This window comes from Dasypus novemcinctus, chromosome 19, assembly GCF_030445035.2.
Source record: "Dasypus novemcinctus isolate mDasNov1 chromosome 19, mDasNov1.1.hap2, whole genome shotgun sequence".
Taxonomy (NCBI): domain Eukaryota; kingdom Metazoa; phylum Chordata; class Mammalia; order Cingulata; family Dasypodidae; genus Dasypus; species Dasypus novemcinctus.
Genome location: NC_080691.1, coordinates 50,556,958 through 50,629,046, shown reverse-complemented (window position 1 = coordinate 50,629,046; position 72,089 = coordinate 50,556,958). Strand labels below are relative to the sequence as shown.

The 72,089-nt window shown below is 43.6% G+C and overlaps 1 long non-coding RNA gene and 1 pseudogene across 1 annotated transcript; one reads left to right on the top strand and one right to left on the bottom strand.

Moving 5' to 3' along the window:
• Positions 1-14,856: 14,856 nt before the first annotated feature.
• LOC131274620 (uncharacterized) lies at positions 14,857-62,700 on the bottom strand. The gene is made up of 5 exons (XR_009181904.2): positions 62,422-62,700; positions 30,058-30,193; positions 29,282-29,354; positions 24,559-24,634; positions 14,857-14,939 (listed from the first exon to the last, which is right to left on the bottom strand). It is a non-coding gene; the product is annotated as an uncharacterized lncRNA (long non-coding RNA).
• A 215-nt stretch (positions 62,701-62,915) lies between these two features.
• On the top strand, positions 62,916-66,351 carry LOC101421850 (cationic amino acid transporter 4-like; annotated as a pseudogene).
• Positions 66,352-72,089: the final 5,738 nt, after the last annotated feature.

Genomic DNA, 72,089 nt, shown 5'->3' with positions numbered 1-72,089 from the left:
CAGGAGCCTGACTACACGGAGCAGCCTGTCGGGCCGTGAGGCTGACCCGTGGCCTGCCAGTACACATGCAGCTTCTGTCCTGGGCTGCTTGGGCTGCCACGGGTCGGGGAGCCTCCAGCCCTCAGGCCCTCAGACACTGGTGCCAAGTTCCAGGTCCTTGGGGATCGGGCCATGGCCAGCGGTGGTGATGTGGACTCTTTGCCCAGCACCTCCCAACGGATTATGACAAGCTCTAGCTACAGGCCGGGTGGCCGGATGGGCAGGAAAGAGGCCCACGGTGCTGGAGATCTCCAATAATACCTACTCAGGCATCCGAGTGACCTGCCGCCATGTCCACTGTGGCGTTCTTTGTGGCTCTAAGTCCCCATTTACCCCTGGGAACCAGTTGATCACCCCAAGGCACAGCAGAGATGCCAAAAGCCAAAAGGCTGGGCCAGGCCAGTGCCCTCTGCCCAGCTCAGAAGGGAGACATGCACAGTGGGCATGGGCCATGTCTCCAAGGGCCAAGGGGCCCATGAGAGAAGTGGGGTCAGCACCCACACGAAGACTCTCCACATCCCCCAGAAACCGATCCAGGGAGCAGAGGCTCGGGCCTAAGGCTGTGACTCCCAGAGAACTTTTGGCTTCCCAGGACTCCAAGAGAGTAGGGTGTGTACCTGTTTATCCCGAGGGCAATGGGGAATCCTCTAGCTGGAGGACTGGGCCCCAGAAAATGGCTCCAGAACTGGAATCTGGCCAGCCAGGTGGGGGCAAGTCTGCTCCCCTGATGTCCTATGGTAGCGTTCCTTCCAGATAGTTCTTCTGCCTGGGGGGCCTGGGTGTCCCAAATGTAGGTGTCCCAGGCTAGGGTGGGCAGGTGCCCAGACAGGTTCCTAGGCACGGCCTGGGGCAGCAGTGAATTCCAGATGCACTGGGTGCCTGTCCTCAGGGCTCCCAGGAAGCCGGTGGGTGGGTGGGGCTGGGCTAGGGGTTACCAAGGACTCACATAAAAGGTCCCCAAAGTGCTTCAGCGACCACCAACACAGCCCCTCTGCCCTCTCCTCCCCTCCCAGCCCTCCTGTCCCTAGCATGGCCCCCCAGAGAAGGGGCTGATGCTCCAAAACTGAACAAGTGCTATCCCCCACCTCCATTCTGCAGACGAAACCAAAGCTAGATAAGACCTGCCCCAGATGGCCTCTTGCTACCTTACCTGGGCTCAGGCTGCAAGAACCCCAAGGAAGGAGAGTTCAAAGCATGGAGTCCACAATAGCCAGCAGGCGGTGCCTGTGGGATACAGTGGAGGAGGGGTACCTGTGGGAGATGGTGACAGAGGCTGGGAGAACAGCCTGCCACCAGCAACCAGAGATGTGGGGGCCCCAGGCTCTCCCTGTCTCCATGGTTTCACAGCAGGTCTCTGTATGGAAACAGATGGCTCTGGGTTCCCACATCAGGGAGCACCTGCCAAGATCAGAGTCAGGAGGATGGGAGTGTGGCAGGGGAGGAAAATAGAGTCTTTCTGGGGGTGTGAGGGTGCTGATCTTTCATTCCTGAGGTCCCCCCACCCTTCCAGATCCCTGACACGGGAGGAACAGCTCCAGACCTCAGGCATGAGCTGGTGGTGGGACCAGAGCCCCAACCCCTGGTGTCACTATCTGGCTGGAGGTGGAAATGGTGCTGGGCCCATCTAAGGCCTCTGGGCAGCCTGCTGTGGGGTTGTGAAAATCAGCTGGGTCCACACGGGGAGAGCTGTTACACTCGGGGCCTTTGCCTGCAGGTAAGGACAGTGGATCAGGGCTCTGGCCTCCATCCTCCCAGGGAGCACAGCAGCCTGGCACAGCGGCCTCAGCTGGCCTGCAGCTCACCTCCTCACACTTGTTCCTCCAATAGAAATGGGCTTCTCCGTCCACATACAGCAGCAGCAGGACACAGGAAGGTGACCTTGGGAGAGGCACGGCAGACCCACGTCTAGCTCCCCAACCCAACCTGCACCCCAACACACCACCTGCAAGCACAGGGCGGTTGGGCATGTAGGCACTGCAGCCATGGGGAGCAGGTGAAGCCACTCACCACGCCCAGCCAAGCTGCTCCAGTGCCCAGAGTGATGGTCGTGGGAATAACCCCGAACCTCCCTGCCTGAGAGAGAAACCTCGGCTGAGCCAGCCTCAGGTTGTACCTGTGGCTCCATGCCTCCAGCCCTGTCTCCCCCACTGGCCCTCTGGCCCCTACCCTCTCAGTGACCAGGATGTCGAAGCAGCCTGGGGATGGCAGGAGCCCCGAGGAGGAGCCAAGGAAAGCTTTAGAAGAAATGACCTCTTAGCTGCCACCTGAAGATTATGAAGTTCAGCAAGGGATGGAGCTGGGGCGGGATGGAGGGAGGAGCATATGCAAAGGCTGAATGAAAAGCAGGAGAGAGAACTGGGAGCCACGGAAGAGTGGTGAGCAAGGGTGTGCAGAGTGGGGTATGACCCCTGCCTCATTGTTTATGCTCATTGCCTGCTCTCTGTGTCTGTTTGTTGTGCACTCATCTTTTTTTAGAAGCCACAGGAATGAACCCTGGATCGTGCATGTGGGAGGGAGGTGCCCAATCACTTGAACCACCTCTGCTCCCACTTAGTCTCTCATTGCATTTCCTCATTGTGTCTCTTCATTGTGTCATCTTGTTGTGTAAGCTCACCATGCCAGCACATCACATCAACTTGCTGTCTTGCCCATCTTCTTTAGGAAACACTGGGAAGTGAACCTGGGACCTCCTATGTGGTAGGTGGGTACCCAATTGCATGAGTCACATCCCCTTCCCTGTTGGGAGATTTTTGAAGACTGAGTCAATCTCTTTAAATGTAATTGATTTGTTAAATTCTAATATTTCTTGTCGTGTCAGTGTAGATAGGTTGTACATTTCTAGGAATTTGTCCATTTCATGTAGGTTGCCTAGTTCATTGGCATATAGTTTCTCTTAATATCCTCATAATTTTTTTTTATTTTTGTGGGGTCAGTTGTAACTTCCCCTCTTTCATTTCTGATTTTATTCATTTAGATATTCTCTTTTTTTTTCTCTGTTAATCTACATAGAGGTTTGTCAATTTTATTGATCTCAAAAAATCAGCCTTTGGTTTTGTTGATTTTCTCTATTCACTTTTTGTTCAAAACCATTTATTTCTGCTCTAATCATTATTCCTTTCCTTCTGCTTGCTTTTGGAATGGTTTCCTCTTCTTTTCTAGTTTCTCATTGTTCAGTAAGATCTTTGATTTTAGCTGTTTTTTCTTTTTAAAAAATATAGGCCTATAGTGTTATAAATTTCCCTCTCAGAATTGCCTGTGCTGTATCCCGTAAGTTTTGGTAACTTCTGTTCTTGTTTTCATTCATCTGAATATATTTTTCATAATTGCACTTATAACTTCTTTTTGCCGATGATTATTTAGCTGTGACTTTTGTTCAGCCCCTAAACATTTGAAATTTTACCTTTTTACAGTCAATTACTCATTTCCATTTCATTCCATTATGATCTGAGAAGATGCTTTGTATGATTTCAGTCTTTTTGTATTTGAGAAATGCCTTGTGCTAACATATGTTCTATCCTGGAGAAAGACCTGTGAGCACTTGAAAGTGTAGGAAACAAAGGCATGCTGTTTCCATAGTAGCAAGTTACTTTCTGACTACTGGGTCATGCTGTGCCTAGAGATATACGTGCAGGTGGCTAATCTCTCAGGGAAACATAACATTCCAGCAGAACCCAGACTTGATAGTACAATTAACCTGGGAAACAAGATTTATGAGTATATTTGTTTCAATAACATAATAGAACATCTTGAGCTTTAGGTACTATCTTATCCACCGTGCACTGTGTTTTCAAGAATGAGGTAATGGGAATAGTTAGCTAGAATAGTTGCTGGTTCTCACGATTGCTTGGGGTATATAAAGAAGCCCCTGATATTAATAAACTTGTCTGATGAGCTTGAGGCTTCAATGCTCTCAGATCCCCTGATCCCAATCTCTCTTTATCTTTCATTCCTGATACCCTTCGGGTCTGCGACTCTGACATCTGGCACCCAATGTGGGGCCTGAAGCAGTGACTGCAGCAGAGATTCTTCCATGGCAGTATCAGGAACATGGAAACTGAAAACCTTCCTGAAAGGTTGAGGCGTCCATCAAGAGGTGACTCGAGTCTGACAATACAGTGGTAAGAATCTTAATTAATTTTGTTTTCTGCTAGCATCAGGGTATGGGTAATCAATCAGGATGCCTGGAAGAATATTCACAGGTATTAAAAACTCTTTTATATACTGTCAGAGTCTCAGTAAAAACTGCTGATTTACTTGAACTTTTTGCTCTAGTGCAAAAACACTGTTATTGGTTTCAGCCACAAGGAAAAAACCTTTTAAATCTTAACCAGTGGAAACAGGTAATAAAGGTGTTATGAAGAGTATATCAAAGAGGGGAATCCATTGCGTTGTTGTGCCAGCAAATTGCTGCCACCTTAGATCCTTTACAATCAGACAGGTTACCCTATATTAATAAGATAATTGTTCCCAACTCCATTCCTCAAACACCTTTAATGCCCTGTTTATTGCACAGATCTCAACAGGGGGATCCGGAGGCCATGCAATTATTATCAGATTTTCTGGTTATATTATGACCAACAACTCCATCAGATGCTAATAATCTTCAGGGAGGTGTTGAGTTTGATCTTGAACCAATACCTTTTAAACTAATGAAAGATTTAAAACAGGTAAAAATACTAAATAAAGTCCTTGTTAGTGAAATCAGGCTTGTAAGAAAACTCTCTGTTAAAGTGTTTACTAAAAAAAAGGAAACTATTCTGACAGCAACTCTGCAAACCCCTTGCTGTCCATATGACAATGTGGCTGTGGGCTAGTAGGGGTTAATAGAGTTAAGCCATGTTTCCATGCTAATTCTGATTGGGCCTATTTTACCAAGATAATAAAATTAGTACAAATTTTTTTCAAGGTTTTAAAAGGAATTTTCAGTTTTAAATCAATAGTTTCCTCTGAACTTAAAGTCTCAGTATAGTCTTACAGAGTAATAATCCAAAAATGTGTGTTAACAGTCTGTCTCAAGTTATCTTAATTGATTGCTGATAACTAATAAAAATATTTCCAAGCAAAAGCTTGCATGTTACAGGCAACATGGATTCCAGAAGAACTCTTAAAAAGTGATATCTAAGATGTGATATAATGGAGAACTTAAAAACAGCTATACCAAGAAAGAATTATGAGTTAATTGTAAACTGTATGTTTCTGTTAATGTATTGTAATTGTTTTGTGTCTGTCTTTTCATTCAATGTCAGTGTATATTATGATACCTCCAGATGGTAATATATATTAATAAGTAAAAAATTTTTTAAAAGAGCTCTATTCAAATGGCCAAAAAATGAAACAAGTGCTTATATTAATACTTAAGTTTAAATGTTAATAAGATCTCTATAATGATAAAAATTGTAAGTCTTGATTAACAAAATTACTATAAGTCTTTTCATAAAAAGTTCTTGCCTAGATTGAAATGAATAGTTTATTTTTCTTCACAGGATACAATGAAGGATGTAAAACTTAAATGAATTTTAAAGAAGGTTAAAAGTTTGTGGAAATGCTGACTGAAATTTAATGTTTTTTCTAAAAAGTGTGTTTTGTCCTAAAGTAGGATGGCTAATTTTCATAAACTCTTGGAACTTAAATGCATGTGGAAAGTTATAGAAAGTATTGTGGTAACTTTACATAAGGAAATGTGTCCTGTGAAGGTAAAATTTGTCTTAAAATAATATAATTATAGTCTATATGGTAATAATTATAAGAAATTTAATGAAGCATTATTTAAATTAAAGTGTTTAAATGGCTAATTCCAAAAACGTCATTATTAAACAAACCTGAATTAATAATAATAATAAAAGGTACTTTTATAATAGGAAAACTTGGCAGCAGCCAGCCTCCCCTGACAACTTGCTTCTAGGAGACTGTTTCTGATATTGCATGCTACTAAGTATTTGAAGTAAAGAAAAGTTTATTATTTTAACAAGCTTGTTTAGTGTTGATGGTATAATGTTGTAAGAAGTTTGCTTGATAACTTCGTATGTGGGCTATATAGAATGTGTTTTTATTATTAAGGAAACAGGAGATGATTTTGTCCTAAAATAAAATAATTGATTATTGGGAAAAAGCAGAGTGTGGGACAGTACCTAGGTGAATACTAAAGTGTAGAAGGCTCGTAGAAAAGAAATTTTTATGATTAAAGTTAAAAAAAATTCGATGGGTCTATCTATAAAATTTTAAAAGGTTTAGTATCAAGTAGTATACTAATGCAGAGTTAAAATTTTGTTTTTTCTCAAAGTCTCTCAAGTCATTAATCTGTTTTGGTAAAAGTTTTTATCCTCAATAATCAGTATACAAAGAAAGTCTGTTTTATCAAAATCACTTCTTGTGCTTTAACCTCATCATTTCCTCAGTGTTCCAAGAAGGAAAAGTTTTATCTCTTTTAAAATAACATAACGTTCAAACCTCCTTTCTCAAAATCAAATCCTGAAAAGTAGCCTCTTATTCCAAACTAATTATAAGAGATTTGTTCTTTTACCTTGAAAGAAAAATTAAAGTAATATTTAAGTTCATTTTATAAGTCGAATAGAAGGTGTTTAAAAGTGTTATAAAATTAACAAAAATTTTTTTTCTTTAACCCTCTGTTATTAAAGTTGTATGAGTAAAAGGTTCCTATGAATACTTAACAGTGTATAAATTTACCAATATTTCAGCATATTAAACAGAAGCTATGATTATTCCTTACATAGATATATTGTTTGCTCATGCTTCAAATGATAAACTGAAACAATTATTTTAGTATGATGAACAAATTCTTCCTGAGTATGGTTTGCAAACTGCCCCTGAAAAAATTCAAAGGAATGCATCATATTGTTATTTGGGTATGAAATTGGCTAATGGGTGTATTACATCACAAAAGGTGCAAATATGCCAGGATAAGTTAAATACTTTAAATGACTTCCAAAAATTACCAGGAGATATTAATTGGATTCAGCCCACCTTAGGAATCCCTAATTATATGTTAACTCATTTATTTCAAACATTAACAGAAGATTCTGGTCTGTCTAGCCCTGGGATCTTGTCTAAAGAGGCTGAAAAAGAATTGGCGTTAATAAAAATTTGAATCTCTTCAGGGCAATTAACACAAATAAACCCTAACGAAGCTGTTGATTTAATTATTTTCTCAACCCCTTAATCTCCTACGGCTTTATTTTGGCAAGAAGGTATATTGGAATGGGTTTTTTTTTTTTTTTTTTTTACCTAATAATAAGCAAAAGAGATTGCAAACATATCTCCAAAAAATTATTTCCATACTAGCAAAAGGCTGTGTGAGGTTGTTACAATTAAAGGCGTCTGATCCAGATAGAATTATTTGTGATCTTTCTCATGAAGAAATTCAACATTTGTATATAACTAATCCTCAATGGCAAATTGCTATTAGTAATTTTCAAGGCATTATTGATAATCATTATCCTACTTCCAAACTGTTAACGTTCTTAAAAAGAACCACTTGGATTTTACCAAAAATTGTGAAAACTGTTCCTATTGAAAATGCATGTACAGTATTTACTGATGGTAGTAGTAATGGAAAAGCAGTATACATTACTTCTCAAAAAGAACAGGTTTGGCAGACTCCTTATTCGTCTGCTCAATGCACAGAGCTTTCAGCCACCATTAAGGTTTAACAAATGTTTCAAGAGCCCTTGAATATTGTCTGATTCTGAATATGTGTGTTTAACTGTAGCTCATATTGAAACAGCTCATATTTTTATTACTAATGAACTGCCTCAACTTTTTGCTAACCTTCAAGCCCTCATTCAGCAAAGAAGTCAGCCCATATATATTACTCATATCCAGTCTCATTCTTCTCTTCCTAGTCCTCTAACTACCCAACAATGGACTTTTGCAGTGGTTTTTAAGGCTATGTGCATAGCCCAACCATCTCTCCTGCTATGGTAATAATAATCTGGCTGCATAGAATAAATCTGTAGCTGAAACCCTACTGATGATGTTAACCAGTAATCCTTTTTTTCAGAATTAAAAGAAACATCAGAAACAATAGCACCTTAAAAGCCTAAACTAGGCAAACAATTGGAACAAGCTGCAAAGTCCCTGCTGCTCTATCAAATTTTTAAATGTTGTTTGGTTGGGTAAGATAAAACTATGCTTTCTGCTGTAATTAATAAAGTACAATGTTTTCTCATGTTAATAGAATTTGTAATATTGTTAAAATACTAAAAATCTTTCACCCCTCATTTAGCTCAAATATTAAAACCATTGTATGTATTAATTGAGAAAAGTCCTTCACAGAAGTAGGAAAACCTCCAGCAAGCTGCTTTAAATAATAATAAAAGGAAAGTAAATTGTGGACATTAACTTAGCCTATGAAATGGATGTGGCAAGCACCAATATAAGCTTTGAGTGGAGTTTGTGGAAAAGGCAAATCTAAACAAGTACCCCTTGGGTCTTAATCACAATTCTGGAAGGAGGCCAAAAGTACAATATAAAAAAGCAATTGTGTGCAGCATAAGAGGTCCTGCTAAAAGTGAAAGATTTAACCCAATGGTGTCTGGTCCCTCTTAGGACTGCCATCCCTATCCAGGGGTGGATTGCAAATACTAAAAGCAAGACAGAAACAATTGACTGTTGTAAATCACCCTCAGATCTATGAAAAACATCTGGAATACCTGTTAGTGGTAACAGGTGACTGTCATGTCCATCCCCACCCCACTAACATCCCTTTTAGGACTGTTGATGCAGATGCCTTTGTAAAGATCCAGGGCCCTACCACTAAAACCTGAGACAGGGTGGGGTGGCTCCACTAAAAAAACAAACATCAAAGTGTGTTGCAGGATGAAGAGGCAATAGCGATAGCCAGAAGAAGAAAAGGCATTTGGATACCTGTGAGATTATGTGGATTTGGCAGTCGTCTCCTGAAAGTCAATTATTGTTACATATGGTACAAGAATTCTTAAAATGGACTAGATGCTTTATTGGACTGCTTGTTATAAGCATTTTGGGACTGACTGAAATCATTACAGCTGCTGCTACTGCTGTGGTAGCTTTACATAATCGGGTTAATGATTTAAAATCTGCTGTTTTGCATATGGGAAATCAATTATATAATTTAAACTTGTTAAGGGGATTGAAATGTAATTAGAATGAAAACAACTTTTGTATTACTCCTCTTGCCTATAATTCATCTGATATAGAATGGGGAAAAATTGAGAATCATTTATTAGGCCATAAAAATATCTCTTTGGAAATAATTGAATTACAAAGAAAAATATTAGAAATGTCTCAAAATCAAATTAATGTAGCTGAAGATAAGGATATCTTTAATGATTTGATTTCTCATTTCAATAAGTTTAATCCAGTAGATTGGTGGAAGTCTCAACGTTTTTTGTCAACATTAGGAATAGGACTTTGTGTGCTAATCTTGTTGCTCATTGTTGTTGCTTGCCTGGGATGAGAAGTATGCCGAAGACTGCACTATGTTGATGCGATGGGACAAGCTAATAATTTGTTACTTGAAAAAAACCGGATATAGTTCCCCAAGGTCAGACTGCTTGGCTGGTAGTCAATGATGGGTAAGACTCTCAGAGGAGGGCAACCTAAGACAGGCACAGCCACCCTGACTAAAACAAAAAGGGGGAAATGTGGGAAACAAAGGCATGCTGTTTCCATAGCAGCAAGTTACTTTCTGACCACTGGGTCATGCTGTCCCTAGAGATATACGTGCAGGTGACTAATCTCTCAGGGAATCATAACATTCCAGCAGAACCCAGACTTGACAGTACGAGTAACCTGGGCAACAAGATTTATGAGTATATTTGTTTCAATAACATAATAGAACATCTTGAGCTTTAGTACTATCTTATCCACTGTGCACTGTGTTTTCAAGAATGAGGTAATGGGAACAGTTAGCTAGAATAGTTGCTGGTTCTCATGATTGCTTGGGGTATACAAAGAAGCCCCTGATATTAATAAATTTGTCTGATGAGCTTGAGGCTTCAATGTTCTCAGATCCCCTGATCTCAATCTATCTTTATCTTTCATTCTGGATACCCTTTGGGTCCACGACTCTGACATGAAAGAATGTATAATCCACTGAGTTTGGGTGCAATTTTGTGTATATGTCTGTTGGGTCTAGCTTGCTATCCTGTTGTTCAAGTTTTCTGTTTCCTTGTTGATCTTTCTAGGTGTTCTAATAATGTGAGTGGGGAGTTGAAGTCAACAATGATTATTATAGGGATGTCTGTTTCTCCCTTCAGTTTTACCAGAGTTTTCCTGAGGTATTTTGGGACATCCCTGATTGGTACATATATATTTATGGCTGTTATGTCTTCATGGTGGATTGTCCCATTTATTAATATATAATGGCCACCTGTGTATAGTCAGACAAAGGGATGCTGGTGCAAAAAAACTAGAAATTGGTTTTTATAAAGGGTATTTATTTGGGGTAGGAGCTTACAGATACCAAGCCATAAAGCATAAGTTACTTCCCTTAACAAAGTCTATTTTCATGTGTTGGGGCAAGATAGTTGCCAACATCCGCAAGGGTTCAGGCTTCCTGGGTTCCTCCCTTCCAGATTCTTGATTCTCTCTGGGTTCTGGTTCCTCTCTTCCTGGGGCTTCCTTCATTTCCTCTGGGGCTCCAGCTTAAGGTTTCAGCATCAAACCCCAACATCAAAACCCCTTAACTCTGTCCTTTGTTGTGCCTTTTATCTGTGAGTCCCCACCTACCAAACGGTGGGGACTCAATGCCCTACTGGCATAAGATGTTTACATAATTACTTAATGAAGTAAACCTATAAAATCCAATACAATCTAATATGCCCAGAGGAAAAGATCAGTTTACAAACAATCTGATATTTTCTTTTTGGAATTCATCAATAATATCAAACTGCTACAACCTGTATCTCTGATACATTGAGGCAGGAGCAAGCAGACTACCCTTTAGGGAATGGGTGGCCAGAAAAAACATCTGAATCTTAGGGAAAAAATACTGTATCTCATCTGAGGCTTTGGTATATTCATTTGCTTGGGACATTTCCTCAATTTTCATAGCATGGCTTCTAATTTTTTGCTGATGTCTAGACATCTGGTTAGAATGGTGAATTCACTCAAATGCTCAATTTCTCTCTTTCATGGGGATTTAGTGCTGGGAGGCTTTGTGTTACTGCTGTTCTTTGACTCTTGATACGACCTGTTCTGGGTCTTTAGGATTGTCTGTTAGTTGCTCAGATCTGGGCACTGGAGCCAGTATTGGGTTGCAGACCTGCTTCCAAGGCCTTGGGGAAGGAGGCTGCAAAGGCCACAAAATCCTCACTTATTTACTTTAAATTTCCTTACATGCACTTCTTTGTTCCACCAGAATATGGTGCTCTTTGACAGACCTCTCAGTCCAGAGACAAGGTGGAGTGTGTTGGCTGCAACATGAACTGGATCAGTGTGATAGAGGATCCTACTTGGAGACTATGCCTCATAATTCAAACTTGCTCAAATGTAGTTCTACAACCTTTGCTGGTAGCACCCTCTCTTCCCAGGTAGGAAATAATTCCTCTCCCCTCTGCATCCTCAACAACCAGCCTCAGTCAGGAGAGAGGAAGACTGAGAGGGTTGGATCTCTCTAGCCCCTGTTGACTCCCAAGGCAAACAATGGTGTGGTCCCACCCAGCCCGGAAGGACTCCTGGGATAAAGCAGACCAAATCTGTGGAAACTGTAGCACTGATCTGGAGTAAGTGGCCACAGTAATTGCTGAGGGAGAGGGAAGAAGAGATGAGATGTGGGGGCATTTTCGGGACTTGGAGTTGTCCTAAATGATACTGCAGGGACAGATGCTGCACATTATATATCCTGCCATAACCCACTGAATGTACTGGGGGAGAGTGTTAACTACAATGTAAACTATTATTCATGAGGTGCAGCAGTGCTCCAAAATGTGTTCACCAAATGCAATGAATGTGCCACAATGATGAGGGAGGTTGTTGACATGGGAAGATTGGGGGGATAGAGAGTGGGATATGTGGGAACCTCATATTTTTTTAATGTAACATTTTTTGTGATCTATGTATCTTAAAAAAGGAGAGAAACAATTTAATTTAAAAAATGAAAAAAAAGAATTAAAAAAAAAACTGAGTCAAAGAAGCCAACCTGGATCAGTGGTTGAGCACTTGCTTTTCACAGGCAAGGTTTCAGGTTCAACCTCCAGCCCCTGTATCTTAACAACAACAACAAAATGCTTAGCCAGTCTTACACTGTGTCCCTCTCCCTCTCCTTTCCTAGGGAGGCGGATCCGCCACTTTGCTGTAGCCACCAACCCAGAGGCCTGAGAATTCAAAACTGTCTATAGGGTGGCGGAACATGCCACCATTTGCAGTTGCAGCTTTTAACTCAGTTTTGCCCCTTTTCCTTTAGGGTGGTGTCCAACCTTCCTGTGGTGTCCTAAATACTACAACACTTTTTTCCAGGCCTTTTCTGACTGTCCTCTAGCTATTTTGCTGGGATAGAAGAGAGACCAGTATCTTTCTGGTCTGCCATCTTCCTGGAAGTTGGTTCCTCACTGGTTTCTGAAGTGACCAACTGAGTAGAATCTTCAATTGGCACTTCTATTTCTGTTCCTTCATTGCCTTCTGAAGAACAATGTATTTGAGAGTGATCAGGATCTTCTGATTTTTCCTTTACTGTAACATCTTCCATTTCTAGGGAAATTCTAGAATTGCCCATGGATTCAGCTTTCACTTTGAGGGGGCCACAACTTCCACACAGAGACAGGAGTGACCATTCAGCATTTGCCACCATCACCCGACCACCTAGGTACTTCTTCGGCTCCAGGAAATGTTTCTTAATGATAAACGAAATCCGTGCTTTGTTCTCCAAAATCCATTGTCTGTTTTTATGCTAGTACCACACTGTTCTGACCACTGTAGCTTTTTTTCAAGGTCAGGCAGTGAAATTCCTCCACATCACTTTTTTTTTAGAATGCTTTTGGCTATTAGGGTGCAGTTTTCCTTCCCAGTGAATTTGGCAATTGCCTTTTTCTGTTTCTGTAAAGTAGGCTGTTGGACTTTTGATTGATATTACATTGAATCTATGAAATCAGTTTTGGTAGGATTGATATCTGCACAATATTTAGCCTTCCAGTGCATGAGCATGGAATGTCTTTCCATTTCTTTAGGTCTTCTTTGATTGCTTTCAGCATTGTTTTTTAGCTTTCTAAATACAGGTCCTATACATCTTTGGTGAAATTGATTCCTAGGTATTTGAGTCTTTTTGTTGCTATTTTTTTTAAGATTTGTTTTTATTTATTTCTCTCCCCTCCCCACCCCAGTTGTCTGTTCTCTGTGTCCATTTGCTGTTTGTTCTTCTGTCTCTCCTTTTATTGTCAGCGGCACCGGGAATCTGTGTCTCTTTTTGTTGCATCATCTTGCTGCATCAGCTCTCCGTGTGTGCAGCACCACTCCTGGGCAGGCTGAACTTTCTTTCATACTGAGCAGCTCTCCTTAAGGGGTGCACTCTTTGCGTGTGGAGCTCCCCTACCTGGGGGACACCCCTGAGTAGCACAGCATTCCTTGTGCACATTGGCACTGGACATGGGCCAGCTCTACACAGGTCAAGGAGGCCCTGGGTTTGAACTGTGGACCTCCCATGTGGTAGGCGGATGCTCTATCCATTGAGCCAAGTCTGCTTCCCTGTTGCTATTGTTAATGGAATTTTTTCCCCTGAATTCCTCCTCCAATTTTTCAATACTAGTGTATAAAAACATGATTGATTTTTGTATGGTGATATCATATCCTGACACTTGACTGAACTCATCTATTAGAGGGAAAGCTTTCAACCTTTCCCCATTGAGTATGATGTTGGCTGATGGTTTTTCAAATACGCCTTTCATCATATTGAGGAATTTTTTTCTATTCCTACCTTTCAAAGTGTTTTCATCAAGAAAGGATGCTGGATTCTGTAGAATGCTGTTTCTGCATCAATTGCAATCATGTGGTTTTTCCCTTCTGTTTGTTAATGTTATTGCATTGATTTTTTTTTTTATGTTGAACCAGCCATGCATGCCAGGAAAAAATCACACTTGGTCATGAGGTGTAAGTCTTTTGGTGTGCTGTTGGATTTGATTTGCAAGTATCTGTTTGAGAATTTTTTTCATCCATGTTCATTAGAGTGATTGGTGTGTAATTTTCTGATAGGGTCTTTATCTGGTTTTGGGATCAGGGTAAACATGGCATCATAAAATGATTTGGGTAATTTTTCTTCAGTTTCAATTTTTTGGATGTGTCTAAACATGATGGGTGTTAATTCTTCTCAAAACACTTGGTAGAATCCACCTGTGAAGTCATCTGGTCCTAAACTTATCTTTGAGAGATTTTTGATGACAGACTAAATCACTTTCAATGAGATTGGTTTGTTAAGTTCTTGTATTTCTTGTAACATCACTGTTGTTACAAGTTGTGTATTTCTAGGAATTTGTCCATTTCACCTAGGTTGTCTAGTTTGTTGGCATCCAGTTTCTCATAATATCCTCAGGAGTTCAGCCAAATTATGACTAAACTAAAGGCTGTTTCTGACCCACCTAAAAAAGCTTTAAAAAGAGCTTTGAAATGATCAAGCTGTTTCCAGGAAACTTGATTGTATCCAAAAAAGTATTTAAAGGAATACCAGAAAAGCATCTAGCACCCAACATATAAAATTTATAATGTCTGAAATTTGATACAAACTTACCAAGTATTCAAAAACAGAAGGAAAATATGAAGAGAAAAACCAATCAATAAAAACAGACTCATAAGTGATGAAGATGATAGAGTTAGGAAACAGACACACTAAAATAACTGTTTTATATATATTCATAGTTCAAGAATATAGAAGAAAAAATGAGCATGGTAATGAGACATGGATAATATAAAAAGCTCTAAAACAAACTGTTAAGGTAAACAAATACAATGGCTGAAATGAAAAATACACTAAGTGGGATTAATAGCATATAAGTGCAGAAGAAAACACTTGAGGACTTGGAGACATAACAATAAGAACTCTCCAAAACAAAACACGAAAGGAGGGAAGCAGACTTGGCCCAGTGGATAGGGCGTCCATATACCACATGGGAGGCCCGCGGTTCAAACCCTGGACCTCCTTGACCCATGTGGAGCTGGCCCATGCGCAGTGCTGATGCATGCAAGAAGTGCCGTGCCCTGCAGGGGTGCCCGCCATGTAGGGGAGCCCCACACGCGAGGAGTGTACCCCATAAGGAGGGCCGCCCAGTGTGAAAGAAAGTGCAGCCTGCCCAGGAATGGTGCCACACACATGGAGAACTGACACACAAAATGATGCAAGAAAAAGAAACACAGATTCCCATGCCACTGACAACAACAAAAGCGGACAAAGAAGAACACGCAGTAAAATGGACACAGAGAGCAGACAACGGGAGGGTTGGGGGGGGAAGGGGAGAGAAATTTTTTTTTAAATCTTAAAAAAAAAACACGAAAGGAAAAGACAAGGAGAAAAACTTAAACAGAGTGTGAGTGATCTGTGGGCAACTTCCAGTTGCATATTGCATGTGTAATTGGGAGTCCTCAAAGGTTCAAGAGAAAGGAGAGCAGAAAAAATGATTTAAGAATAGATGAAAAATTCTCAAATTTCATGCATATTATAAACTCACCAATCCAAGATGTTCAATATACCTCACATGAAGAAAACATGAAGAAAGAAACACCAAGGCATATGACAATGAAATTGCTTAAAACCACTAAGAATAAGCAGGGAAATGAAAAAACATATTACTTAGCAAAAAATAAGATGAGAATGAAAGAGTTTTGATCAAAAACAGTGAACCCTGGAAGAGACTGAACCAACATATTTAACAACTCAAAACCTAAAATTCTACACCCAATGAAAAGATCTTTCAAAAAGAAAAGTGATTCTTACCAATAAAAAGAAATTATACTGATACATACAACATGGAAGAATCTCAAAATAATTATGATGAGTGAAAGAATCCAAACAAACAAAAAGAGTATATAAGCAGAGTGGGTGTAGCTCGGTGGTTGAGAACCCCCTTCACACATTCGAGGTCCCAGGTTCAATCACAAGTACCTCCTAAAAAAAAAAAGGCTATGATTCCATTTATATAAAGTTCTAGAAAAGCTGATTAGTGATTGTCTGGGGGATAGGTACAAGGCAGGAAGGTGGGACAACACAGGCACAAGGAAACTACTGGGACTGATACATTCATTATCTTGATTGTAGGGATAATTTCAAAGATTATGAATATGCTAATGTATGTTAAAACATGATACTATATAGTTTAAATGAGTATTTTTACGTTAATTATAATTCCGTAAAGTCCCGTTTTTTTTTTTTTTAAAGAAGGAAAAAGCCTTTTTCAGATATTTAAAAGCTGGGAGAATTAATCATTAGCAGATCACCCCTACAAGAAATGCCTAAGGAATTACTTTATGCAGAAGAAAAATAATATTAGACGGAAATGTGAAACTAAACAAAAAGACACAAAAATGCTAGAGATGTAGGTAAATATAAAAGACTTTTTGTCAAAATCTCTAAATCTCTTTAAAATATAATTGAATGTTTAAAGCAAAAATAATTCCATATTGTGGATTATATAACACATACAGACATAAAAATATAACAAACAATAGCACAAAGGCCCAGAAGGGGGAAATGCAAATTTTTTTTTCTGAATATCAGTTGAAGGTAGACTGGGGTAAATTGGAATAGCATACCATAATCCCGAAAACAATCACTAAAAAAATAAAATGAAGAGGTATGTAAAAGGACAAAGGATAAAATGGAGCCATAAAAATAATCAATTAATACAAAGAAAGGTGAAAGAGAAGGACAAGGGAATAAACAACAGATATGATAAATAGAAGCAGACTTGGCCCAATGGATAGGGTATCTGCCTACCACATGGGAGGTCTACGGTTCAAACCTCGGGCCTCCTTGACCAGTGTGGAGCTGGCCCATGTGCAGCTCTGATGCGCGCAAGGAGTGCCGTGCCACGCAGGGGTGTCCCCCACATAGGGGAGCCCCACGCGCAAGGAGTATGCCCCGTAAGGAGAGCCACCCAGTGCAAAAGTGCAGCCTGCCCAAGAATGGCGCCTCACGCATGGAGAGCTGACACAACAAGATGATGCAACAAAAAGAAACACAGATTCCCTGTGCCACTGATAAGGACAGAAGCGGTTGCAGAAGAACACAGTGAATGGACAGAGGGAACAGACAAATGGGGGGAGGAAGGGGAGAGAAATAAAATAAATAAATAAATAAATAAATAATAAAAGATTTGTTTAAAAAAATAGCAAACTGGTGGATTTAAACCTAAATATATGTTAAATCTCATTACAAATGAGATGTAAATACCTAAATAAAAGGCAGATTGTCAGCTATATTTTTTTAAAAAAGCAAGAACAAACTATATGCAAATTACCAGAAACACAGAGATGGATTAAAAAGTAAAGCGGGGGGAAGTTGGTGGGAAGTTGGCAGAAATGGGTGCTGCAGAGAGACAGGTGCCAATCTGACAAGATCATAACTGCAGGGAAGCAGACTTGGCCCAACGGATACGGTGTCCACTTAGCACGTGGGAGGTCCGCGGTTCAAACCCTGGGCCTCGTTGAACCATGTAGAGCTGGCCCACGCCCAGTGCTGATGTGTGCAAGAAGTGCTATGCCATGCAGGGGGGTCCCCCATGTAGGGGAGCCCCACACGCAAGGAGTGTGCCCCATAATGAGAGCCGTCCAGCGCAAAAAAAAGTTCAGCCTGCCCAGGAATGGTGCCACACAAACGGAGAGCTGATGCAACAAGAATAGACACAGATTCAACATGGAAGCGGACATGGAAGAACATGCAGCAAAGAGACACAGAGGGCAGACAACTGGGATGGGGGGGAAGGGAAGAGGAGAGAAATAAATAGAATAAATCTTAAAAAAAAAAAAGATCATAACTACAGGAGAATGGTCAGTGAGGAATGGAAAGATGGAAGGATCTTGGAGTTAATGATACTTAGTGAGAAGACAAGCTGCCCTGGGAAGATGTTACAATACCACTGAATAAGCTTCCTGAACTTGAGTAAGATAGTGTTCAGATTCTGATAAAGAACGAGAAATGAAGTGGACAGACTTAGCTTTACAATACCTCCATGAGAATGGTTGCCCAACTGGAAACTGACAGCTGGCTCCTCTTCATGAAGAGTTTGTTTTGTTAATACATAAATATATACTGTTTTCTTTCACTTACCTAATTCAAACCTTTAAATGTAAATCAACACCCACTTACTTTGTGGCAGCAAAGTACAAAGTGAAAATATTTGCCAGATATGAAACAGAGATTTCTCAGGAATGGAGAATATCTGACTCATTAAAGTGAAAACTCACTCACTACTTGTGTGTGAATGTGATTGGTTACACATTAGCCTTTATCCCTAATTTTGCTTTACACTCAGAGTTTAACACTTCCCAACTACTTTTCTGTGTGATGTAATACATGTGATTAAAGATATGAGAGAGGAAGTCAGATATGTAAATTATTAACTTCTTATATATTCCCACTTGAAGAACAATTTTGAATGGATGTATTAACCTGTGAATGTTATAAATGTATAGTTACCCCATTCACTGATTACTGGGATGCCTGAGATTCCCAGTGGAATTCCAAGGTTTGTATATGTTTACAGAATAATAATCTTAACAGTTACCTCTGTTCTCACTATAACTTCCTTTGGTGCTACTAGAAAAGATCTTTAGTAAGATGGACCACTAGTTTTGTCCAGTAACAGCATTTCATATATCTCAGAGCCCTTTCAAATAAAACCAAAACGCTATGGAAACTGTATATAGTTATACATTTGTATAGGCTGTAGCAAAGGCAGTGCTGAAAGGGAAATTTATAGCCCTAAACACCTACATTAAAAAGGAAGAAAGAGCAAAAGTCAAAGTCCTAACTACACACCTGGAGGAACTAGAAAAAGAACAATAAACTAATCCCAAAGTAAAGCAGGAAGAAAGAAATAACAAATATTAGAGCAGAAATAAATGAAATTAAGAACAACAACAACTAAAAACAAAGTCAACAAAACCAAAATTTGGTTCTTTGAGAAGAGGAACAAAATAGACAAACTCTTAGCTAGACTAAAAAAAGAAAAATAAAAGAGAAGATGTAAGAAAATCGTAAATGAGAGGGGGGACATTACTACTGATCCCACAGAAATTTTTTAAAAAATAAGAAGATACTAAGAATTTTACATGAACAAACTAGACAACTTAAATGAAATGGTAACAAATTCCCAGAAACACACGTGCAACCTACACTGACTCTTCAAGACTGCAACGAACCAATCACAAGCAAAGAGATTGACTCAGCCATCAAAAATGTCTCAACAAAGGAATTTCCAGGAAGATGGGGGATTAGAAAGGAAGAAAGCTCACTTCTCTCTCAGAAAAACAGCCAGAAGACAGGCAGAAATTGTCCAGAAAAATGTTCTAGCGGGGAGCAGATATAGCTCAAGTGGTTTAGTGCCTGTTTCGATATACAAGGTCCCAGGTTAGATCCCTGGTACCTCCTAAAATTAGAAAAAAAAACAAATGAAAAAGCCAACACTCAGTGGGGAATGGATGTAGCTCAGTGTTTAAGTGCCTGCTTCCCATGTACAAGGTCCTGGGTTCAATCCATGATACCTCTGAAAAAAAAATCCTAAGACTTAGGATGCCAAGAGAAGACTAGACACCACACAGAAGAGAGAAGGGTAAAGGAAAGGAGTCTCAGCTGACTGGAAATATCTTGTGAGTAAAGCTGTAGGAGCAGCTGCTGGTGCACATCTCCCCACTCTTGGAGCAGACAGCAGGGGATCCTCTGGCTCTGCAGCCACAGAGAAGGGGTTGCAGGGTCCTCTTCCCCAAGAAAAGGGAGAGGGAGGGGCATAGCCGACAATAAACTCAGATTTTGGCCATCAAGCTTAGTCTGCTGCATCGCAGGGTTCACAGAATTCAAGATCAGGTGGGGCCACAAAGTTGCTTGCCCTGAGCTGGCAGGGAGCTAAAGAGAACCTGCCTTCTCAAGCACTGTCCCTACTGAATTGGAAAAGTTGCTAATGATGCAGAGGGAGGGAGGGTGTGGCCAGTGAAGGGAGGAGAGCAGCTTCTAAGAAAGTTTGATTTGGGAAGGACATTACTTCTCCACAACCCACCCAGGCAAGGATACAAGCAAAGAAGGGAGAGAATTAATTAATTAATTAATTAAAAGAGGCAATGTGGCGACTTTACCACACTCCTTGAAAACTGACCTGCACCACATTACCAGCTCTATATTCCTGGTTTGAGCAGTTAAAACATGGGCAATCCTAAAGCTCTAGAACAAGTTCAAGAATCCAAAAACAGTAGTAGTACAGCTACTTAACAGTAAATCCCTATGCAAAAGAGAAAAACTAACCATTAGAGTAAAGTCACCATCATTATTAGATGCCTAGAATCAGCAAAAAATTACAAGCCATACTAAGAAAAAGGAAGATATGGCCCAGGCAAAGGGAAAAATCAAAGCTCCAGATGACACAGGACTTGAAACTAAGGGTGATGTTCATGCAAATCTCCTAAATCAAATCAAAGAGTTGAAGAAAACATGACTAAAGAAATATAAGACATTAAGAGGACATTGGCTAAGCACAAAGAAGAATTTGAACACTTGAATGGAAAAATAAAAGAATTTATGGGAATGAAAGGCACAATAGGTGAAATTAAAAATACAATGAAGCATACAACAGAAGATATGAAATAATAGAAGAAACAATCAATGACACAGAGCACAGGACAGTTGAAACTGAACAGAGAGAAGGAAGCGGATGTAGATAAAGTGACTGAGCTCCTGCCTACCACATGGGAGGTCTGGGTTCAGTTCCAGTGCCTCCTGGAGAAGACAAGCAAGATGATGAACTGGCATGAAAGGCTTGGTGCTGTGAGCTGAAGCAACAAGATGAGGTGAGATGACAGAACCCAGAGACAGCAAGGAAACACAATGAAAGATGCAACAAAGCAGGGGGTGGAGGTGGCTTAGGTGGATTAGGCCAAAGTCCCTTGTAGGAAAGGGTTAAGTTTAATTTTCAGAAAGGGGAAGCCAGAGCTGGCTCTGCCCTTTGAGGAGGGAGGAAAAAGTGTTCCAGCAGCTTTGGAGCGCCAGGAATTTGAAAAATGGCACCAAAATGAGGGGGGGCCAATGGTGAGCCCTGGGCATGGGGTCAAAGCAAGAAGAGCCAATGGTGAGAAGTGTGTGTGTGGGGGGGCCAGTAGTGAAAATGGCTCCAAATTTGAAAAGCACACCAGGAATGAAAGCAGTGGCAAGCCTGCCCAGTCCACTGGAGTACAGGGAACATGGAGCAGTGACTGAGAGCAGGAACTGCAGAACATAGTTAGACACCTTGAATAGGCTGTAACCCCTGAGGTACCCAATCAATGGGGAAGAGGGAAGGGACCTGCGGGTTAGGTTTAGGTTTAAACATCATGGTTTCTTGTTGTTTGGCGTGCCGGCCATTTTATCCAGGGCGTGTGCCTGTTCTTACAAGATCATTAATAAAATTCTTTTCTCCTCCACAATCAGGTGAGCTTTTGTTTTCTTACAGGTGCAGCTTTCTTTCTAATACCCTGGGTTCAGTTCCCAGTGCCTCCTAGAAAGAGAAGACCAGCCCACAACAAATGGACACAGCAAATGCAAACAATGAGGAGGTGGGAAGAAATAAATAATATATATCTTAAAAAAAGAGAGAGAGAAGAGAGACATAAAAGAACAGAAAAAAATTGAGCAGGGGCTGAGAAATGAATGAAAGCATGAAGCGTACCAACATACATGTCATTGGAGTTCCAGAAGGAAAAGAGAAGGCAAAGGGGGCAGAAAGAGTATCTGAGGAAATAATATCTAAAAATTCCCAACTCTCATGAAAGACATGAATATACTTTCCAAGAAGCACTGCATATACCAATAAAAGTGAATCCAAACAGACCAACTCCAAGACACATTCTATTCAGAACGTCAAATGCCAAAATAAGAGAAAATTCTGAAAGCAGTGAGGGAGAAGTGAAACATCACATACAAGGAATACCAACTAAGACTTAGTGTGGATTTCACTTCAGAAAAAGAAAAAAATGGAGGCGAGATGGCAGTGGTATGATATAACAGAGATACTGAAAAAGAAAAACTGCAATCCAAGAATTCCTTATCACACAAAAATGTCCTTCAAATATGATGGTGACTTTGATGACAGCAGACTTGGCCCAGTGGTTAGGGCGCAGCGCTGATGTGCGCAAGGAGTGCCCTGCCACGCAGGGGTGTCCCCTGCATAGGGGAGCCCCACGCGCAAGGAGTGCATCCCATAAGGAGAGCCGCCCAGCGCCAAAGAAAGTGCAGCCTGCCCAGGAATGGCACCACACACATGGAGAGCTGACACAACAGATGACGCAACAGAAAAGAAACAGAGATTCCCATGCCACTGACAACAACAGAAGCAGACAAAGAAGACGCAGCAAATAGACACAGAGAACAGACAACTAGGGTGGGGAGGAAAGGGGAGAGAAATAAATAAATAAATAAATAAATAAATAAATAAAAATCTTAAAAATGATGGTGAGTTTGAAATGTTCACAAATAAACAGAAACTGCGAGAGCTCATAAACAAGAATCGGGCTCTGTAGGAAACACTAAAGGGAATTCTGCAGCCAGAGAAGAAAACACAGGAGAGAGAGAGGCTGGGAGGAGGGTTTATAAGTGAAGACTGTAAGAAAGGGTTATCAAAAGGGTAAAAAGACAAAAAAAGATACGACATGTGAAAGCCAAAGAATAAAATGGAGCAAGTTATCCCTTTATAGCAATAACAATGAATGTTAATGTATTAAACCCCCTTAACAAAAGATATAGGCTGACAGAACATATAAAAACAACATGAGCCATTCATATGCTGTCTGCAGGAGACACACCTTAGAACCAAGAATGTAAACAGGCTGAGAGTGAAAGGTTGGAAAAAGATGTTTCATGCAAATAGTAACCAAAAGAGAGCAAGGGTAGCTATATTAGTGTACAAAATAGACTTTAAATACCAAAAAAGTGACGAGATGCAGAAGGCCATTGTATAATAATAAAATGGATATTCCACCAGGAAGGAGTAACAGTTGTAGACGTCTATGCCTGTAACCAAGGTGCCCCAAAATACATGAGGCAAACTCTGGCAAAACTGAAAGGAGATACAGATGTCTCTACAATAATAGTTGAAGACTTCAACACACGACTCACATCAATAGTTAGAACAACTAGATGGAAGATCAAGAAGGAAACAGACCATGAACAATATGATAAGTGAGCTGGACCTGACAGACCTTTACAGAACATAGTACCCCAGATCAGCAGGTGATACATTTTTCTCAAGTGTTCATGGCTCTTTCTCCAGGGTAGACTAGAGTTGAGTCACAAAGCAGGTCTCAATGAATATAAAAAGACTTAAATTATACAAAGCATCTTCTCTAATCATCATGGAATGAGGCTGGAAATCAATAATAGGCCAAAAAAGGGAAAATTCAGAAATAAATGGAGACTAAACAACACACTCCTAAATAAGCAGTGGGTCAAAGACTAAATTGTAAAACAAATAAGCATAATGAAAAAAAAAACTTATCAAAACTTAAGGGAGGGGAGCGAATGTGGCTCAAGTGATTGGGCTCCCACCTACCACATGGGAGGTCCCTGGTTCGGTTCCCAGTGCCTCCTAAAGAAGAGAGAGAGCTAGCGCAACAGGCTGGTGTGGCAAGCTGATGCAAAAGAGACACAAGAAGAAAAATAAGCATAATGAGAGACACAACAAAAGCAGGGAACAGAGGTTCACAGTGACTACTAAAAAAAAAAAAGATGAGCAAAACAGCAAACTGACACAACGAGCACTCATGGCAAGCTGATGCAACAAGAGATACAAGAAGAAAACATGAAAGACACATCAAAGAAGAAAACAGAGGTAGCACGAGCAATTAGGCACCTCCCTCCCACATGGGAGGTCCCAGGTTTGGTTTCCAGTGCCTCCTAAAGAAACAAGGAAGAGGAACAGACACAGTAAGTGCAAACAATGAGGGGGTGGGGAGAACTAATTAAATAAAAATAAACCTTAAAGGGAAGCACTGTGTCTCAATCAGTTGGGCTCCCATCTACCATATGGGAGGCCCTGGGTTCATGCCCTGGGGCCTCCTTGTGAAGGCAGCCTTGCCCGCAAGCACCACAGAGTGCCGCCCAGCCCGCAAGTGCCACAGAGAGCCGACTCAGCAAGGTGACCCAAGAAAAAGGGAGACAAAAAAAAAACACAGCAACACAGAAGGGCACAACAGCGAATGGACAGAGAGAGCAGACAACAAGCAAGCTGCAAGGGGGTAGGGAAATAAATAAAAAATAAATATACAGAAGAGCACACAGCGAATGGACACAGAGAGCAGGCAGCAAGCAAAAAGCCACAAGGGAGGGGGGAAACTAAAAAAAAACAAAAATAACTTATCGGATACAGGGAGCAGATGTGGTTCAAGCAGTTGAGCCCCTCCTTCACACATAGGAGGTCCCAGGTTCAGTCACTAGTGCCTCCTGAAAAAAAAAAAATAAACAATAAGCAAACAAATGAAAAAAACCCGGGAGCTGATGTGGCTCAGTGATTGTGTGTGAGCTTCCCACATATGAGGTCCCGGGTTCAATCCCCAGCCCTGGTACCTCAAAAACAAAACTGATGGAATACAGTGAAAGAAGTGCTGAGAGGAAAATTATAGCCCAAAATGCCCATCTTTAACTGATCACCTAGAGGAGCTAGAGAAATGACAGCAAACCAATCCCAAAGCAATCAGAAAGAAAGAAAGAAATACGAGAACAGAAATAAATGAAATTGAGAAAATAAAACAACAGAGAAAATCAGCACAACCAAAACCTGGTTCTTTGAGAAGATCAATAAAATTGGCAAACCTTATCTAGACTAACAAAGAAATTAGGACAGAAGATGCAAATAAATAAAATCAGGAATGAAAGCAGGGACATTACAACTGTCCCCACAGAAATAAAAAGGACTATAAGAGGATATTATGAGAACCTGTATGCCAACAAATTAGACAACCTAGATGAAATGCACAAATTCCAAGAAATGGCACAACCTACATAGACACTACAAGAGATACAGGAACTCAAAAAACAATCACAAGTAGAGACTGAATCATTCATCAAAAATCTCCCAAAGCAGATGTGGCTCAAGTGATAAGGCCTCCGCCATATGGGAGGCCCCTGGTTCAACAGCAGGGGCCTCCTGGTGAAAAAGAAGAAGAGAAAGTGTGCCTGCATGGCGTGGCAAGCCGAGTGCCCACACAGTGAGCCAAGTGCCCACACGGTGAGGTGAGAACCCGTGTGGGTATCTGCATGGCGAGCCGAGTGCCCACGAGAGTGCCCACGTGGAAAGCCGAGTGCCCATGTGAGTGACTGCATGGTGAGCCAAGTGCCCGTGTGCAATAAAAAAATAAGGCGCAATTGTGTGTATCATGTGCTACTTTTAGCACAAGAAAGGAGGGAAATACGCTTATCTATCCCAATTTGCTAGGTTTCACTTAAAAAAAAAAAAGTATAAACAAATATCTAATGGCAGAAAGTTAAGACTTCTCAGCGAACACCATGCCGAGAGCATCTGGCATTTTGCAGAAGGTGCCCCTCCTTCCAGCCCAGGCCTGCACGCTCTCAAGTCCCCTGCCATCCCCCCAGAACCCCTCAGCTGGACTCACCATGGTGGTCTCCACCCCTCCCCGTCCACAGGAGGGCTCCCTTCTCCCTCTGCTGCACGCTGCGCGGCTGCCATTGGCTCTAACCCACTTCAGGGCAGGCCTCAGATACCTGGGGACCCTCATCGCGATTGGCCAGTTTAATTCTTGCAGTGAGGTGCACTTTTTGATTGGTCGTAGCATTGGCCGCGAAGCCATGATTATGCAGGGAGTCTGCACAGTGGGAGCTTACTCGGGCTGAACCCCATACAGACACCTGCCAAGGGTGGCCACGCTCCGGGGTTTTACAGGGGCGTCGGAAGTTTTGAGACTTAGTAACTGAGAAAGGGCTTGCACACCCCTGCATGTTCAAATACATGTTAGTGCCCAGCTGCTAAGTACTTTAAGACCCAGATCCTTGAGGGCACACATGTTGCCCCCATCTTACAAGATCACGTGATGTGTTCCACGTGATGACTTCCAGAAGAGAAGCTGGGAGGGGGGCTCCAGGAGAAAGAGGGAAGAATTAAATGTACCCCTCCAGAGACTCAAGGACCTGAGAAGGTGCGGATGCCTTTAAGAATCATGAGCGCATTCCAGGCAGCAAAGGGGGAGGGTAGGCATAGGGACAGGGAGGTCTGCGGGCTAGAGGTTCCACCACGCATCTTGGTTGCGGTGAAGTGGGTGATGTTGAACGTACTGGGATGATGGTGCGGGCGTAACCGCAGCAAGACAAGGAGTGTGAATTTTTCTGGTGGGCTGGAGCAGTCCAGTAACAGATGTGGGTTGGAAACAGGTTGGACTGGCAAATTGGGGGGCAGTATATGGCAGCAGGCTGAGGCAGGGGAGAGGATGAGGCAGGAGATTCCATAGGGATCATTTCAGGAAGTCAAAGAATTACACACACACACACACACACACACACACTCTTTGGTGAAAACACAGAGTTTCCAAGCTGACACCCTTAGTTCACCCCCCTCAAAAATTGCCTGCTCCATTCCTTCTGATGTTCCCTGGGAGATTCTGTGTTTACCCCCACAGAGTAAACAGGCCCTTCTCTTGATCCTTTTAAGCACAACCAGAATAAGCAGGACCAGAAGGGAGATAAATGTAGATAATACAGAAAGAAAAAAAAAAAAAACCTAAAGTAAATGAAGAAGAAAAAGGAGGAGGAGGCAAAATATAGATTTCATACTCTTTCCTACCACTGCTAGGTCCTTCAAGGCATGGGTTTCACATTGGCAGTTGTAAAGTGTCTGGGTTTGAACACCTCCAGCCCCCAGTGGGACAAATTCTTCAGTTAAGTGCTCACCCCTTGTTCTGGCTGATTCTGGAGTGCAGTCTGGGAGGCAGAGGGTCAGGCAGCCTAGCTGAGGCTTCCAGGGAGTGGTGTTTGGAAAACAAGTAGATGTGGGGTTCCTTTCTTAGAGGCTAGACTTAGGGAGCAAAGGGAGCCTGGGGCTGATATGAACTGGGGTGAGGGCTGGATACCTGGTAAAGGGATAGACCTAGCTGCCATTAGCAGGCCTGCAGAACTGAAAGAAAGCAGCATTAGGAAGCCAGTTAATGGGGAGGAATATTGGGGTAAGTTTGGAGAGGTAATATGGGTAACATGCTGGTGGGGTTTCAGTAGTGTACTTTGGGCTGGGGCTGGGGGTGTCAAACATGGGGACAGAAAAGATGGAGCTGCAAGAAACTGGCAAAAGTGGAAGAAATGATGGCAATGAGGACTGGCTTGGAAGAAATGTCAGCCTCCTTTCATCACCTCCATCCCTACCCATCCATGGGATAATGTGAGCAATTTCATTTGGATACTAATAGGGGGACTGCTGGAGGCTGCAGGACACAGGGAATTTTGGGTCCCGGTCGGCATGTGGATTCCATGACTAAGAGGATTGGAGGAGGATTGATAAAGATGGCTCCCTAGCACCGAGGTTAGGGAGGTGTGCTTTGACCAGAGGCAGAGAATGTTGAAGGGGCCAGTATTGTGAAATGTATTAGTCAGCCAAAGGGATGCTGATGCAAAATACCAGAAATCAGTTGGTTTTTATAAATGGTATTAATTTGGGGTAGAAGTTACCAGGCCATAAAGTGTAAGTTACTGTTCAAGAGACTCAAGAAGAAAAACAGGGAAGCAGCTGTGGCTCAAGCAATTGAGCTCCTGTTTACCATATGGAGGAACCAGGTTTGATCCCCAGGACCTCCTGGTAAGAAAAAAAGAAAAGAAAAGAAAAGAAAAAGAAAAAAAGGTGTCCCAGACCTCTGTGGAGATAGGCAGTGACACACCAAAAAAGAATATGACACAATCAGATAGGAAATAAAAAAGAAGAAAACATAATGAGAGACTCAACAAAATGGATTGGAGGGAGCTCAAGTAATTAGGCACCTCCCTCCCACATCAGAAGTCCCGGGTTCAGTTCCCAGTTCCTCCCAAAGAAACAAGAAAGACAGAACAGACTCAGCAAATGCAAACAATGAGGGGGTGGGAAGAAATAAATCATAAATCTTAAAAAAATAAATAAAGATATGGTAGAGGAGAGAGTTTGAGTTTTGGACACTGGAGCCCCAGGGAGCGTGCCAAGCCATTTGCCCAATAACTTGCAGCTGAAGAGACCAGAGCCCTGAATAGCTGAGAAAGCCCAGAAGGAAAGAAGCCCCAGGGAGAGAGGCAAGCCTTAAACTAGCCTATGCTGAGACTGGAAGAAGCCAGGACCATGGAGCCTCAGGAAGGAGAGGAAAGCTGAACACAGAGAGTGGCAGTCATCTTGCTCCAACATGTGGCAACAGACTTTGGTGAGGGAAGTAATTTACTCTTTTATGGCCTTGTGACTGTGAGCTTCTACTCCAAATAAGTACTCTTTATAAAAGCCAACAGAATTCTGCTATTTTGCATCAGCACCCCTTTTGGCTGAATAATACAAGTTCTGAGACCGTAAAATGTCCAAACCAAGGCACCATCAGACAGTTTGAATCATGGTGCAACGAAGGAGTAGGTGGTGGGATCTTGCTGGGTGAATAACTACCCCTTTCTCTGCCTTGCTTGTCTAAGCTTCTGCAGAATTAGAAATGGCTGGCAGTAAGGCTGGGAAGGACTCCAGAAAGGCCAAGACAAAGATGGTTTCTACTCAGAGAGAGCCAGCTTGAGGTTTCCATTGGGCTGTGTCCATCAACACCTGAAATCTAGGACGACCAGCCATGGGTGTGTGGGTACAACTGCTGCTGTGTACAGAGCAGCCATCCTGAATTACCTCTCTGCAGAGGTACTTGAACTAGCAGGAAATGCATCAAGAGATTTAAAGGTAAAGCATATTATCCCTTGTCACTTGCAACTTGCTCTTCATGGAGATGAAGAATTGGACTCTGATCAAGGCTACAACAGCTGGTGATGGTGTGATTCCACGTATCCATGAGTCTCTCACTGGGAAGAAAGGACAACAAAAGACTGTCTAAAGGATGCATGTGTTAGAAAGAAAGCTGCACCTGTAAGAAAACAAAAACTCACCTAATTGTGGAGAAGAAAAGAACTTCATTAACAATCTTGCAAGCACAGGTTGGACCTGGATAAAATGGCCGGCCTGCCAAACAACAAGAAACAATGACATTTATAACCCAAAACGAACACACAGGTCCCTCCCCTGTTTCCCATTGATTACTTGAGGGGTTATAACCTATCTGAGATGTCTAAGTTACCTGGTTCCCTCTCAGTTGCCACTCCTGCATTCTCTACACCCTGGTGGGCTGGCCAGGCTCAGTGCTGCTTTCACTCCTGCCCCCACTTCTCTCCATTGGCCTCCCTCGTTTGGGAGCCATTTTTCAAATTCTTGCCAAAGTCGCAAAAACCCTAGAGCTGGCTCTAGCTTCCCCTTTGTGAAAATTAAACAACACTTTCCTACACCTAGATCTCTTATTTATCTCAGGACTCTAATAGCTGTCCAGTGTTGGTGATTCCAGTGGACTGTAGCTCTGTGAAAAACACAATTTTACGTTTTGTAATTCTATTTGAGCAAGTTGGAAGTTTAATTAACTTTCTAACCAACCAAATTTATGCATTTGAGTCTTAACGATATTTGTTACTATGGCTTCAAAGAATCTGTTGATTCTGAAGCAGTGGGTTTTGACTGAGTTGACAGTTTTTTAAAAAAATGGTTTGGGTTTTAATTGTGATGCAGAAGTTATAGTAACAAAGATATGGTTTTGTACAGACATTATTTCCACTCTGGTGGATAAGCTAAAAAAAGGGTACCCAAAAAAAAGGTACCCTCAGAGATGCTTTCTCACCTGTGTTATCCTGCCACGTGGAAAAGATGGCCACAGATGGTGTAGTAGGAAACTCCAAGAATCAGCCCTTCATCAAAACAACTACTGAACAAGTAAGAATTGTCTGAATCAATCATTCTGGAAATTCTGGAGTTTACTGGAACATTGTACAGATCCAGGGAAGAACAGAACAAAAAGAGGCTGGTAAATTGCAGTACATGGAAGCAGATTTGGCTCATCGGACAGAGCATCCAACTACCACATGGGAGGTCCATGGTTCAAACCCAGGGCCTCCTGACCCATGCGGTGAGCTGGCCCATGCTCAGTGCTGATGTGCGCAAGGAGTGCCATGCCATGCAGGAATGTCCCCCACGTAGGGGATCCCTACATGCAAGGAGTGTGCCGCGTAAGGAGAGCTGCCCAGTGCGAAAAAAGCACAGCCTGCCCAGGAGTGGCACCGCACACATGGAGAGCTGACACAGCAAGATGATGCAACAAAAAAAGAGACACAGATTCCTGGTGCCACGACAAGAATATAAGCGGACACAGAACACACAGCGAATGGACACAGCAGACAACTGGGGGTGCGGGGGGTGGGGGGGAAGGGGAGAGGAAAACAAAAAGGTGGGGAAATATTTTTTTTTAAAAAATTGCAGTACATAACAGTTGTTTTACTTTGCTAAAGGCTGCCAATTCAAAATATCAGTAATGGGGTGGCTTTTATAATGGGAATGAATTAGGGGAAATGCTTAAAGTTCCAAAGCTGTGAAAAGGTCCCAAATCAAGGCATCATTGGGGATGCTGTTTGACCAAGGTCAGCTGCTGGATCCTGGACTCCTACCATGTGGCAAGGCAAAATGGTGGCCAGGCTCTGCTTTCTCTTCCAGGCTCACATTCTCCCCGAATTCATCACATGGCTCATCTCTTCTTCCTTCAGGCTTCTCCATTGGTTCCAGTCTCCCACCTCACTCAGCCTCTCAGGGTTTCTCTGTCTTTCTGAGGCTGTAGGTGATCCTGGAGCCCTTTCTCACATGGCAGGGTAAAATGACCATGGCTGCTCTCTTTCTCTATGTCTCCTCCATTTATAGGGTTAAGTAAAAGGATCCAGTAAAAAGATTAAGACCCACCCTAGGCTCTGCATTCTAATAAAAGGCCCTTAACTAAAGTGATCTAATCAAAAGTTCCCTTAACTGAATCTAACTAAAACACCCCAAATACAACAGGCATACATGCACAGGAATAGGTTAGCCTAAAAACATAATTTTCTGGAGTCCACAAAAGACTCAAACCAGAACACCAGTGTATTTCACCGTCCCTGCAGCAGCTACAACCCCCCATCCCACAGCCTCGTGGCAGGCAGCAGTGGGAACGGCAGCTAGGGCTCCTAATGCAGCCTGCTGGTGCCACAGTGGAATATAAGGACTTAGTCTTCCAAAATCCAGGTGTGTGTGGTCTGATCACTGATCGATGCTTTTGATCAGCTACATCAGAACACTGGGGGCAGGCTGTGAGGGCAGCCATCATTCCAAACCACCCCACCTCATGCAAAAGCAGCAGAGGAGTCTTAAACAGGTAGTGCCTTCTTTATTTCATTTTCCATTTCCTGTTTTGGAGCAAAACTAATTCAGAAAGGTCACAAATTGATGACTCCAGCTCTCAATGACAATGTTTTAGTTTCCTAGGCTGCTCAAGCAAATAACACACAAACAGATGAGTTAAACAATTGGAATTTAATGGTTGGTGATTTTGAGGCCAGGAAAAAGTCCAAATAAAGGTGTCATCAAGGCAATGATTTCTTTCTGAGACTGGCATTCTGGAGTTGGCTGCTGGCAATCCTTGGTCCTGGCTCCTCTGTCACATGGCACTGTACATGGTGGCCTCTCCTGGCCTCTCATTTTGCTTCTGGGTTCCCATAAATTTCAGCTCCTTACTTCCTGTGGCTTTCCGTGTCTGTCTGCTGTTCATTACACTTAGAAAGGACTCCAGTAATAGGACCTCAGCATAGAAATTGGTGTTAATATAAATATAGAATGTTCTTTCAGGTTCTAAAGCAAAAGTACATCACTAGTACAGGGTGTTAATAATAAGTACATGGGGTGTATTAGTCAGCCAAAGGGGAGCCCTGAAACCCAGCAGATATGCGGCCAACTCCTACTCTCCAGTTCTTCAGGCCTGCCCTGGACAATGAACAAAATGATGATGATGGACCAGCCCCAGCCCAAAAGAAAGGAGGATCTTAAACTGCAAGCAAGACAATTCCATTCCTCTGCCCTATAACGTCTATTTCCCTTCTCAGCTGGAATAGAGTGGACAGCATTCCCAAATCCCACAAAACTGAAAAATGAACAAAAACAAGGAGGGAGTTTAAATGCTGACTAAAACAGATTTTTTTTTCATTTCTCTCCCCTTCCCACCCCCCTCCCAAGTCATCTGCTCTCCATGTCAATTCACTTCTATCCTTCTCAGTGGCCTGGGAATGTGTGTCTCTTTTTGTTGTGTCATCTTGCTACGTCAGCTCTCCGTGTGTCCAGCACCATTCCTGGGCAGGCTGCACTTTTTTCATGCTGGGTGGCTCTCCTTACGGGGCACAGTCCTTTCATGTGGGGCTCCCCTACGTGGGGGACACCACTGTGTAGCACAGCACTCCTTGCACACTGAGCGTGGGCCAGCTCCACATGGGTCAAGGAGGTCCTGGGTTTGAACCACAGACCTCCCATGTGGTAGGCGGATGCTCTATCCGTTGAGCCAAGTCTGCTTCCCAGATTTATTTTTATTGTAGTTATAATTTTGTGATAACTGTGTAACATGCAACATTGATAGAAAAATTAAATTTTTAAAATTTTAAATTTTAAAAATTAAATTTTAATATGAACTCTTTTAAAAAAAAACAACCAATTTGGAAATCCATTTTTTAAGATTCTACAGTCCCACATCCAGTACCAAAGCTGTATTAGTCAGGGTTCTCTAGGGAAACAGAGCCAACAGGAGATATTTGTAAATATGAGAGTTTATAAAATTGCCTAATCTGACTGTATAGATACACAAGTCCAAATTCTGTAGTATAGGCTGTAAGCTGGGAACTCCAATGAAAGTTTTTAGTGAATTTCCCAATTGAAGTTGGATGGCTAAAGTAGAAATGGAAGGCCTCTCTTCTGACTGCTGAAATCATCACTTCTTTTAAGACCTTCAACTGAATGGATGAGATCTCTCATTACTAAAGGCAATCTCTTCAGTGATTGTAGATGTAATCAACCATAGATACAATCAATTTACTGATGATTTAAGTCCAAAACCTGTCTTCAAAGTAACAATTAGGCTGATGTTTGCTTGACGAAACAAGTGGGCATCATTACCTGACCAGCCTGACACGTGAACCTAGCCATCACAGGGTCAGAGAAAGTATATGAAGAAATAATGGCTGAAAATGTCCCAAACCTGATGAAAGAAATGAAAGATATGAACTCTAATGAAAGACATGCAGGGTTCTCAAGGAACTCCAGTCAGGATAGATTCTAAGAGATCTATACCAAGACTCATTTTAGTGAGGTTGTCAAACTCCAGAGATAAAAACAGGATTTTGAAAACAGCAAGAGACAAGTACCTTGTCATATTCAAGGAATTCCCCAGTAAGATTAACATCAGATTTCTCATAAGAAATCATGAAGGCCAGAAGACAGTGGAGTGGGATATTTAAAGTTCTTTAAAAAGTTGTTAACCAATAATTCCTATCTGGCAAAATTATCTCTCAAAAATGATGAAGGGGGGAAGCAGCTGTGTCTCAATTAGTTGGGCTCCCATCTACCATGTGGGAGACCCTGGGTTCACATCCCAGGGCCTCCTTGTGAAGGCAGGCTCACCTACACACTGTGAAGACCCACCAGCCCGCAAGCGCCGCAGAGAGCCAACTCAGCAAGGTGATACAAACAAAAAAGGGAGACAAGTAAAAACACAGAAGAGCATGCAGTGAATGGTCACAGAGAGCAGACAACAAGCAAATCACAAAGGGGGGGTGTGGAATAAATAAAAATAAATACGAACACACAGAAAGAACACACAGCAAATGGACACAGAGAGCAGACAACAAGCAAGCCACAAGAGGGGGGAGAATTTTTAAAAAATGAAGAAGGGGAGCAGATGTAGCACAAGTGGTTGAACACCTGCTTCCCATGTATGAGATCTCGGGTTTGTTCCTGGTATCTCCTAAAAACAAACAAAAAAATGAAAAAATCAACTCTCATTGGGGAGTGGATGTAGCTCAGTGGTTGAGTACCTGCTTCCCATATATGAGGTTCTGGATTCAAACCCCAGTAGCTCCTAAAAAATAAAAGAGAAAATTAAGACATTTACAGATAAAAGCTGAAAGAGTTCATTACCAGAAGACCAACCTCACAATAAATACTAAAGGGAGTCCTTGAAGATGAAATAAAAGGACACTAGACAGTAACCCAGAGCCATTCAAAGAAGCAAAAATATTACTAAGTGTACCTACACAGGTAAATTTAAAGTCCTGTATTATTGTGCTTTTGGTTTGCTACTGCTTCCCCTCCTCCTCACATGACTTAAGAGGCAACTGTGTAAAATATCATTTTAAATCTATGCTAACAATACAACATGTAAAGATGTAATCTGAGACCATAACAATATAAAGGAGGAGGGATAGAGATATATAGAAGTAGAGAGTGTCTATACTACTCAAACGAGGTAGGTACTAGTCAAACTAGGTTATTACTTTAAGATGTTCATTGTAAATAGAAAGATAATCACTAATAAAACAACTTAAAATATATATTTAGATATTGTAAGTCCAATATATAGAAGTAAATAGAAGAGGAAAAATATATAGAAGAGGGAAAAAGAAGTGGATCAATAAAGCAATTAAATACAAAAAAGGGGAGTGGATGTAGCTCAAGCACTTAGGTACCTGCCTCCTGGGTTCAGTTCCTGGTGCCTTCTAGAAAAAAAACAAATAAGCACACAACAAGCAAAAAAAAACAAAAACAAAAATGAGCAAACAGATGAGGAAGCCATCTTGGGGAGGGAGGATACAAAAGAGGAAGTAATAGAATAACTGTGGAACAAAAACATAAAGACACACAGAAAACAAACGGCTGATTGGCAGGAGTAAAACCTTCATTCTCAGTTATTACCTTGAATGTCCATGGGTTAAATTCCCCTATGAAAAGGCAGAGATTGATAGATTGGGTGAAAGAACATGATCCATTTATATGCTGCCTATAAGAGACTCACTTTAGATACAAAACACAAACAGGCTATCAGTAAAGGGTGAAAAAAGATATTCCACGAAATACTGGTGTGGGATGTTATTGACAGGGGACACATGGTTGGCAGGGAGTTCTACAGGGCATATATCCAGAGCACATAAAAATGTTTGGACATTTTCATAGTGGATACAATTAAAAACAACAACTGAGGGAGTGCTGAGTTCCTAGCCAGGGGAGCTCTATCACAGTCCCTAAAGGAACAGCAACAATCCCCCAAGTGCAACAGCAAAGACCAAAAAAGAAGGAAGGTCCAACAATGAGCCCTTGATACTAATGACTATGCTTGTGAGCCTGTGTACCTGAAATAAGAACAAGGCCTAGAGCTGCAGGGTGCCTAAGAGTTACCTCCTGAAAGCCTCCATGTTGCTCAAATGTGGCCAGTCTCAAAGCCAAACTCAGCATGTAAATGCGTTGCCTTCCCCCCAGCATGGGACATGACTCCCAGGGATGAGCCTCTATGGCGCCGAGGGATTACTACTAAGTATCAGCTGATGATGTAACTAGAAAATGACCTTGAATAAAAGCGTCAACTCAGACCAGCAGAATATCTCAGTCTACATATAATACCAGGAGCTAAAAAATGCTTTTTGACCTGAATCAAGGGGGAAATGGAAAGGATAAATGAGTTTATATGGCTATGAGTCTCCACAAAAGAGCTGGGAGGTTATCAGAGGGGTTGCCCTTATGCACACCTCAGCAGAGTCCCAGAGACAGATTCTTCTGAGGGCTACAGAGACCCACAGGTTCTATGGTCATGGCAGATAGACTTCAGTGCATGTCAGTTGGCCCTTCTTTGGAGTTTGTGTTTCTGTGTGATGGAACTGGACTCAGATGTGATCTTTTTTCAGAAGCCTCTCCTGTTACTTTTACCAGAACTATAGTTGGTGCTGGGGTTTAATACATACCCAGGGGACCTGGAACTCTGGACTGACCATATGACAGCAAGGCCCTGAGCCTCAACAGACTTCAGCTCCTACACTATGATTTATTGGACTTACCCCATTCAGCTAACATGGAGTTGAAGAAGGTAAACCACCACAGGAGCCAAGAGTGCCTACAACTGAAAGCATGAGGATTGCATCCAGCATCCATGTGGAATCTAAGCCCTCTTGATATAGATATAGATGTGGAGTGGACACAACCATTCCAAGGTCCACAGGATGGAGGAACAGAATATGGATTAGAGTGGACTTACTGATACTTTATTCATGAACTATTGTGATTAATAATCGAAGAAAATGTGGCATTGGTGTGGAGAAAGTGGCCATGGTGGCTGCTGGGGGTGGGGAATGGGAGGAAGAGATGAGATGTGGAGGCATTTTCGGGACTTGGGGCTGTCCTGGGTGATGCTGCAGGGACAGTTACCAGACATTGTATGTCTTCCCATGGCCCACTGGGTGGACTGTGGGAGAGTGTGGGCTGTGATGTAGATCATTGACCATGAGGTGCAGCGGTGCTCAGAGATGTGTTCACCAAATGCAATGAATGTCTCATGATGATGGAGGAGATTGTTGCTATGGGGAGGGAGTGGAGTGAGGGGGTGGGGGTTATATGAAGACCTCATATTTTTTTAATGTAATATTAAAAAAATAAAGACAAAATAAAAAGATACTCCATGAAAAGAGTAATCAAAAGAGAGCAGGAGTCATTATATTATTCTCAGACAAAATACACTTTATTTTTTTTTAAGATATATTTAATTTATTTCTCACCCTCCCATTCCCTCGTTGTCTGCTCTCTGTGTCCATTCGCTGTGTGTTCTTCTGTGTCTACTTGTATTCTCATTAGGTGGCTCCAGGAACTGATCCTGGGACCTTCCTGAGTGGGAGAGAGGCAATTAATCTCTTGTGCCACCTCTTCTGCTATGTCTTCTTATTTTCCCCCTCTGTGTTGCTTGTTGCGTCATCTTGTTGCACCAGCTCTCCGCATTGGCCAGCACTTCTGCATGGCATGGCTTTCCTGTGCTGGGTGGCATTCCTACACAGGGCGGCACTCCTGCGCAGGGTGACACCCCATGTGGGCCAGTTCACCGCATGGGACAGCTTGCCCTCACCAGGAGTCCCTGAGCATTGAACTCTGGACCTTCCATCTGGTAGACAGGAACCGAACTGGTTGAGCCATATTTGTTTCCCCAAAATACACTTTAAATAACAAGATCGGGGAGTGGATGTGGCTCAAACAGTTGAACTCCCACCTCCCACATGTTCCTGGTGCCTCCTGAAAAAACAAAAACAAATAAATAGGAAAACAAACAAAAAAACCAACTCAGGGAAATCAATGTGGCTCAGTGGTTGAGCCCTGGCTTCTCATATATGAGGTCTTGCGTTCAATCCCCAGCCCTTGTATCGCAAAAAAAAAAAAAAAAAAAAAAAAAAAAAAAATTTACACAAGACTAAGAAGGGTATTATATATTGATAAAAAATTCAGTCCAACAAGCTATAACTATTATTAACATATGTGCAGCTCACAACAGAGTCCCCAAAATATGATGCTAAAATGGAAAAAATTGGAAGAAATAGTGCTGCAATAAAAGTTGGAAACTTCAATACACCACTTTCAATAATTAACAGAGCATCTAAACAGAAAACCAATAAGGAAATAGAGGACTTGATCAACATTATTAACCAGTTAGACATAATGGACATATTTAGTACACTCCACCCAAGAGCAGAAAACACATTCTTCTCAAAGACCCATGGAACATTTTCCAGGATACACCACACATTAGGCCACAAATAAAATCTTCATTAGTTTTAAAGCATTGAAATCATACAAACTATCTTCTCAGACCACAAAGGAATAAAACTAGAAATCAATAATAGATTGAAAACTGGAAAATTTAAAAATACATAGAAATTAAATTTCACACTATTAACCAATCGATGGGTCAAAGAATAAGTCACAAAGGAAATTAAGAAATACCTTGAATTGAATGAAAATGAAAACACAATATACCAAAACATATGAGATGAAGGGAAGGCAATACTCAGAGGCAAATTAGACCTCTAAATGTCTACATTGAAAAACAAAGGTCACAAATCAATAATCTAACTTCAGGAAGCAGATGTGGCTCAAGCAGTTAGGCACCCGCCTACCACATGGGAGGTCACAGGTTCAATTTCCAGTGCTTCCTAAAGAAGATGAGCAAGACAGCGAGCTGACACAATGGGCTTGTGCAGTGAGCTGACACAACAAGATGACACAATGAGGAGACACAATGAGACACAAGAAGCATGGAGCAGAGGTGGCTCAAATGATTGGGCACCTCCCACCCACATAGGAGGTCCTGGGTTCAGTTCTCAGTGCCTCCTAAAAAGAAGACTGTTGCAGGAACCTGTTGAATGCAGAAGTGAAAAGAAAAACACAAAAGACACAACACGATGGGGCTCAGGGGACCATCATCTCCAAAGAAATGAGGTTTAATGTGACTAGAAGGTATCCAACACTCTTCTCCATCCTCTGTAATAACAAGAGCATATCCTCGACCCCACACTTTCACCATAGCCAGGTACCATATATTATCTAAAAGCCTTTTATAATATATCAGTTGTTGAAGATTTTTACAGGGTCCTGATTTTCCTTCTGAGAACCATCCAGCTGTTGATGTATGAATATTAGTCTGACTGTTAAGAATGCTCAGAGTGCAAAGGGCTTTGCTTAATATAACTGCTGGCTGAAAATCATTAATTAAACCCATCTCTGTTATGCCTATGGGGGATGCCCCTTCAGAAGATGAGCAGACACCGAGAGTACACAACAGAGACACAGAAATCAGACAGTGACTGCAACCAATGTGTGGGGGGGATAATAAATAAATAAATAGATAAATAAGTAAATAAATAAATAAGCAAATAAATGAATACCTTGCTTCACACCTAAAGAAACAGAAAAAAAAAAAGACCAAACTAAACCCAAAGTTAGTAGAAAGAAGGACATAGTAAAGAGTAGAGTGGAGATACATGAAAGAAAGACTAAAAACAATACAGAGAATCAATAAACGGAAGTTTGGGTTTTTTGAAAATATCAACAAAATTGATAAACCGTTAGCCAGACTGACAAAAAGAAAGAGAGAACACAAAAAAACTAAAATCAGGAATGAAAGTTTAGACATTACTATAAACTTACTGGAAATAAAAATGTTTACAAGAGGGCACTAGGAACAATTATAGCCCAACAAAGTAAAAATCTGGATAAATGGACCAATTCCTTGAAATACACAAATTCCCTAATCTGTTGTGAGAATAGAAAATCTCAACAGACCTATAACAAGAAAAGAGATTGAATCAATAATTTTTAAAACCTCCCAACAAAGAAAAGACAATTACCAGATGGTTTCACTGCTGAATTCCACCGAGTATTTAAAAAATATTTAACACCAATCACTCTCCAACTCTTCTAAAAAGTAGAAAGGAGGGATTACTTCCTAACTGATTCTATGAGGCTGGCATTAGTCTGATACCAAAGAAAGACAAAGACAACACAGTAAAAGAAAATTACAGACCAATATCCTTATGAATACAGATGAAAAAATCCTCAACAAAACACTGGCAAGCTGAATACAACAGTATATTAAAAGGATTACACACTAGAGCCAAGTGGAATGTATTGGTTCAACATAAGAAAATTAATCAAGGCAATACCACATTTATAGAATGAGAAAAAAATACATGATCATCTCAATTTGTATGGAAATGGCATTTGACAACATTCAACATCTTTTCATAATAAAAACACTCAGAAAACTAGGGGTAGAAGGAATCTCTCAAAAAGATGAAAAAACAAAAACAATAAAAAAAAAGAAGGGACATCTCTAAACATGATAAAGAGTATTTACAAAAAACCCACAGTAAATATCATACTCAATGGTGAAAAACTGAAAGCTTTCCCCCTAAGATCAGAAATGAGACTAGTATACCTGCTATCACCACTGTTATTCAACATTCTACTGGAAAGTCTAACCAGAGTAATCAGGCAAATTGGAAAGGAAAAAATCAAACTATCCCTATTCACAGATGATATGATCCTATAAATAAGAAATCCTAAAGAATTCACAAGAAAGCTGCTAGAATAGACAAAATTAGCAAAGTTGAAGGATACAAGATAAACATACAGAAGTCAGTTGGGTTTTTAAAGACCAGGAGTGGACAATCTGTTAAGGAAATCATTAAATAACTCCATTTACAACAGCAACTAAAAACAAAAAACAAAAACAAGATGTGACAGTTTGAAACTGGGTATAACCCAGATAATTATATCCTTAGGGTTAATCCGTTCCTGTGGGTGTAAGACTCTTTGATTGGATTAGATTGGACTCAGTTAGGGGGTATTTGGATTACTTAAGTGAGGTGTGACCCAGGGTGGGTCTTGGTCCTCTTGCTGAATCCCTTTATAAGCAGAGGACTGAAAGCAGCAGACACACAGAAAAAGGTAGTGGAGACAGAAAAACCCTGCATGGCTGAGAGGTCCAAGAGAGGGGAGGCTAGAATCAGTGGAGCATAGTCTCAGAAAGAGGCCCAGGAGAGAATCAAAGTGAAGAGGTCTAGAAGAGAGGGAAGAGACAAGCAATATGCCTGATTGCCCACATCTGAGGTCAGGGAGAAATTAAGCCTGAAGAAGGCAGAGACCCAGATGAGCAGGTGCCTCCATGTGTCTTCCCATGTGGAAGGAATCCAGGACTGCCAGCAACCAACCTTCAGTGAGAAAGCATCTCTGATGATGCTTTGATTTGGATATTTTCATAGCCTAAGAACTATAAGCTTTTAACCTAATGAATTCCCATTATAAAAGCCAACCCATTTTTGGTGTATTTCTCCCAGCAGCCTTTGCAACCTAAAACAGTAGGAATAAATTTAACCAAGGAGGTGAAAAATTTGTACACTGAAAACTAAAAAACATTGCTCACAGAAATTAAAGAAGATATAAGTAAATGGAAAGACATTCCATGTTCATGGGTTGGTAAAATTATTGTTGTTAAGATATCAATACTGCCTAAAACAATTTACAAATTCAATGTACTCCCTATCAAAATTCCAGCAGCCTTGTTTGCAGAAATGGAAAAGCTTACATGAAAATTTATATGCAATTGCAAGGACTTTGACTGGCCAAATCAGTCTTTAATAAGAAGAACAAAGTTGGAGAAGTCAAACTTCACACAAAACATACTATAAACCTAGAGTAACTATGTGGTGCTGCCATAAAGACAGACATACAGACCAATGGAATAGAATGCTGAATGCAGAGATAAATCCACACATTCTACAGGCAGTTGATTTTTAACAATTGTGCCGAGTCCGTTCAACAGGGAAAGAGTAGTTTCTTCAATGAATGGTACTGCAACAACTGGAAATCCACATGCAAAAGAAGTGGATGTGTACCCCTATCTCTCACCATACACAAAAATTAATTCAAAATGGATCAATGACCTAAATAACAGAGCAAATACTATAAAATTTTTACAAGAAAACATAGGGAAATATTTTCATGGCCTGGAAACAGGCACTGGAGTTTTAGATTTTACACCCAAATCACAAGAAACAAAAGAAAAAATAGATTAAATGGGCTCTATCAAAATTAAAATATTTTCTGAATTGTAGTACATATTATTTTCAAAAAAGTGAAATCATCACTTACAGAATGGTAGAGAATATCTGTCAGCTATATATCTGATGTAGGCTTAATATTCAAAATATATGAAGAATTCCGACAACTCAACAAGAAAAAGACAAACACCCCATTTAAAAGTCGGCCAAGAATGCAAATAGATATTTCTCCAAAAAAGAAATTCAAATGGTGTTTAAGTTTCCTCATTGCTAAAGCAAACACCTTACAATGGGTTAGCTTAAACTATGGGAATTTATTGGCCCACACTTTTGAGGCTAGGAGAAGTCCAATATAAGGCATCATGAAGGTGATGCTTCCTCCCAGAAGACACCGGTGTTCTGCAGTAGACTGATGTTGCTGCCTGTGGTCCTTGGTCCATGGCTTTTCTGTCACGGCGATTCCCATGGCAGCCTCTCCTGGCTTCTCTTTTTCTTCTGGGTTTCATTAATGTTCAGCTTCTGGCTGCACCCTCTGGCTTTTTCTCTCTGTGTGAACTTCCCTATAAGGTCTTCAGTAATAGGATCAAGATCCACCCTGATTCAGCTGAGCCATACCTTAACTGAAGTAACCTCATCCAAAAATCCTATTTACAAAGGTTCGCACACATACAGTAATGGATGAAGTTTAAGAATATATTTTCTGGGAAGTGGATGTGGCTCAACTAATAGAGCATCTGCCTACCATGTAGGAGGTCCAGGACTCAGTATCCAGGGCCTCCTTGACCCGTGTAGAGCTGGCCAGCGGAGTGCTGCTGAACGCAAGGAGTGCTGTGCCATGCAGGGGTGTCCCACGCATAGGGGAGCCCCACGCGCAAGGAGTGCACTCCACAAGGAGAGCCACCCCGCATGAAAAACGCAGTCCGCCTAGAGGGGTGCTACATACATAGAGAGCTGATGCAGCAAGATGAAGCAACAAAAAGAGACACAGATTCCCAGTGCTGCCTGACAAGAATGCAAGCAGAGACAGAAGAACACACAGCGAATGGACACAGAGAGCAGATGGTGGGGCGGGGGGGAAGAAGAGAGATAAATAAAAATAAATCTTTAAAAATATATATATATATATTTTTTCTGGGGTACATAGCTCCCAACTACCACAAATGGCCAGTAAGTATATGAAAAGATGCTCAGCTTTATTAGCAATTCAAGAAATGCAAATTGAAACTACAATGAGACTTTTAAGAAGATGGTGGGTTAGAGAGGCAGAGGGCTTACTTGTCTCCTAGGAAAATAGCTAGAGGACAGGCTGAAAACTGTCTGTAAAACTGTTGTAAGGCTTAGGATACCAGGGGAAGGCTAGACACCACCCAGAAGAGAGAGGGACAAAGAAAGGGTTCTCAACTGCCTGGAAAGATCCCATGAGTAAAGTTGCAGAAGCAGCTGCTGGCACCCATCCACCCACCATTGGAGCAAACAGCAGTGGGTCCATGGCTCCTGGCCAGCGGCTACAGACTGAGGGGGTTGCAGGGGTCCTCTTCCCCAAGAAAGGGGAAAGGGAGGGATGCAGCCTCTAGCAAATTCAGTTTTTGGCCAGCAAACTTAAGACTGCTGCATCCCAGAGTTCACACACTTCCAGGCCAGTTGGTGCAGTGACACTGTTTGCCCTGAGAGCAGCAGGGAGCTAAAAACAACCTGCTTTCCAAACCAAACACCTTCCCTACTTCCCTGGACTGGTTGCTGAGGACATAGGGAGAGGGAGGGTGCGGATGGCCAGAGGAATAGAGCAGCTTCTGAGAAAGTTTGATTTGCTAGGCTTGGCTCTGAAAGCCCACCCTGAGGGTCACTGTCTCTGCACCAGTAAATGCAGTCACCCCTAGCATATGGGGTCTGAGCAGAGAGGTTTGAGGAAGTGCACCATCTGCTGGCAGACCAGGAAAGTTCACACACAGGAAGGGGAAAACTAATTAATTAAAGAGGAATCTGGTGTCTTCACCGCCCCCTTCTTCAAGGCCCTTAGAAGCTAGCCTGCACCCCATCAATAGGTCCATAGCCCTGGTTTAAGCAGTTAAACACGGGCAATCCTAAAGACCCAGAACAAGTTGGATCAAGAATCAAAGAACAGGGAAGCAACTGGGCTCCCGTCTACCAAATAGGAGATCCAGGGTTCAATACCTAGGGCCTCCTGGTGAAGGCAAACTGGCCCGTGTAGTGAGCTGGCCCACATGGGGTGCCGCCCCATGCAAGGAGTGCTGCCCCTTGTGGAAGTGCTGGCCCAAGTGAAGAGATGACACAGCAAGATGATGCAAAAAAAAGAGACACAGAGGAGAGACAGGAAGAGACGCAACAGACTAGGCAACTGAGGTGGCACAAGAGAACGATTGCCTCTCTCCCACTCCGGAAGGTCCCAGGATCGGTTCCCAGAGCCGCCTAATGAGAATAACAAGCAGACACAGAAGAACATACAGCAAATGGACACAGAGAGCAGACAATGGGAAGGAGGGGGCAGAAATAAATAGATAAATCTTTCTCTAAAAAAAGAATCAAAGAACAATAGTAGTACACAGCTAGGCAAGAGAGAAAAACTGACCACCAGATGCCCAGACCTTCATAATCAGATGCCTAGACATCAGCAAAAATATACAAGCCATACCAAGAAAAAGCAAGATATGGCTCAGGCAAAGGAAAAAATCAAAGCTCCACAGGAGACACAGGACTTGAAACAACTAAGCAATAATGTTAATACATATGTCCTAAATCAAATCAGAGAGTTGAAGGACAACATGGCTAAAGAATTAATTAAGAAGACACTAAAACAAAAAAAAGAAAGAAGGGAGGGAGGGAGGGAGGAAGGAGATGACACTGGGTGAGCACAAAGATGGATTTGAAAATCTGAATAGAGAAATAATAGAGCTTATGGAAATGAAAGACAGTAAGGGAGATTAAAAATAAATCAGAGGGACAACCAGCATGATGGCGGCAGAGTAAGGCGCTCCTAGAGTCAGCTCTTTCCACAGGGCAGTTAGTAAACACAGAGCTATCTAAAGCACCTGTCTGAGGCCTTCAGGAGACCAAAAGAGCATCCTCCAACATCCTTGAAAGAATGGAAGGAGGAGACTGCCCATCAGCAGAGAAGATTTGTAAGTAGCGCTCCATGCCCAAAAGCCAGTGACCATCCTCTGCTGGCAGCACAAGACACCTTGGGAGCTATTCCATGGCTGGAATTAGAATTTCTACTTACCAAAAATGGGGGAGGAAGAGACAATTGGGCACAACATCAGCTACTGATTCAGCGGGCTAAAGTATAATCTTAAGAACAACTAAAGTTTGAATCTGTCCAAATCAGAAAGGAGGCTGATAGCCAACATTTTAACTCTGTTCATGGCATGAGGGAAAGCAGGGCTGACTGAAATCACAGTGCTGGTAGAGACTGGCTTCTTTCACCCAGATCAGCCTGCAGCCCTATCCAAGGTTTTAGCCATACCCCTTGCAGGGAGGAAACTGGCAGGCCATGCAACAGCCTCTCTGGATAAATGCAGGGACATTTGGCACAACCACGGTTATTTTGGACCCACACAACATAGATAGTTGCCCACATGTGCAGCTCTATCCCCACTGTAGGCATGGGGAAAGGAGCTTGAATCTTCCTCAATCTCTCTGGGCAACTACAATCGAGGCTCCTTGGCTCCTACAACCCAACCAGCAAAGGAGAACTGAAGCGAGAAACTGGACCCAGAATAAATATATCTAGTAAGCCAGATGCCAAGACACCAACAAAAAATTACAACACACACCAAGAAATAAGAAGCTATGGCCCAATTAAAGGAACAAGATAAGCTTCCAGATGACATAAAGGAGTAGTGAAAACTAATCGTAGATGTTCAAAGAAATCTCCTTAATAAAGTCAACGTGATAGCTAAAGAGATTAGGGATATTAAGGAGACATTGGAAGAACACAAAAAGAATTTGAAAGCATACATAGAAAAATAGTAGATCTAATGGGAGTGAAAGGCGCAATAAATGAAATTAAAAATACACTGGAATTATATAATAGCAGATTTGAGGAGGCAGAAAAAAGGATTGGTGAGCTTGAAGAGACAGCCTCTGAAAGCAAACATACAAAAGAACAGATGGAGAAACGAATGGGTCTCAGGAAATTAAACAACAGCCAGAAATGTGTCATGAGGGTCCCAGAAGGAGAAGAGAAGGGAAAAGGGACAGAAGGAATATCTGAAGAAATAATGATAGAAAATTTCCCAACCCTATTAAAGGACATGGATACCATGTCAAAGAAGGAAAACATACTCCCATCCAAATAAATCTGAATAGACCAACTCTGAGACACATACTAATCAGAATGTGAAATGCCAAAGACAAAGAGAACTTTGAGAGCAGCAAGAGAAAAAGTAATGCATAAATACAAGGGATACCCAAAAAGATTAAATGCCGATTTCTCATCAGAAACCACGGAGGCAAGAAGACAGTGATATGATATATTTAAGATACTGGAAGAGAAAAATTTCCAGCCAAAAACCTTATGTCTGGCAAGATTGTCTTTCAAAAACGAAGGAGACCTCTGGGAAGACGGTGGGGTAGAAAGAAACAGGACTCTTGCCCTCCAGAAAAATAGCTAGAGGACAGGCTGAAACAGCCTAGGAAAGAATCTTGTAGGGGTTAGGAAACCAGGCAAAGGATGGACACCACCTAGAGGAGAAAGGGACAAAGGAGGGAAATCACTGTGACAAAACTGTGAGTGGAAACCAGCATCTGCTGCTGCCAGCACCATCCCCTACACTAAAGACACTTTAGAATTCTCAGGTCCCTGGGCCTGCGACTATAGACAAATGGCGCTCCAGGGATCTACCACCCCAGGAAAGGGGAGAGCGAGGGACACAGCCTAAGACTGACTCAGCCTCTGACCCACAAATGTGTTCTACTATGTCCCACGAGCCCTTCCAGGCCAGGTGGGACCACACGATGGTTTGCCCTGGGAGCCAGGGAAGGACTGAAGAAATCGGACCCTTTCAACCTCCCTCTCTTCTAGCTGGGACTAATTATTGAGGACGCCCAAGGAAAGGGGAGAGAGAAGGACACAACCTAAGGCTGACTCAGCTTTTGACTCACAGATTTGGTCTGCTGTGTCCCAGGAGCCCTTCCAGGCCGGATGAGCCATGCCATTGTTTGCCTTGAAGCCTGCAAAGGGCTAAAGACATACAACCCTCCCAATCTTCTCCTCTACTAACAGGGACTGATTGTTGAGGACCCAGAGGGGAGTGGAAATATTTCCAACCTGGGAAGAGGGAGGGGGACACCAGAAACAGCTGGAGAACTATCTCAGAGAAACTTTGAAATACAAGGCTTGCAGCCTCCAGACAGGAAGCTCTGTCACATTGAATCCCATCTGTGTTGCAACAAATATACTTCAATCAGGCATTGAACGGAGAGCTGCCCAAGAGCTCAATCTGCTGGCAGACCAAGGAAGTACAAGCAAGAAAATTAAAAATAAGTAGAAGAGAACCAGCAAGATGGTGGCAGAGTAAGGAGCTCCTAGAGTCAGCTCCTGCTACAGGGCAGTTAGCAAACACCCAGAGCTATCTGAACTAGCTGAAGCACCTGTTTGTGGCTTCAGGAGGCCAGAAGAGCATCCTGCAACATCCTTGAAGGAGTGGAAGGAGAAGACTGCCCATTTGCAGGGAAGACTCCTAAGAAGAGTGCTCCACACCCTGGAGGTCAGTGCCCATCTGCCACTGGAAGCACACGCCACCTTGGGAGCTGTTCCACATCTGGAATTGAAAGCTCCACTTCCCAAAAATGGGGGAGGAAGAGATGGTTAGGCACCAACTTCAGCTACTGATGAGTAAATTCAGCGGGCTAAAGTATAATCCTGAGAACAGCTAAAGTTTGAGCCTTTCCAAGTAGAAAGAGGCCAGGACCTGCCATCTTAACCCTGTGCCTGGCATGAGGGGAAGCAGGGCGGACTGAGAATCCCAGTGCTGGTAGGGACTGACTTCTTTCCATCCAGGTCAAATTACAGGTCTAGACTAAGCCCCAGTGCCACCTCCAACAGGGAGGAAGCTGCAGGGACCTGCACCAGCCTCTCCAGAAAATTGCTAGCCAAGCTGCGGAGGCCGGTGATTGTCCTACTCTGGAGGCACAAGCTGTCCCGGGAGCTGTTCTGTGATTGGAATTGGAAGCTCCATTTCCCAAAAACAGGGGAGGAGGAGACGGTTGGCTGCTGATTTCACCTACTGATTGGTAGACTTGGATGGCTAAGGAATAACCCAAGTAACAGCTGGGGTGTGAATCTGTCCAAGTTGGAAAGGAAAGAGGCCAGTGTTCACCATTTTGACTCTGCCTCCAGCCTGAGGGGAAGCCTGACTGACCAAATATCACAGTGATGGTAGGAACTGGTTTCTTTCACCCAGATCAGCCTGCAGCCCTAGCCTAGGCTTCAGCCCCATCTCTGGCAGGGAGGAAGCTGGCTAGCTCTGCACCAGCCTATCCAGGTAATGTTCAGTACCTTGGCTGCCACAAACTGAATAATCTGAAGCCTACCAGAGCAACTGCAGTCATCTTAGACCTGCACTGCATAGAATACTGCCCACACCTACAGCTCCATCCCCACCCCAGGCAGAGGAGAAAGGGGCGTGAAGCTTCATCAGTCTGTCTGTGCAACCACAGTGTAGGCCTGTATGACTTCGATTATTCCACACAACCGTGATTCTGACCCTACCTCTGGAAAAGGAGAAAGTTGGGAGAAGCTTCATCAGTCCCTGGGGCAATAAGGGCAGCTTGAGCCTCCACAGTTTATAGCACCAATTACATCCTTGGCTCCTACTGCACAACCAGCAAGGGAGAAAGGGCAGGAAGCCCTAAACTAAGGAGAAAAACTGCACCCAGAATAAATACTCTAGTAAACCAGATGCCAAAACACCAACCAAAGATTACAATCCACACCAAGAAACAGGAAGCTATGGCCCAGTTAAAGGAAAATGATAAGCCTCCAGATGACGTAAAGGAGTTGAGACAACTAATCATAGATGTTCAAACAAATCTTAATAAATTCAATGAGATGGCTCAAGAGATTAAGGATATTAAGACACTGGATGAGTACAAAGAAGAATCTGAAAGCATGCATAGAAAAATAGTAGATCTTAAGGAAATGAAAGGAACAATAAATGAAATTTTAAAAACACTGGAATCATATAATGGCAGATTTGAGGAGGCAGAAGAAAGGATTGCTGAGCTTGAAGAAATGGCCTCTGAAAGTGAACATACAAAAGAACAGATGAAGAAAAGAATGGAAAAAAGTGAACAAGGTCTCAAGGAACTAAACGACAGCAAGAGATGTGCAAACATATGTGTCAAGGGTGTCCCAGAAGGAGAAGAGAAAGGAAAAGGGGCAGAAGGAATATTTAGAGAGATAATGCTAGAAAATTTCCCAGCCCTGTTGAAGGACATAGATAACCCTGTCCAAGAAACACAACGTACTCCCATCTGAAAAAAATCTGAATAGACCAACTCTGAGACACATACCAATCAGAATGTCAAATCCCAAAGACAAGGAGAGAATTCTGAGAACAGCAAGGGAAAAGCAATGCATAACATATAAGGGATACCCAATAAGAGTAAGTGTGATTTCTCCCCAGAAACCATGGAGGCAAGAAAACAGTGGTCTGATATATTTAAGATACTATGAGAGAAAAACTTTGAGCCAAGAATTTTATATCCAGCCAGCCAGTCTTTCAAAAATGAGGGCAAGATTAGAATATTCACAGATAAACAAAAACTGAGAGAATTTCTAAGCAAAAGACCAGATTTTCAGGAAAAACTAAAGGGTGTGCTAGAGCCTGAAAAGAAAAGACAGGAGAGAGAAGCCTGGAAGTGAGTCTAGAAATGAAGATTATATCAATAAAAGTAAAAGTGTCAAAAGAGTGGTGAAAATAAAATATGACAGATAAAACTCAAATAGGAATAAACTTAACCAATGATGTAAAGCACTCATATTCAGAAAACTGCAACCCAATGTTAAAAGAATTCAAAAAAGTCCTAAATAACTAGAAGAACATTCCATCCTCATGAATTGGAAGACTAAATATCATTAAGATGTCAATTCTACTCAAATTGATACGCAAATTCAATGCAATCCTCATAAAAATTCCACCAGCATTTTTTTAAAAAATTGAAAACACAATTATCAAATTTATTTGGAAGAGTAAGGGGTCCTGAATAGCCAGAAACATCATAAAAGGAAAAGTGAACGCTCATCTCCAGACTTTACATCATACTACCAAGCTATAGTGGTTAAAACAGCATGGTACTGACATAAAGACACATACATAGACCAATGGAACCAATCTGATGGCTCAGAAACAGACCCTCACATCTATGGTCAAATGATTTTTGACTAGCCTGTCAAACCCACACAGCTTGGGCAGAACAGTCCATTCAGCAAAATGGTGCTGAAGGAACTGGACATCCATAGCTGAAAGAAGGAAAGAGGACCTCTATCTCACACCTTATCTAAAAATTTACTCAAAATGGATCAAAAACCTAAAAATAAAAGCAAGAACCATAAAACTTCTAGAAGAAATTGTAGGAAAATATCTGCAAGACCTGGTGGTAGGTGGTGGATTATTAACTGAGATAAAAGAAGAACTGAGATGGACTAATGATGTTTAATGTATATAGAAGTTTTAATTAGCTTTACTGAAAAAATGTGGAAATGTATAGTATGGATGGTAACAAACAGTGAGTAACAGCTAGTTTATAAATGGGGATGTGGCTGAACATGGTAGTCTAGGTATGTAAATGCTGAATGACAGAATGCTAGAGAATAATATAGGAAATGAATAGCACAGTAAACCAAGAGGTGGATGAGAACTGTGGTTGATGGTACAGATGCAAGAGTGTCCTTTGTGAATTACAGCAAATGTATATCACTACTGCAGGGTGTTGGGAACGCATGGGGAAAATAAACTGGAATGACCTATGGACTGCGTTTAGCAGTAATAATATAATATTCTTGCATCTATGCCAAAGATGTACTGTGTTGATAATGGGGCAGTATGGAAAATGTGAGCCAAATGTGTACTATGGACATGGTAACAATCAGATGACATTATCTTATCTATAACCAATGTTCCACCACAGTGTGGTATGTTGATAGAGGGGTGTTGTTTGGGAATTCTGCACATGTGCATAATTGTTTTATAAGTTTACAACTTATAACTTCATAAAAAATATATTTAAAAAATAATAATAGTGTGGGTTGGGGGAAAAACACACCAAAAGTAAGATAAGGACTATGATTAGTAGTAAGATTTTGACAATATTCTTTCATAATTTGTAACAAACATCTCATGACAAGGTGTTGGTGGAGGGTTGATGTATGGGACCCCAGTATGATGTTATGCATGTATGCTTTGTAAGTTCACAACTTTTACTACACACTTAATTGTTTATGTATGTTTATATATAAATGATACAAAGATAATAATAGGGAGGGTTGGGGGAAAATACTTTGGTTAGGGATAATATTTTGACAATGCTCTTTAATTATTAGTTAAAAAGGTTTAACAACAATGTAAGGTGTTGGTGGTGGGGTGAGTTATGAGAGTCCTGTATGACGTTATATATGTTTGTTTTGTAAGTTCACAACTATTATTGTGCACTTATTGTTTATGTATGTTTGTGTGTGGGTTATATATTTCAATAAATTAATTAAAAAAAAATAAGTAGGAGCGGCTTTTTCAGGCTCTATAATCTCCCTCCCCAAGACCTTAGGAAGTGACTCTATAACCAATTCCTGGGTCCAGTGCCCAGTTTTGAGCAACCGGCAGGACAACCCTAACAATCCAGGTCAAGTCAAGAATCAAAGGGCAGTGGTAACAGCCTCCTGCCACTAAATCCCTACAAAAAAGAAAGAAATTGCACATCTAAGTAAACTACATCCTAATTAGATGCCTAGATATAAGCAAAAAATTATGAGCCATATTAAGAAAATAGAAGACATGGCCCAAGGAAAGGAATATATTAAAGCCCCAGAAGAGATGCAGAATTTGAGAACTAATGAGCAAGATGCATACAAATTTTCAAAATCAAATTAATGAGCTGAAAGACAATATGGTTAAAAAGATAAATGACATCAAGAAGACATTGAGAGAGTGCAAAGAAGAATGAAATCTGAACAGAAAAGTAACATAGCTCATGAGAATGAAAGACACAATAGGTGAGATCAAAAACTCATTTCAGGGAAGTGGGTTTGGCTCAATGGATAGAGTGTCTGCCTACCACATGGGAGGTCCAGGGTTCAAACCCAGGGCCTCCTGACCCATGTGATGAGCTGGCCCAGCACTGTGCTGATGTGCACAAGGAGTGTGGTGCCACACAGGGGGTGTCCCCTGCACTGAGGAGCCCCACGCACAGGGAGTACGCTCCATGAGGAGAGCTGCCAGCGTGAAAAAAGTGCAGCCTGCCCAGGGTGGCACTACATACATGGAGGGCTGACACAGCAAGATGACACAACAAAAAGAGACACAGATTACTGGTGCTGCTGACAAGAATACAACCAGATACAGAAGAACACACAGCAAATGGACACAGAGAGCAGACAACTGGGGGCAGGGGAAAGGGGAGATAAATAAATAAAAAATAAATCTTAAAAAAAAAAATACATTTCAGCCATACAAGAGCAAACTCAAAATTATAAAAGAAAGAATAAATGATAACAAAGACAGAACAGCTAAAATTGAAGAGGGAAAAGAACAGAGAGAGAAAACAATGGAAAAAATTGAGCAGGGGCTCAGAGAGTTGAATGACAACACAAAACACAACAACATATGCATCATGGGAGTTGCAGAAGGAGAAGAGAAGAGAAAAGGGGCAGAAAGAGTATTTGAAGAAATCATAGCCAAAAATCTCCCAATTCTCACAAAAGAAATGAACATACATGTTCAATAAGCATACCATACCCCAATCAGAATAAATCTGAATAGACCTACTTCAAGACACATATTACTCAAAATGACAAATGTCAAAGATAAAGAGAAAATTCTCAGAGCAGCAAGGGAGAAGCAAACTATCACATACAAGGAACATCCAGTAAGACTTAATGCAGATTTCTCTTCAGAAACCATGGAGGCAAGAAGACAGAGGCATGATACAATTAGAATACCGAAAGAGAAATACTGCCAGCCGAGAATTCTTCACCCAGCAAAATTTTCCTTCAAATATGAAAGTGAGTATAAAATATTCACAAGCAAACAGAAACAGACAGTTTGTAAAAAAGAATCCACCTTTGCAGGAAATATTAAATGAACCCTTAGAACCTGATAGAAAAAGACAGGAGAGAAAGGCTTGGAGGAGAGTACAGAAGAATGGCAGAAAGGATAACCAAAAGAATAAAAAGACAGAAAAAAAATAAGACGTGACATATGAAAACCAAAGAATAAAATGGAGGAAGTAAATAGTGCATTACAGTAATATCATTGAATGTGAATGGATTGACTGCCCCAGTCTAAAGATATAGGCTCAACCAGTTGGGTGCCCACCTACCACATGGGAGTTCCCAGGTTCAGTCCTGGTGCCTCCTAAAAGAAGACGAGCAGACACTGCCCCCACAGTAACTATCAGATGCTACAAGCCAGCAGACGCTGTAGCCCATGGGAAACAGGAATGGCTCAGGCCATTGGGCACTCATCTCTCAGGCAAGAGGTCCCACGTTCAGTTCCCGGTGCCTCCTGGAGAAGGCAAGCAAACGATGAGCAGACAGATGAGAGAACCACCTGGGGGAGGGGAAGATAAATAAAATAAATAAATAAATCTTAAAAAAGAAATACCAATCCTGTTTAAATGCTTCCAAAAAATTCAAAAGGAGGAAAAATTACCCAACACATTTATTGAAACTACTATCACTCTATTATCAAAGCCATGTAAAGATACTACAAGAGAAGAAAATTGCAGATCAATCTCTCTAATGAACATAGACACAAAAATTCTCAATAAAATACTTGCAAATCAAATCCAACAGCATATTAAAAGAATTATAGGGAAGCAGATATGGCTCAAGTGGTTGAGCATCTGCTTCCCACGTGGGAAGCCCGGGTTCGGTTCCAGGTGCCTCCTAAACACACACATATACACACACACACAAACACACAAAAACCAGCAACAAGCAAACAAACAAAAAACAAAACAACTCAGGAGAGCCAACGTGGTTCAGTGGTTAAATGCTGGCTTCCCATCTACAAGGACTCAGATTCAACCCCTGTCCCCAGTGCCTATAAAAAAAAAAAGAATTATACACCATGATCAAGTGGGTTTTATTCCTGGTATGCAAGGATGGTTCAAGATAAGAAAATCAGTCAAGGGAAACAGACTTGGCCCAGTGGTTAGGGCGTCCATCTACCACATGGGAGGTCTGCAGTTCAAACGCCGGGCCTCCTTGACCAGTGTGGAGCTGGCCCATGTGCAGTGCTGATGCATGCAAGGAGTGCTGCACCACGCAGGGGTGTCCTCTACATAGGACAGCCCCACGTGCAAGGAGTGCACCCATAAGGAAAGCTGCCCAGGGCGAAAGAAAGTGCAGCCTGCCCAGGAAAGGCACCGCCCACACTTCCCATGCCGATGACGACAACAGAAGTGGACAAAGAAACAAGATGCAGCAAATAGACAGAGAACAGACAACTGGAGGGGGGGGGGATTAAATAAATAAATAAATCTTAAAAAAAAAAAAGAAAATCAGTCAATGTAATACACCACATTAACAAATCAAAGGGGAAAAAAACCACATGAACATATCGATTGATGCAAAAAAGGCAATCAATAAAATCCAGCAGCCTCTCTTGATAAAAACACTTAAGAGAGGAATAGAAGGAAAGTTTCTCAACATGATAAAGGTCGTATATTAAAATCTCACAGCCAACATCCTACTCAAGGGGGAAAAGTTGAAAGCTTTCCCTCTAAGATCAGGAACAAGACAAGGTAGTCCAATGTCACCAGTTATGCAGCTTTGTCCTAGAAGTTCTAGCTAGAGCAATTAAGCAACAAAAAGAAATAAAAGGCATACAAATTGGAAAAGAGAAAGTAAAACTCTATTTACAAATGACATGATCCTATATTTAGAAAATTTCAAAATATCTACGACAAAGCCATTAGAGCTAATAAATGAGTTCATCAAAGTGGCAGGATAAAAGATCAACACACAAAAATAAGTGCTGTTTATATACTGTACTACTATATGAACAAGCTGAGCAGGAAACCAAGAAAATAAATCCATTTACAACAGCAACAAAAAGATCAAATATCTAGGAATTAATTTAGCCAGAAATGGAAAGGATCTATCCTCTGAATATTACAAAACGCTGCTAAAATAAATCAAAGAAGACCTAAACAAATGGAAGAACATTCTGTATTCACAGATTGGAAGACTAAACATTATGAAGATGTCAATTCTACACAAACTGGTTTATAGATTCAACATAATCTCAATCAACATTCCAACACTCAACTTCACAGAAATAGAAAAGTCAATTACCAAATTTATTTGAAAGGGAAAGGGCACCCGAATAGCCAAAAACTTTCTAAAAAGAAGAGCGAGGTCAGAGGACTCATGCTTCCTGACCTTGCAATGTATTATAAATTTACAGTGGTCAAACAACATGACATTAACATAAAGATAGAAACATTAATCAATGGAATCAAAGTGAGACCCGCATCTCCATGGCCAACTGATTTTTGATAACCTACCAAGTCCACTTTTCTGGGACAGTCACTTCAACAAAAGGTACTGGGAAAGCTGGATATCTATAACCAAAAGAATGAAAGAGGATCCCTATCTCACTCTCTATACAAGAATCAACTTGAAATGGATCAAAGATGGGTGGACTTGGCCCCATGATTAGGGTGTCTGTCTACACATGGGAGGTCCGCCGTTCAAACGCCGGGCCTCCTTGGACCGTGTGGAGCTGGCCCATGTGCAGTGCTAAAGCACGCAAGGAGTGCCCTACCGTGCCACACAGGGGTGTCCCCCACGTAGGGGAGCCCCATGCGCAAGGAGTGTGCCCCATAAGGAGAGCTGCCCAGCGCAAAAGAAAGTGCAGCCTGCCCAGGAATGGTGCCGCACACATGGAGAGCTCACACACAAGATGACGCAACAAAGATGACACAAGAAAAAGAAACACAAATTCCCGTGCCGCTGACAACAACAGAAGCAGACAAAGAAGATACAGCAAATAGACACAGAGAACAGACAACTGGGGTGGGGTGAGGGTGGAGGGGAAGGGGAGAGGAAGGAAGGCAGGGAGGGAGGGAGGGAGGGAGGGATCTAAGACTTAAACCGAAAAGCCAGGACTTTAAAATTCCTAGGAAAGAATATAGGGAAACATCTTCAAGATCTCGTGGTAGGTGACAGTCTCTTAAGCCTTATCTCCAAAGCATGAGCAACAAAAGAACGGCAAAGGGGACTCTTCAAAATTAAACACTTGTGCACCTCAAAGGGCTTTGTGAAAAGGTAGCCTACTCAGTAGGAGAAAATATTTGGAAATCATACATCCGACAAGGGTCTAAAATCCATGATATATAAAGAGATCCTACAACTCAACTATAAAAAGACGAATAACACAATTTAAAAATAGACAAAAGACCTGAATAAGCATTTTCCTAAAGAAGAATTACAAATGGTGAAAAAACACATGTAAAAACATTCAGCATCACTGGCTATTAGAGAAATGCAAATCAAGGCTATGAGACATCATTTCACACCTACTAGAATGGCCACTATTAGCAAAACAGAAAACGACAAGTGTTGGAGAAATGTGGAGAGATAGGAATGCTTATTCGCTGGTGGTGGAAATGTAGAATGATATAGTCGTTGGGGATGTCTGTCTGGCAGTTCCGAAGGAAGGTAGATATAAATCTGCCATGCGACCTGGCAATACAACTACTAGGTATATACCCAGAAGATCTGAGAACAGATTCGCAAACAGACATCTGTACAATGATGTCATAGTGGCATTATTCACAATTGCCAATAGATGGAAACAACCCAGGTGTCCATCAACTGATGAACGGATATACCCACAATGGAATACTATTCTGCTGTAAGAAGAATGAAGTCATGAAGCATATGACAAAATGGATTAATCTGAAGGACATTATGTTGAGTGAAGCAAGGCAGACATAACAGAACAAATATTGAATGATTGTATGATTTTGCTATTACAAACTAAATATAATGAGCAAACTCATGGAATTATAGCTAGAATATAAGTTATCAGAGGAAAGAATGTGGTTAGAGGATGGAAAGCTGAGGTTTAATCTGTGCAGAATTGATAAAAATATTGTTTGTAAATGTTTGCAAGTGAATAAAAATGGTGAAAGTACATCACGCGATTTGTAATTAGTAGCACTAATATATGGGTATTATTAGCAGTTTGATGTTATGAATTCCAAAATAGATGTTATTTTTATGAACTGGTCTGTTCATCTGGGCATGATACCCATTGGTTGTATTAAATGCAAAGGTTTTACATTCACTTAATGAAATCAAGATTAGGGCTTTGATTCGACCTCAGCAGTAGGACATGACTCAAGGTTGAGTCTCTGCCCACTTGGGGCCTGAGAGAAACAGACATACATGGAAGAAGATATGGAAGAGGAGAGAACTTGGTCATTTCAGTCCTGTCATGTGACAGGCTATAGCTGTAGCTCCAGAAAGAAAGACAATCTCTACACCAGCCTACAGCTGAGATCAGAAGAAGCGAGGCCCATGGAGTCTTAAGAGGAAGAAGGGGGAAACGGACTTTGGCCCAGTGGTTAGGGCGTCCGTCTACCATATGGGAGGTCCGTGGTTCAAACCCCGGGCCTCCTTGACCCGTGTGGAGCTGGCCATGTGCAGCGCTGATGCGCGCAAGGAGTGCTGTGCCACGCAAGGGTGTCCCCCGTGTGGGGGAGCCCCATGCTCAAGGAGTGTGCCCCTGAGGAAAGCCGCCCAGCGTGAAAAGAAAGAGCAGCCTGCCCAGGAATGGCGCCGCCCACACTTCCCGTGCCGCTGACGACAACAGAAGCGGACAGAGAAACAAGACACAGCAAACAGACATCAAGAACAGACAACCAGGGGAGGGGGGGAAATTAAATAAATAAATAAATCTTAAAAAAAAAAAAAAAAAGAGGAAGAAGGAAGGAGAGGCCAGGCAGAGGTCACCCACCATCTTCCTTCAACATGTGGCAATAGACTTTGGTGAGGAAATAACCTTGAGCTGGATTCTTTTTTTTTTTTTTTTATTGATTTTGTAAAAATATTACATTAAAAAAAAAAAAAGAGGTCCCATTCAACCCCACCACCCCCACCCCACCACTCCCCCCCCACCCAGCAACATTCACTCCCATCATCATGACACATCCATTGCTTTTGGTAAGTACATCTCTGGGCATCTCTGCATCTCATGGTCAATGGTCCACATCATGGCCCATACTCTCCCCCATTCCATCCAGTGGGCCCTGTGAGGATTTACAATGTCCGGTGATTGCCCCTGAAGCACCGTCCAGGGCAACTCCAAGTCCCAAACGCACCTCCACATCTCATTTGAGCTGGATTCTTTAGGGCCTTGTAACTGTAAGCTTCTACCCAAAATTAATACCCTTTTTAAAAGCCAACAGATTTCTAGTACTTTCCATCAGCACCCCTTTGCCTGACTAATATAGGTATGACAGTGGCTGAAAGGAAAAGTCTAAGGAACTGTATATCACTAGAAGGAAAGCCAAAAAAAAGGAAATATGAGACTATACAACATAGTGAAACTTCTTGTGAAAAATGAGTATTGTTAATAATGCATATAGGGACAATTGGAATTGTCCTGCATGACGTTGCAATGATGGATACAGGTCATTATATATTTTATCATAGCTTACAAAACTGTGCAGGACAGAGTATAAAATGTAATATAAAATAGAATCCATGGTTAGTGGCAAAGCTTCATCAATTGCAGCAAATGTGCTACACTCATGAAGGATGTTGTTAATGTGGGAAAGCGTGGGAGGGGGAGGGTGTGGGACATATGGGAATCCCCTATGTTTTTTACATAACATTTATGTAAACGAAAGTTTCTTTTTAAAAATTAATTTTTAAAAAGTCATATATAAGAATGTTTTTCTCTGAAATAGAACAAATGGATGTTAATATTACGAGGGGTTAATACCAGGGTAATATCTGGGCAAAAATAAAACCAAAGCAAACTATGGACAGTAGTGTATAGTAATATAGTAATAATCTTCCATCAATGGTAAAAAAAAAAAGTGAAACATGCTATTTGAAAGAAACTACACAAAAAATACTACATGTTATTTGACTCCATCTGTGAAAAATGTAAATATAAATAAATTACAGAGATGGAAATAGATTAGAAGTTAAGTATGGCAGGGGAAGGATAGAGAGATTGAGAGGTGACTATAAGGGGTGGGTTTTTTGTTGTTGTTGTTCTTTTCTTTTTTTTGGACTAAAGAAAATTCTCTGTTAATGATTGAAGTAATGAATGCACAACTCTGTGATTATACCCAATGCCAATGATTATAAACTTTAGATGGATTTTATGGTTTATAAACATGTTTCAATAAAATTGATTTTAAAAAATTACAATGAGGGGAGCAGGTGCTGCTCAGTGGTTGAGCACCTGCTTCACATATACAAGGTCCTTGGTTCAATCTCTGGAACCTCCTTTAAAAAAAAAACTACAATGAAATACAACTTCACACCTGCTATCACGACTATTGATAAAAAACTGGATATAACAAGTGCTGGTGATGATGTGGAGAAAGAGGAACCCTTGTACATACTTGGTGGGGATGTAAAATAGTGCTACTACTGTGGAAAACAGTTTGGCAGTTTCTCAGAAAGTTAAACATAGAATCACATGACCTGGCAATCCCACACCTAGGTATATACACAAAAGAATCGAAAGCAGTGACCCAGACAGATATTTGTACACAAATATTCATTGTAGCATTATTCACAATAGTCAAAAGATGGAAGCAACCGAAGCATCCATCCACAGATGAATGGATAAACAAAACATAGTAGAGTCAAACAATGGAATTGAGCCATAAAAAGAAGGGAAGTGCTCATTCATAGAATTTTGAAAACATTATGCTAAGTGAATTAAGTGTGTGATACACATAGCTACATGTGTACGTATATACATACAGCATCTCCTGCCTTACCAAAGATTGACCTTGCCCCTGCCTCCTCCTCAGACCCCCTTGAAGACATCGTGCTGACTGAAATCAGCCAGACACAAACGGATAAAATGCTACATGAGTTCTCCTCTATGAAATACTTAGAAAAAGCAAATTCATCAAGGCAGAAGACAGAATAGTGGTTACCATGGTTAGGGGAAGAGGGGATTAAGGAGTTGTTAAAAATGAGTATGGAGAAGCGGACTTGGCCAAGTGGTTAGGGCGTCCGCCTACCACATGGGAGGCCCATGGTTCAAACCCTGGACCTCCTTGATCCATGTGGAGCTGGCCCATGCGCAGTGCTGATGCGCGCAAGGAGTGCCCTGCCATGCAGGGGTGTCCCCCGCATAGGAGAGCCCCACATGCAAGGAGTGTGCCCCATAAGGAGAGCCACCCAGAGCGAAAGAAAATGCAGCCTGCCCAAAAATGGTGCCCCACACACGGAGAGCTGACACAGCAAGATGACGCAACAAAAAGAAACACAGATTCCTGGGTGCCGCTGATAAGGACAGAGGCAGTCACAGAAGAACACACAGAGAGCAGACACCGGGGTGGGGGGGAATAAATAAATAAATAAATCTTAAAAAAAAAATAAAGAGTATGAATTTTAGTTTAGGATGATAAAAACAATCTGGAACTAGAAATACACGATATTGTCAATGTACTTAATGTCAAAGATTGTCCACTTAAAATGATGTTTATATGTTAACATTTTATTACAATAAAATATATTATCATTACTGAAAAGCCCTCCCCTTATTATCTTCTTATAGAAATTGTTAGAGAGAGCCATTCCTTTCTTCCAGAAATTGACCCTGAAGATACAGCTCTAACAATACAAAAACGCAGGTGCAAAAGGCTATCCATTCAAGTGCTGTCTGTAACTGCAAATTACTAGAAGAATCCCAAAGGCCCATGCACAGTAAAGAAGCTGAATAATCTCTAGTGTGTCACCCAAAGGGAAAAGAATGAGGAGGATTTCTGTGAACAGATGGAATGATTTCCAGGACATATTATTAAGAGACTTTTTAAAAGGCATCTATGCTACCTTTTGTGCAATAAAGAAAGGGTATGGGGAAAGGCAGGAAGAGATGAGAGGTGGAGGCGTCTTAGGGACATGGAGCTGCCCTGGATGGTGCTTCAGAGGTAATCACCGGACATTGTAAATCCTCACAGGGCCTACATGATGGAATAGAGGAGAGTATGGGCCATGATGTGAACCAATGTATATGAGGTGCAGAGGTGCCCAAAGATGTACTTACCAAATCCAATGGATGTGTCATGATGATGGGAACGAGTGTTGTTGGGGGGGGGGGGAGAGGGGGGGTGGGGGGGTGGGGTTGAATGGGACCTCACATATATATTTTTAATGTAATATTATTACAAAGTCAATAAAAAATAAAAAAATTAAAAAAAAAAAAAAAAAAAAAAAAAGAAAGGATCTAATTTTTTTTTTAAAGAAAGGATACTGCATTACATTTTTTTGTGGAGGCATTTCAGGACAAGGGAGGTCAGTTATGTTTAGGCAACTTTAGGGGTGAGGAGTGGAGGAGATGTCAGCCCAGCAGGAGACGGAAACCCACCTGAGAAGGTCCTCAGACAAATATCAGAAGGGGCCACAGAGGCCGGCTAAGGCACAAGGCTCCAAGTGCCACCATCTTCTCTAGACGTGCACCTTCCCATTGAGCAGTGAGCCAGGTGGGCTGCAGCTCCCTGAGGCCCAATTGCACCAGCCACATAGAAAACACACAGAAGGTTCTGGGCGAGGAGGATGCCTGTTCTGGTTTGGTTCAGTGTGGCTGGGTTTGGTGGTCGTTTGTCTCTAAAGAAGTGAGCATTCTTTCACACCAACTTTCTCAGTTTCAGACATACAGGAAGAGCTAAGTGGAAAGACGCTTGGACTCAGGAAATAAACCAGCCCCAGGGAGTTCATGAAGGCCGCCTAGAGACACGGGATAGCGACTAGCGGGGGAGCTGGGTCGGGGTTCCCCTGAGTCCTCCACGCCTAACTACAACGAAATCGGCCTCTGAGGGGGTGCCCCATGCTGGACGGCAGCAGCTTGTCCCAGGAGGCTACTTGCCCTCCTCGCCAAAGGCTGTTTGTAGCTAAAAGCTCAGAATATCCAGCATTTATTTGTTCAGCGTTTGGTTGCAGGGACTCCCCTCCCCATCCCGCCAAACTCCCAGGCTCATCTCATCAGAGGCCTCCAGACCTTTAATGCACGCGTTGGGATGCATTCACGGCAGGTGCCTGCTGAGGTAGAAAGTGGGTGGCTACAGAGTGGGCCTTAACCCCGCCCCCCAGGCCACCCCGTGACCCAGCGCCAGGCACTTACCTGGTGGCCTGGGCTTCCTTATCTGTGAACATAGAGCTTCCCGGGAACCTGGCGAGCGCTGGTCTTGATCTTGTAAACAAGGGTGTGGTGGACCATCTTACTGCGTGCGTGGGGGTGGGATGCGTGGGGCAGTCTGCAGACCCAGGGAGGGCGTTGTGCGGGGTCCGGACGTTGGGGCTTTGTACACGGTCTGAGCCCCGTGCTGGGGGCAGGGAGGCGGCGAACGGGATCCGGGCCCCAGGGAGGGGCGGGCCCTGCGCACAGGCGGGGCGGGGCGGGCGCAGAGCGGCGGCGGCGGCGGCAGCAGGTGGGTCGCGGGCGGCAGTGCGGGTAGGGCTGAGACCCGGCGGGGGAGTGAGGGGTCGAAGGCTCCGGTGCTTGGGGACAGGGACGCAGCGGAGTTGGCGGCGCGGAGAGGTGCGCTGGGCGCCAGCTTTGGGGTCCGGAGCTCGGTGCGTTGATTCCCCAGCCTGGCGCAGGGGGTGGGGACTGACCACCGTTGTCTGAGGCGAGGTCGCCTGCGTGGGCCACGCCCCGGATGATAGAGCCACTCCTCTTCCGGGTTTCCATCTTGCTCTCAGATCCCAGATGAGGAGGGTTTCCCACCTCACGCTCCCAGCGAATGTTCCCACCTTGCCCTCAGTGACACTCGGCTCACCCCCCAGGTCCGACTGCACCAGATTCACTGGGGAGAGGAGGCGGGCAGGCAGGACCCCCGTGCTTCCGCGTGACCACGTGCCCCCCCTGCAGCGAGCCCTGAGCCCTCCCCCAGCTCAGCCCTCCAGCAGGTGCATGTGCTCCCATCACTAGGTCAGGAACGGGGACTGGGCTGTGGGTGGGCAATCCAGAAGGGACCCCACCTGGCAGCCCATCATTCCCCTCTGACCCTGGCAGGTGGCTGGGCCCGCACTCCTCTCTGCTGCCCACCATGGCCTGGAGACTGCCCAGCGCCGCCAGCCTGACACACTTCTGCAGGAAGCTGAACCGGCTAAAGCCCCTGGAGGAGTCCACCATGGAGACATCCCTGAATCGCTGCCTGTCCACGCTGGACCTGACCCTTCTGGGAGTGGGTGGCATGGTGGGCTCGGGCCTCTATGTGCTCACGGGCACTGTGGCCAAGGAGATGGCTGGCCCGGCCGTACTCGTGTCCTTCGCTGTGGCCGCCGTGGCCTCCCTGCTGGCGGCCCTGTGTAGCGTGCCCCGTATGGGCTCTGCCTACCTCTTCACCTACCTGTCCGTGGGTGAGCTGTGGGCCTTCCTCATTGGCTGGCATGTGCTGGTCAAGTACCTCATCGGTGGTGCTGCCATGGGCCAGGCCTGGAGTGGCTACCTGGATGCCATGTTTGGCTGCCACATCCACAACTTCACTGAGACCCAATAAGCAGCTGGCAGGTGCCCTTTCTGACCCGTTACCCGGACATCCTGGCCGCCAGCATCCTACTTCTGGCCTCTGCCTTCATCTCCTGTGGAGCTCATGTTTCTTTCTGGCTCAAACACACCTTCTCGGCCATCAGCCTCTGCATCATCCTCTTTGTCATCATCCTTGGCTTCTCTCTGGCCAGCCTGGAAAACTGGAGTGCGGAGGAGGGCGGGTTTGCGCATTTCGGCTTCTCAGGCATCATAGCTGGCACTGCCACCTGCTTCTACGCCTTCATGGGCTTCGATGTCATTGCTGCCTCCAGCGAGGAAGCCCGGAACCCACGGAAGGCCGTGCCCATGGCCATCACCATCTCTCTAGGCCTGGTGACCATGGCCTACACCGTGGTCTCCACTGTGCTTACACTCATGGTTCCCTGGCACAGCCTCGACCCAGACTCTGCACTCGCCGATGCCTTCTACCAGTGGGGCTACAGCTGGGCCGGCTTCATCGTGGCTGTGGGCTCCATCTGCGGTGAGGAAGCAGCACCTTGCAGGGTGGGAACTGGGTGGGGTAGTGGGGGGAGAGGCAGCCCCATGTCCTGGGCTTCCTGGGTTGACCCCTGCTGTGTAACTGTCCCAGGAGGGCTCTGATGATTAGAGAATCCTCCACTCCCACTCACCACCTTCCCCAAATTCTCCAACAGGCCTGTGACTGACACTGGGTGGGAGGTAATTGAGCACCCCACACCGACCAGCAATCCACACACCATTGCTGACAGGCCCCTCACTCCTGCTCCTCTGCCGCAGCCATGAACACAGTCCTGCTCAGTAATCTCTTCTCCCTGCCACGCATCGTCTATGCCATGGCGGCCGACGGACTCTTATTCAGGTGTTTGCCCGCATGCACCCCAGGACCCAGGTCCCCGTGATGGGCATCCTGGTGTTTGGGATCTTCATGCCCCTCCTAGCACTGGTACTCAACCTCAGTGCACTGGTGCAGTTCCTGTCTCTCGGGACGCTGCTTGCCTAAACCTTCGTGGCAGCCAGCATCATCATGCTGCACTTCCAGAAGACCTCTCAGCCCAGCTCCCCGGACATGGACAGCCCGGCCCTGAGGCCAAGGAGCACAACTCCTTCTCAGACCACCTCCAGCTGGTGGGGGATGAGCATGCCTCAGGTCCCGAGCCCGGGCAGTTGCGGCCGGCCCTGAGGCCCTACCTGGGCTTCCTGGTTGAGTGTAGCCACAGAACCACCATGGCTTGGGTGCACAGCCTCCTGGTGGCCCCTGCCATCACCCTGAGTGGCGTGCTCATCTTTGGGGTCTAAGCCCTGCACCTCCCACGCTGGGGCTACATCCTGCTGGTCCTGCTCAGCGGGGTCACCTTTCTGTTCAGTCTCGCTGTCCTGGTGGCCCACCAGCAGGAGCGCCTACAGGATACCTTCCAAGTACCTCCCCAACCCACACCCTTCACCCCCTCGCCCGTAGCCCAGCTGACTCCATGGCCGGCTTCTGCCACTGCAGAATGAAGGAGGAGGACTTGGAGGGTGGGGGACGCCACTGCATGTGGCCACCCTTTCTTTCTGTATGGGGGGGTGGGCACATGCCTCCTAAATCTCCTGGAAAAAGGAGGCCCTAGGGTAGCAGATCTTCCCCACAGCTCAGCTGTTGTCCCCTCAGATGCTCCTGGTGCCCCTGATGCCAGCTTTGAGTATCCTTCTCAACATCTGCCTCATGCTGAAGCTAAGCTACCTGACCTGGCTATGCTTTTTTGTCTGGCTGCTGATTGGTGAGTTGGGGTGAGGGGGGGCATGGGAGGTCGGGATGCTGAGCAGGTGGTGGGAAGAGGGCCAGGCAGGCTGGACCTGCCTCTCAGACCCTCCCATCACCGCAGGCCTAGCTGTGTATTTTGGCTACAGCATCCGGCACAGCAAGGAGAACCTGCGGGAGCCACAGGTGCCAGCCGTTGCATACTACATAGTGTTCCCCAGCAGCAGCCTGGAGGAAGCGGTGCAGGCTGTGCAGCCACCTGCCCAGGAGCCTGACCGCATGGAGCAGCCTGTCCGGCCATGAGGCTGCCTGTGGCCTGCCAGTGCCTGTGCCCCTTCTGTCCTGGGCAGCTTGGGCTGGCATGGGTCGGGGAGCTTCAGGACCTTAGGCCCTCAGCCACCAGTGCGAAGTTCCAAGTCTTCGGAGAATGGGCCATGGCCAGCGCTGGTGGCATGGACTCTTTGCCCAGCACCTTCCGGTGGATTGTGACATACTATAGCCACAGGCCAGGCAGCTGGGTGGGCTAGAAAGAAGCCCACAGTTCTGGGAGATCTACAATAATACCTACCCAGCCATCTGCGTGGCCTGCTGCCGTGTCCACTGTGGCATTCTTTGTGGCACTGAGTCCTCACCTACCCCTGGGATCCAGTTGATTGCCCCAAGGCCCAGCAGAGATGCCAAAAGTTCTGCAAAGGGGGAGGTCAGGGCTGGGCCAGGCCAGTGCCCTCTGCCCAGCTCAGAAAGGAGACACGCACAGTGGGCATGGGCCGTGTCTCCAAGGGCCAACAGGGCCCATGACAGAAGTGGAGTTAGGACCCATCTGCAGACTTCCCCATATACCCCGGGAGCATATCCAGGAAGCAGAGGCTCAGGCCTAAAGCTGTGATTCCCAGAGAACCTTTGACTTCTGGGGACTTCAAGACAGTAGGTTATGTGCCTGAGGCCTGCTCGGGGATATTGAGACCCCCACACTCACACCCCACTGTGGACACAGTCTGCATGGCTCACATCCACCTTGACAGCCCACAGGTGCTGTCACTGCCGTCAGCAGACTGAGGCCATAGCTCTTTCCAAGCTCCATCCTGCATTTCGATTCTCCCAGGTGGCAGCTCTCGGCTGCCACTGCCCACACTCATGCCCTCTCCCTCTGCTCTCCCACTCGGGATTGGAGGTGAGGGCTCAGGGTGGCACGCATGCATGAGGGGGGCCCATTCCTGGGGCAGAGGGAGTTTCCACAAAAGCCCCAGCCCCCACCCACGGCTGGGCAGTGTCAACCACTGATGCTTCCCCTTCCCATTCCGGCCCCGTAAAGAAAAGTCGGGAAGCTTGAGGCTTTGTCAGGTTTTAACCTCTCGGCCTTCTCCAGCCATGACATGAGCTTTCTTGGGGTCCTGCTGTGAAAACCAGGCCTTGGCCCTCCTTTCTCGCCCTGGCTCTGCTGGCCCACCTCCCCTGGGCATCCTCCAGAGATTGAGGGGCAGCAGGGTCCCCAAGGGCTTTGCAGAGGCTCCTGGAGTTGACTCATCCCAACACCGGCCCAGCAGGAGCCCCAGCTCTGGCCCTCCCCCGCCAGGTCCATGTCACTCTAAGAGCTACCTACCAGCACAACCCTGGCCACCGGGGCCCATGAGAAAGTAGCCCCTTGCCACCCCTGCCCACCACCCTGGGATCAGGAGGTGCCTGGCTCCTTCAGCCCTGTCTTGACTGTTGGTTCTGGGAGCAATGGGGAAATTCTCTGGCAGGCAGGACTGGGCCCCACTGAAGGGTTCCAGAACTGGAATTTGGCCAGCCAGCTGGGGGCCAGGTCTGCCTCTTTAACATCTATTGGTCGCATTCCTTCCAGATATTTCTTCTGCCTGGGGGGCCTGGGCCTCCCAAGCACAGGCGCTCCAGGCTGGGGTGGGTAGCTGCCCAGACAGGTTCCTAGGGCACCGCCTGGGGTAGCAGTGAATTCCAGATGCACTGGGTGCCTGTCCTCAGGGCTCCGAGGAAGCCCAGAGGGCAGGGTGGGGCTGGGCTGGGGGTTACCAAGGACTCACATAAAAGGTCCCCAAAGCCCTTCAGTGACCACCAATGTAGCCCCTTTGCCCTCTCCTCCCCTCCCAGCCCTCCAGAGCCTGGGGTGGCCCCCAGAGATGGGGCTGATTCTCTGAAGCTGAGCAGGTGCTACCCCCCACCTCCATTCTGCAGATGAGCCCCAAAGCTGCATGAGACCTGCCCCAGGTGGCCTCTTGCTACCTTGCCTGGGCTCTGGCTGCACGTACCCCAGGGAAGGAGAGTTCACAGGGTGGTGTCCACAACAGCCAGTGGGTGGTGCCTGTGGGAGACAGGGGAGGAGGTGGCGCCTGTGGGAGACAGGGGTGACAGTGGCTGGGAGAACAGCCTGCTACCAGCAACCAGAGAAGCGGGTGCCCCAGGCTCTCCTTGTCTCCATGGTTTCACAGCAGGTATCTGTATGGAAACAGATGACTCTGTGGCTCCCCGGGGAGAGCACCTGCCAAGATTGGACTTGGGGTGGGAGGAAAAGAGAGTCTTCCCGGGGGTGTGTTGGTACTGGTCTTTCTTCCCTGAGGTCCCCCATCCTTCCAGACCCCTGACCAAGGAGGGAACGGCCCCAAGCCTCAGGCATGGGCTGTTGGTGGGACCAGAGCCCGGACCCCTGGTGTCACCACCTGGCTGGGGGTGGAAACGGTACTGGGCCTGTCTAAGGCCTCTGGGCAGTCTGCTGTGGGGTTGTGAAAATCAGCTGGGTCCACACGGGGTTAGCTGTCACCTTTGGGGCCTTTGCCTATAAGGACAGCGGATCAGGGCTCTGGTCTCCATCCTCCCAGGGAGCACAGCAGCCTCAGCACCCAGCTGGCCCACAGCTCACCTCCTCGTACATGTTCCTCCAGGAGAAATGGGCTTCTCCGTCCACATACAGCAGCAGCAGGTCACAGAGGAAGGTGACCTTGGGAGAGGCAGGGCAGACCCACATCTAGCTTCCCAACCCAATCTGCACCCCAAGACACCACCTGCAAGCACAGGGCACTCGTGCACGCAGGTACCGCAGCCACAGCCATGGGGAGCAGGTGGCGGCCACTCACCACACCCAGACAAGCTGCTCTGGTGCCCAGAGTGATGGTCATGGGAATGAGCCCGAACCTCCCTGAGAGAGAGAGAAACCCCAGCTGAGCCAGCCTCAGGTAGTCCCTGTGGCCTCATGCCTCCAGCCCAGTCTCCCCCACTGGGCCCCTCTGGCCCCTACCCGCCCAGTGACCAAGATGTCGAAGCAGCCTGGGGATGGCTGGAGCCCGGAGGAGGGGCCAAGGAGTTTTAGAAGAAATGACCTCTGAGCTGACACCTGAAGATTGTGAAGTTAGCAAGAGGTAGAGCTGGGGCAGGATGGAGGGAGGAGTATATGCAAAGGCTGAATGAAAAGCAGGAGAGAGAACTGGGAGCCACGGAAGGGTGGTGAGCAAGGATGTGCAGAGTGGGGTATGACCGTGCCTCATTGTATGCACTCATTGTCTGCTCTCTGTGTCTGTTCGTTGTGCACTTGTCTCTTTTTAGGAGGCACCAGAAATGGAACCCTGGATCGTGCATGTGGGAGGGAGGCACCCAATCACTTTGGACACCTCTGCTCCCACTTATTGTGTCTCTCAATGTGTTTACTCATTGTGCCTCTTCGTTGAATTGTCTTGTGAGAGCTCGCCATGCCAGCCTATTGTATCTACTCACTGTCTTGCCCATCTTCTGTAGGAAGCACCAGGAACTGAACCACATAGGTACCTCCTATGTGGTAGGCAGGCACCCAACTGCCTGAGTCACATCTGCTTCCTTGTTGGGAGATTTTTGTGTTTTTTTGTTTGTTTTGCTTTGTCTTTATTCAACCTTTAAATATTACATTCAAAAAATATGAGGTCCCCATATAACCCCCACCCCCCTCACCCCACTCCTTCCCCCATAGCAACATTCTCATCCATCATCATGAGACATTCAATGCACTTGGTGAATACATCTCTGAGCATCGTTGCACCTCGTGGTCAATGGTCCACATCATAGCCCACACTCTTCCATGTTCCATCCAGTGGGCCATGGGAGGACATACAATGTCCAGTAATTGTCCCTGCAACACCACCCAGGGAAACTCCAAGTCCCGAAAATGCCTCCACATCTCATCTCTTCCTACCATTTCCCACACCCAGCAGCCACGATGGCCACTTTCTCCACATCAATGCCACATTTTCTTCAATTACTAATCACAATAGTTCATGAATAGAATATCAGTAAGTCCACTCTAATCCATATTCTATTCCTCCATCCTGTGTCCACTTCACATCTATATCAAGAGGGGACTTAGATTCCACATGGATGCTGGATGCCACCCTCCTGTTTTCAGTTGTAGGCACTCTTGGCTCCCTGGTGTGGTGGTTGACCTTCTTCAACTCAATGTTAACTGAGTGGGGTAAGTCCAATAAACCAGAGTGTAGGAGCTGAATTCTGTTGAGGCTCAGGGCCTGGCTATCATATGGTCAGTCCAGAGATTCAGATCCCCTGGCTATATATTAAACCCCAGCACCAACTAAAAAATTCTGGTAAAGTAACAGAAAAGGCTTGTTAAAAAAGATGATATCTGAGTCCAGCTCCATCACACAGAAACACAAACTCCAAAGAAGGGCCAACTGACATGGCACTGAACTCCATCTGCCATGACCATAGAACCTGTGGGTCTCTGTAGCCCTCAGAAGAACTAATACCTGGGGTTGTATATACTTTATCTTTCTCTGGGACTCTGCTGAGGTGTGCCTAAGGATGACCCCTCTGATAAACTGCTGGCTCTTTTTTGGAGACTAATAGCCATATAAACTCCTTTGTCTTTTCCATTTCCCCCTTGATTCAGGTCAAAAAGCATTTTTAACTCTTGGTATTATATGTAGGCTGAGATATTCTGCTGGTCCTAGTTGAACCTTTTATTCAAGGTCCTTTTCTAGTTACATCATCAGCTGGTACTTGGTAGTAATCCCTCGGCACGAGGGAGGCTCATCCACGGGAGTCATGTCCCATGCTGGGGGGAAGGCAACGCATTTACATGCTGAGTTTGGCTTCAAGACTGGCCACATTTGAGCAACACAGAGGCTCTAAGGCGGCAACTCTTAGGCACACTGCAGCTCTAGGCCTTGTTCTTATTTCAGGTGCACAAGCTCACAAGCATAGTCATTAGTATCAAGGGCTCATTGTTGGACCTTCCTTCTTTTTTGGTCTTTGCCGTTGCACTTGGTGGATTGTTGCTGTTACTTTAGAGACTGTGATAGAGCTCCCCTGGCTAGGAACTCAGCACTCCCTCAGTTGTTTTTAATTGTTCCCACTATGAAAATATTCAAACATTTTTATGTACCCTGGATATATGCCCTGTAGAACTCCCTGCCAACAATGCATCCCCTGTCAATAGCGTCCCACACCAGTATTCCTCCACTGCCATTTCCAAAACTTCCTGAAAAGTGAAGCCCAATATATTGCCAGGTTTCCTTAATAGTAAAATGGAATATAGCGATGAGTTTAAAGGTTAGATATAGAATACATATTAATTTGGAAAAACTCTACATCCTATCTTTTTCTTTTCTTTTTTCTAATTATTAAGCTTATCTTCACAAGAGTTTCAGATCACAGTACTTCATATATACAATATCAAGTACTCCCATATATCCAACATAAAACCTTTTCCCTTCCACAGCAATAATCTTTTTACATATTCATACAATATTTACTGAAACTGATGTACAGATATTGAAACAATAGCTTTCAAACAAGGTAACATTCGTGTTTACATTGTGGTTTATATTTTACACTGTATAATTTTCTAAATTTTTAGTTATCTAAACTAAATTTAGTTATCTAAACTAGTTATCTTAACTAAATTTTTAGTTATGTTTTACATTATGATTTACATTTTAGCCTATCAGCCCCTATATATTTTTGGGGAAATTTTACATGTCTTATATCCATCCTTGGGTACTCTTGTGAAACACTTCTATTGCCCACACAGTTACATTGGTTCCATCTATTCAATACCTCTTACCCCTCGCCTTAGGGCCAACAGTGACAGTCAGTCTTCATTGCTTGAAGGGCCATGTTCAGAAATATTTGCAACAGTGTTGAGGGCTTGACATGGTCAAATGCCCTAATGCCCTGGGAGCCACCATTTCTCTTGAGAGATACAGTTCCCTCTATTTGATGGCATCAGTGCTCCCCAGGATGTGGGTATACCTTCACTCTCATTATATGGATCTCTATCCAATGATATAAACCACTATGGCAAAATGAGCATTCACATATTCCCTAAGAGCCTGTCCTGCATCAGATTATCCCCTTTAAGCATCTTAAAGAGGTAATTTTCCTTATCATACTTTTGGAGAGGTTTTCTCAGCATTATACTCTCAACCAAATACCTGACAATCTCCTGTGAATGTTGCCCCACCCTCCCCCAATTTCTTGGGCAATATTACCCATCCTCCTATCCCTAGGCCCCCTCAAGCCCGCAAAGACCCACCCAAAGGTACCC